Source organism: Equus przewalskii, chromosome 20, assembly GCF_037783145.1.
Source record: "Equus przewalskii isolate Varuska chromosome 20, EquPr2, whole genome shotgun sequence".
NCBI lineage: Eukaryota > Metazoa > Chordata > Mammalia > Perissodactyla > Equidae > Equus > Equus przewalskii.
Window position 1 is genome coordinate 53,605,649 of NC_091850.1, and position 72,089 is coordinate 53,677,737.

The following is a 72,089-nucleotide window of genomic DNA, read 5'->3' on the forward strand; positions in this document are numbered from 1 at the left end:
TTCCAATGTATTTACTTTCATTTCTAAACCAAAGGACCCTTGGCTTTTTCTCCCCATTTCTATTTACCTATTGGGGCAGCATTTTAAATCCTTTCTTCTAGGTGACTTATGACATGTAAGTGAGTGCCCCACACTTCTGTTGTTGAAATTGAAGCCCAAGACCAGGAAGAGCTTACCTGCAGCCCCTGATCATAGTTAATATCATAACCCATGGCCCCGAGGAAGTTTGGGAAATGTTGAAGACCTATTCCCTTAGAGATGCACAAGGGACACCACTATATTAACAGGTTCTAGAAATTCTGAACTTGAAAAAGAGGGGAGAGGGAACTTAACTTAGTGTTTCTCCAACTTTTTTTTGTTTTTGCTTTTGAGCAAGATTAGCCCTGAGCTAATATCCACTGCCAATCCTCCTCTTTTTGCTGAGGAAGACTGGCCCTGAGCTAACATTCATGCCCATCTTCCTCTACTTTATATCTGGGACGCCTGCCACAGCATGGCTTGATAAGCAGTGCATAGGTCTGCACCCAGGATTGGAACCGGCAAACCCTGGGCCACCAAAGCAGAGCACATGAATTTAACCGCTGTGCCACTGGGCCGGGCCCCTCTCAAACATTTTTGATTACAGAATACATCCAAAAATGTCTTCTCTTTTTAGTGTCCCACTTGTTCATGTCAAGTAAAACTGTGACTTTGAGAACATTTTAGAAATAGATGCCATTTTTCACTGGACTTAAGAATTTAATGAAAAATTAGTGGAGATTAAATGATCCAACACTGTCTCTTGGCCAGAATCATTGTGATTAGAAGATCACAAAATTAAGGGCAACCTTGTCAACTTAATAACAGATCTTCAAAGTCCAGAGGGGTCTGTAATGGTTCTTAAACATAGAATCAAAGCTCAGATCTACATTCTCATTATAGCAGGGGTTCAAAAGCATTCTAGAAATACATATAGGCATTGATTTCAGCCACCACATTATTCAGAATCTTTGATGTGTAGTTATTGTTTTTGGTTTGGATGAGACCACCTAGCTCTTTGAGAGAAGAGCTTGATTCCTAAAAGCTGTTTAGGTTATGCCCTGATGTAGCAAACAGCCTCAAGAATTCTAGAATCAGCAAGAATTCTGGATCATTTCACAAGAGTAGATTGGGGTGCCAAAGGTCTTTCCGAAGTTCTTGAACTCTTCCTGATTTATACATTTTTCATTTCACTAAAGCTAGAAAACTTAGACCAATTTTTATAGCAAAAGTCAAACCTGACAACTTTTGTTGTTCAGAGAGTCAGTTTCTTTGACTATTTGTGAAACACGCCACCAGTTGGAAGCTAGTGGTGGTCTCATCTCTATCAAGAATATCCCCATTGACTTCTCCCTTTCACACCTCAGGAGGGTGGTGGATGACATTTCTTAATACCTGAATGAGTAACAACAAGGTAATTATAGCTACAAATAGTATGTTTTTCTGTTTTGTAGACTCAGAGAAATTGAGCAAGAGAAGAGGAAATAATATAATTGAGTATCTTAGGCAGCTCAGGCCACCGTAACAAAATACCATAGACTTGGCAGCTTAAACAGTGGAAATTTATTTTCTCACAGTTCTGGAGTCTGGAAGTCCAAGATCAGGGTGCCAGCACAATCAGGCTCTGGTGAGGGCCTGTTTCTTGGCCTGTAGATGTCTACCTTCTTGCTGTGTCCTCACATAGCCTTTTCTCAGTGCATGAGCATAGAGAACGAGAGAGAGAGAATGAGCAAGCTCTCTGGTGGGCCTGACCTTTATGACCTCATCTAACTCTAATCAAATCCCAAAGGCCCCATTTCCAAACACCATCACACTGGGGGTTAGGGCCTCAGCATATGAATTTTGGGAGGTGTTGTGTCGGTCTCCGCCATCTGATAGTCGTGCTCTGGGCTGGGAATGCTGGGGTACATGCCCAGGCCTGTACTACTTTTAGTGAGCCCCACAACCATTTCCCTGACCAGAGCCAGTATTGTGGCTGGACTGGCCCTTGTGGTTCTTATGACTGCAGGACGCACTTCAGCAAAAAGCATCAGGGAACTTTCAGGAACAAGATTTATTACTCACAAATCCTGGAGGGCACAGAGCACACCCAAGGCCACAGAGCAAGGTAATGGAGAGAGAGAGAGAGAGAGAGTGTGGACGTGTGGCTCTGCCTTTATTTGGGTCAAGGGTGGGATGTCTAGGGTTTCGTGGGTTCACTTTCTATTGGCAAATTTAATACATAAAAGCAGGAATTAGGTGTAGGAAGGGAGGACGGGTCCCTCAAATGGTGGGTTATCTGGGTCCCCCAGGGCTTTCTGAAGGAGGGAGCTTCACGGTGTGGGAAGGCTAATTCCCCATCTGGTTGTTTCGCTGGTAGCTGTGTAATACAACCGGCAATATGTTTATTCAAGATGGATGTCTTTGAAATGGGTGCCTCAGAAATCTAAAAGTTTAAGGTCAGGCACCTACACTACAGGAGAATACAAACGTTCAGTCCCTTCCAGCACTGAGAAATTTCTAAGTGTGCAATTGCAAAGAAGAATATCCATGTCATCTTGATTTTGGCAGGAAGGCACCAAGAGTACACCAAAGAGCCTGTATAGATTATTTTTATTGATAGAACATTTGCTAGATTTATTAAATATCAAATTAGTTAAACGATTGAAATATATTATGGAAGTGGTAGAATCAACAGAATGTTTTAAATGCTCCAAACTCAAGCTTTAAGTGAGAGGACACAGACGTTATTGCACCGATGAGAAGGGTCTCTGTTGTATCAGCCCCAGGCACCCGCTCTTGGGAAACAGCTTGTCACAGGCAATGCTTCGGGCTTTGGCCACAAAGGCAAGAAGATGTGTCCACCTTAGATTTAGGCAGTGGCTGATCCTAGGGCCAACTGTCAGGAAACTCATGCCAATGTCCCCCAGCTCCGGGAAGAGATGCCAGCTACTATAGGCCTCACCACTTGCTATGCACTGAGTCATGTTCTCCCTAAATTCATGTATTGAAGCCTTAGCCCCTAGTGCAACTGTATGTGGAAATAGAACCTTTAAAGAGGTGATTCTGGCTGAACGAGGTCATTAGGGTGGGCACTAAACCAGTGTGACTGGTGTCCTTACAAGAGGAAGAAACACTAGGATGTGTCTGCACAGAGGAAAGGCCATGCAAGGACACAAAGAGAAAGCAGCTGTCTGCAATCCAAGAGGAGAGGGCTCAGGAGAAGCCAAACCTGCCAACACCTTAATGTTGGACTCCAGTCTTCATATAAATGAAGACCAGTGTGTGGTATTTTGTTACGGCAGCCTGAGCAGACTCTTGTACACCTTCTTCAGGGAACATTTTTGATGATACCTGAGTGGAGACGTCTTGCTCTCTTCTGCCCAAGTTTAAAGGTGCCTTATATGTAATTGTAGAAGATACCCAGAATGTTTACCCATCGATATGATGAAGGATCTAGTCTCTTACTTGTTCGACCACACACTAGCACTGGGCTGCTAGTCAGCTACAGGATGTTTGCAAAGATGTCTAGGTCCCCCAAGGGCATTTATCAACCATCACCAGTCACTTGCAAGCCAAGGACTGTACACAAAGAAAAATGCCACACAGTGTCTGCTTCCAAGGAGCTTGTGGTGAAACATTAGGTACGGATGGCCCGATATAAGATAAGTTAGCCCAGGCAATGGTTTTGGGCTCTTTGACTGTCTCTCTAGTCCTCTGTTTCTAGAACAACAACAACAAAATGTTTGGACTCTTAGAACGGGTCATTGGAATGGCTTTCCTTCACCTGTATGGCGGTTGGAGCTTCTACTCTGAGCTTAGACACCCTCACCTCAGTCTTTGTGGTCCTTGCTGTAGGTCTGGCATGACAGGTCTAGAGTTAGGCTGCTCACGTTCCTACAGCTGGGAAGGCCTGGTGAAGATGGCCATTCCCATCAAGTGTTGAAAATCCATTTGAAAGGCACTGCTTCTGTGAATGTTGTCATGTCATGTCTTGACTACTGCATGCATGTGACTTATGTCCACCATTTTGAGCTGGCTGGCTTGAGCCCACCACATTTCAATTCTTGCTGATGTGACTGGTTCCTCTGTCCTCCTGCTACGTGGTGGACATCTGGTCTCACAGATGGTGCTGCCTTTCTGTGGATGCTTAGGTTTTCTTAATTTAGCTATGACAAGAGGCTTCACAGTTGTTATCTGATAACCAAAGTGTTCCACTTCTGCCATAAATGCGTACCATGCTGTAAGAAGATGATACAGCTCACTTTGCACTCACTGGGCCTCACCAAGAATATCATGCCAAGTCGTAGGAGGACCATCACTCTGAAAGACAGACCATGTGCTCACGTCATGAGACCCGTGCCCTGCGCACTCTCCTGACCCCTGCTCCAGGGGGCACACTATTAGATGAGGCTCCTCCCTCGCCACATTGTTTATTACAAAACACGGTTTCACCTCATGTCTTCTTTGATAAACTAAAACTTTCTGAAATGTCTAATACAAGGATCTGGATTTTTCACCAATTCTCAGTCTTTCTATCTCTCAAAGGAGTATACTAAAAATCCTGCGTTAGACAGCATGGCCATTGAACGAGAAGGTGTGAGAAAGAGCTACAGAGGCCCCACAATCCACAAGACAGTTCTCAGGGCTTTTTCTCTTGTGCATCGCAATGATTTTTTTGTCCAGAATTCCCGTTCAAGGAAGTGTCATGGGATCTTCCCACCTTGTCACAGCCAGTTAGTGCAGGAGTGGGTGCATGGACCCACCTAAGTCAGTCTTTGAGACCCTACTCTTTCCTCTCCTTCCTCCTCCCCAACCCATTTCATTCACTCAGGTTTGATTCCTAAACAGGCAGGGCCAAAGTCGAGTTTGTGGGCTGTTGGGATGTACGGAAAAAGCAGCACGCCAGGTCACTCTATCACCAGCTGGCTAAGGGCTGGGGAGCACTGAGCAGCCACAGTCCGTAAGATGCAAAGCCAACGGGCAGAAATAACCAAGATGACTTTCTCCTTTCAAGTCTTAGCCTGCCCCCAAATCACCTTTCCCTTCTCAGGGCTGGGGTGTACAACAGTCCTGGGGCTCCACGAGCCAAAGTCTCCTTTTACATAAGTTGTTTGAGTTGGACTTGCATCACTTGCAACCAAACCTAACGAAAACATTAATAATTAGAATTAAATCTCACAGCCCACCCTGCCTGACAGAGAGACCAATTGCCAACTGCACTCTTTTTACTGTTTATAAGAACCAAGAATTTGCTGTTGAGTTGTAGACTTCTGTGATATCATTACCACATCTTTTATATTCACACAACTGAGAATGACATCGCCGTCATCTCTGGACTGAGATTCTCTCTGCGTGGTCGAGTGTATTGCAATCTGGAGCCAACGGAAGTAATAATTCCAAGTATTATTCAGGATCTCGATAATACAGTCACTATCTAATTGTCAAACTTAGTTGGGAACTATCTAGGCCTACGGATTCAATGTCAAGGGAGTGTTGCCTTTGTTCATTAAGGGAATCTATTCCCCCAGTGGGGGTTTTCCCTCTCAACCTCTGATTTGGACCACCTGCCTGGGGTTCTCCAGAGCACGTACTGAGAAGAGACTATATAAACCACATAGGCATTGTGATAACAAGCAACCTATAGGTAATGGACTCCAGAAGAATCAAGTAACAGAGGGCTTTGAATTATGAAAAAAAACAGATAGGCCACAGAACAATTTATCATATGTCTGTATTGAATTTATGACAAGTGACTAAATTGAGTCACTCCTTGCAAATTAAAATGTTTTACAAAGCAGCACCTCTTCATGCCAAATACGTTATTCTTTGTGACCAAACGTTTCGTGTTTGCAATAGCAGAGGAACTTGATGTCCCTGTGGATGAGTCTAAGGTGCTGACTGTTTTGGCACATTCCTGACCATCTCACGAAATCGGAGCTCATGATGCTCAAACGCGCTTGTCATTTCTTCATTAAGTACATGAAAAATATGTAAAAATGTGTTTTGGAATTGAGAGTATTATTCCTCTCTGGGAACTCGTTGAGATGAGTCTAAAGTTTTGGACTTGGGAATATGATATTAAAAGTACTGTTTTGGCTCTTGGCCTTTCAGAAGTCAGAATACAAACAGCAAAATAGAAAGGATCAAATTATTCTCAGGAAAAAAAAGTAGATTTTAAATCAGATTATGCAGAGCCAAAGTAAATAAATCATGTGGATAATGAGAAATAAAAGATTCCCGGTATGGAAGTGTTGGTCAGGAGGCTGGGAGGCTCAAGTTGTTACTGAGGGAGGGGCTCACTGAGATTTCTGCCCCCGGGGAGATGGAGGAACCGACTAGGCCTGGCGGTGATGAAGATGTCTTCTGGGGTAACTCAGGTCAGGGAAGCTCTCTCAGCAGAACAAAGCATAGCATCCGTAGGCACAGGTGTGGTTAGAGAGAAGACTGCCTTCTCACGTCTTCTACAAAAATTCGTCCTTGAAGTAGAGATGTGCTCTATTTTGCATATGGTATGAGATGGAGAAGTGCATTCTGGAAGGGAAGGCCCCCTCCTGCCTCCCCTCTGTCCTGCCCTCCACTCTCTCCCAGTCCTTGGTCATGGCCTCTGGTCAGGAGACTCTGAGACCAGCATGCATGCCTGGCCTCCACCTGCCACAGAAAATTCTTCCCCTGGCAGCGGCAGCTGGGGTGGGGTCCTGTGACATCCACATTGCAGAAGAGGGTGGAACTCCTTCTCTGTTGCTTGGAATGGAGAGATGGGGGTGGAGGCATGGGTTCTGGGGAGGGCTCCGGAAGGAAGATGTGGGAGAGAGAGGGGAAGGAGAGGGGAGCGAGGAGGTTGGTCACGTGCAATACTCGGCAAAGACCTGGGAGCATCCCCGGGACAGCCTCACGGAGATCTCAGCACTGAGGCCTCGACCCATCAGAGGAGGAAGCCCCACAGACCAAACCCTCTGGACCCTCCCAGCCTCCGGGCGGTTTGCTTGCAGAACGGGCATGTGATGTGATGCTTGGAAAAGGTGGCGACAGGGTGTCTCCTTCCTCCCAGGACGGAGGCTGAGACTCCAGTTGCCCAGCTGGAGAAACACCAGCCTCCAGGTCCAGTCCCAGCTCCCAGGGGAACTCGGGAATGCAGCCTCTGAGGCCAGTTATGGGAATCTATGGGGGCAGCTAGTCCCTTATCAATAAGTCCTTCAGCACCAACCAGAAACCTCGGAGGATGTGATAACATGGAAGTGTCAAGGGGGAGAAGCAAATCCCAATGAAAAAGAAAACTAAAACCAACCAGAAAAATACACAAAAATAGGCTGATTTAATTTCTCCTGAGAACATCCTAACATGTCTATGAAAAAGTGCATCACACATAACACTCTACTTTCTGCATCTATAACCTCACGAGCTATAGGACCAAGGCGGGGAGAAAAACCCACTATTTGACTTCTATTTCCTTTACATAATAATAGGTTTATGACATTTGCCAAATTATTTTCTCTGAGCCAATTTCCTTCCCAGTTGACTGGGAATAATGATGGTGCCTCACGCGCATCTGAAAGGTGCTGTGTAAGCTGCAAAGTTAAGAATCACGCTTACAATACTGTGTGCTAGCATCTGAAGTTCATTACACCTAATAATACTTACTGAGCATTTACTATATATGATATATTTTGCTAAACTTTTAAATTTATTTACTCATTTAATCCTCACAAAACCTTCATGGAGTAGGTTCTACCAGTTTTTGTGTTTTATAGAAGAGGAAACTTAGGCACAGAGAGGTGAAGTAACTAAACCAAAGTCACACAGTACGTGAAAGAAGTAAGATCTTCAACTCATCAACAAAAAATATAATTGCATCCGTTTTTTAAGATTACAAATTCTAGAAATAATTTCTGAAGTAGTAGAAACAGCTTGATCTTTCTGTTAAATAATTTTTATAAGACAAGTCAATTAACCACATAGTCACTATTATGGAATAGGCAAATGGATCAGTGGGACAGGGACCCCTCAGACGTCCACAATACCTGGAATTCTAGCAAGTGAGCAAGGTGCAATCTAGGTATATGTGGAGAGAATAGACTATGGAATAACTGGTGTTGGAGAGCAATCTGGAAGAAACAAATTGATTTAGATGCCCACTTCCCATCATCCAGAGAAATAAATTCCAGCTGGTTTAAAGATCTAAACAGAAGAAAGTGAAATTACAAAATGCTGGTCTTCACTGGTAATCTCAGAGCAAAGATGACTTTTCATGGTAACAAATAAAACAAAGAAGCCATCAAGAAGAGGACTAAAACAAAGCTTAAAAATTTCAAGCAGCAGCCTAGAGGAAACCATTTGCCATGATACCCATAAATATAGATAAATATAGAGACCTCGCAAACCGTGAAGGGAGGCACCAAGGCCAGTGGAAAAACAGGCGGAAGGCTGAACAGCAAGTCACAGAGAAATGAAGTGGACAGAGCCAGCTCACAGATAAAAGATGCTCCTCTCTTGATATTCCATGGACGCAGGGGAGACAAGGGGCAGCCATCTCCCACATGGTGAGCTTTTGAGAGCTCGAGTGTTTGGAAATATGAGATAGCAAAAACTGGTGAAACTCTCATATATGGTCGACATGGGTAGAAATCATCACAGCCTTTGGGAGGACAATTTGTCATTAACTATCGAAAATTAAAATGCATGCATTTTGCTAGTGATTCCACTTCAAGGACTGTTCCTCAGAGATCCTCACACACGTCATCATATACTTATAGTCGGCAGTATTTGTGATAATGAAGAAAGGAAAGTAATCCGATGCCACCAAAAGACAGAGGCAGAGTAAATGAGGCTTGCTTTGTCCATCTTCTGAAAAACCAAAACCAGGGAAAACCCAGGGAACCTGATTTTTGGTGGCAGGCTGGGGCCACTGCCGTTCTGACTCCTTGTAAAACTGTTTCCAGGGTCTCTCATATGCATGTGCCCCTGAGGGTTTGGAAAAGAAATACATTTTATCAGGTGAAATGGTTGGCATTGCTCTCCATGTAGGTTGCCACCAGGGAAAAGGAAACATATATGCAAAATTCAAACACTGTTACTCTTGTATTTCTTATATTCATTCATCTCTTACTTGACTGCAGGAAGAAATAAATAACATTATCATTCTTCTTTTGTATCTCCCCCACCCCTAGCACCCGGACTACTGTTAGGCATAGAATAGTACTTAGAGAGTTTTTTTGACTGATTCCTTTATTCATGGTAACTCTGATTCGGGGACACACTTTCTGTTGTCTGGGTAAGTGAGCACCATTCCTCCTCTCTTAGGTTTGAACTTCTGGATGGACATAGCCATCCCCTCCTCCTTGGGAGTCAGTTCTGTCCTGCCTCCGACTTTCCCTCTGGGCTGTCCTCAGAGCCTGGAAGCCCAGCCTCTCCTTGTCAGAAACAGAATCCATGAAAGCCTACTGCCTGGGGCTGGCCTGAGGGGACCCTGGCAACAAGAGGCCAGTGGCCGGTCACCAGTCAGGATTTCCCATCACTGCCTCTATGTAGCCTTTTTCTTTTATTTTTTGTTTTCTGAATGCTGAAACTTTGACATCTTGGCGCCTTGATGACCTTGGAGGAATTGCCCCTCCCGGAGTCAGCCCACTAACTCTTCCAGAGTCTTCTCTAGGAAGAGGAGTGCACCACTAGCCCTAGCCCGGGGAGCACGCCTTTCAAATGCACGCCAACCAATCCAGAGACCATGAGCCCAACCACCTCCTCTGGGCCCTGACACTCCAGGCCACTCTCCATCTGCCCTAATCACCCCAGGGCCAGGTGCCAGACAAGGAAGGGCTGCCCCTATGCCCCAGGGACCACTGAAATTACTCAAAGCAATCAATCGTAAGCCTGCTCACCTTGCCTCACTCATTTCTTCCCATAGAAACCACAATAAAGCCCCCCGCCGTGTCTTCCTTTCATTCCCTCTGTCTCTTGCCGGCCCCGGTGCCTCCCTGTGTGGCCCCACGTGGCACAGCATGCCTTCTATCTCTAGGGAACCCCAAGTGTAATAAACCCCTTCCCTCAGGAGAATCATTTCCACGTCTGCGTGTCTCACCACATCTGATTATAGCATCTCCTGGGCACTATTAGGACATCTTTGGTTCACATGTCCTTTCCAGGCCTCAATCCCCAGGAATGATCCACCTCTCGCTGGTACGTCCAAGATTCTTCAAAGCATTTCTTTTGAGAGCGTCCAGTTTACTTCTCCACCATCACCCCTCCTGTCTTTGCAAGTCACTTCCAGCCCAGTGCTCTGGGCAGCTTCCAGAGCTCTGCCCCTGTGGTTGTGGCCGGCTTGTCCAGACAGGCCCCAGACATCACTGCCACTGTTGTATTGGAGGCTGTGCCTGCTCCACGCAATGCAACTCTACAGGACAATCTTGAGAACACCTGTCTGGTCTGCATGAAGGGGCACAGGGTGGCTGTTAACCCTTCTGGGGTCATAGGCCAGAGCCAGAGGTGGGAAGGTCTGGCTGGGGCCAACCAGCAGACACTGAGCTGACAGCTCCCCTCACTCCCAGGTGCAGATGCTCCCAGATTTCCCTTGACCCTCAGGACTGTCAGAGAAGGTGATGCTCTGCAGGGGAAAATGCATGACAGACAAGTGATCTCCAAAAGAGTTAGCTTTGAGGGTCAGTTTTTTTATTTGACAGCCAAATTGCATTTTGGGACTGTGGGCAAGGTTGACCTGCAGTGTGCAGAGATGTCCCCTAGGTGGCAGCATAACCCCAATCGGCAAAATAAACAAAAGCCATCCCTGCTGCCATCATGGCAGAAAGGTGAATGGAGCGGCCCCCTGCCCTTACAGCTGGGCAGACACTCAGAGCAGTGTCTCCAGAGGGTTGGGACCCAAAGTTCCAGGGAAAAGAGAAAACTCTTCGTAAGAAGGATTCCCAGTCAAGGAAAGAGGCACTGTGGGTGACCTTGTGGATACGTGTTGAACCAAAAAAGGAAAATCAAAGATGCCATCCTGGAATTCCAGCAGCTAAAAATGGCAATGGGGACGTGATCTATAGGGCTGGGGCATTCTGATGTGGGAACTCGAGATCAGTCAGGGGTGAGCGAGGCTGAGGTCAGAATCCAGGCAATCGGCTGGATTGGGGTTTGGCAAGAGGTCAGGACAGGTCAGGGTCCCAGACAAGGCACTAGGAAGCTGTTGCTCATATAATGTGATTCAGAAGAAGGATGAGTCATCATTGAAATCCTCGGGTCTGACTCAAGCCATGACCTTGCTTTCCATGAGCTACTGCTCCATCTTTAAAGGGGATTGCACAGTTTGAGCTCTTTGTTCCCAAAAGGAAACATCATTAGTTCTATTAAAAATGTCAATCCCAATATTGAAATGTGAGTTCCTGATATCGTTGTTTTTAAGTTCATTATGAAGCTCAGACTGGCTTTTAAAGAGAAGTGAGAGAGAACACATCATTGCCCTCGGGTGCCAACTCAATAAGGCATTGGAGCACTTATTTCATTAGTGATATCATTCAGAGACTCATACTTATGATGACGTACGGCATTGTAATCCGTTGTGCAGGGTCTGTCCTGCCTCAGTTCAGCTGTTGTGTCCCAGAACTCATAGCACTTGGCATCACATCTTACCCATAAAATGAAGTCTATACGTGATTCTCAAATTGAGTTCAAAACAGCTATAGAAATCAATTACTTTTCAAATACCCATTGTGACAGTCAATCCAGTATCTTATTGCTCAGCCCCACTCACTGCTCCGTGTTCAGCTGTGAAACAGAGGAAATTGTTAGGAGGACACAGGGTAAATGGGAGGCTAAAGAGAAACGGGGGAAGACGAGAGTTATCCATGGGAGAGCAGTGTGTGGTGAAGAAGCAAGAAGAGAAAACACAGAAAACATGGTTTTTGCATCAGCTCTTGTGCTCACGAGGCCTGGATACACACACCTGTCACATCTCCGAGTCTCCGTTTTTGCATTTACCAAAGGTATGTTCTGTGCAAGCTGCTGGAAAATTCTGCCCCAGTTGGGACTATGTTTCTCTCCTGTAATTTACATGTAACAATATTCTTCCTTCCTCAAATTACACCCTCCATCCCCAAACTGAAGGGACACTGTACACAAAAAGGGGAGAGAGATGCTATTGCTGAGTCCTGGGGAACCACATGCAGGATCCGTGTAGGTACATTCACAGTTCAGCTCACGGATGGGCCTGCCATCAGCTCGTTTCACAGAAATGCAAACAAGATTTGAGGATCAAGTCTACCAGTTCCCTAACTTTTTAGTTATTTCTTCGGGTCCACTGTCAGCTTTTCCTTGATTGAAAGACTGTTTTCTATTATAAATTCATTAGTCCTACTGTTGTGACAAAAAGTTTGGGCTGATTTTGTCCATAACTATTGCATATATAAATTAGAAAATGCAGTAGAAATGATGACACAAAACTTAGAAAAATAGTTTACAATATAGTTCTTGTGGCTATATGTTCAAAGAATCTAGTAGATATATTGATTATGTCATACAAAAATTTCTATAATTTGTATGATCATAGCGCATTGATTTAGACATATTCTATAAACACCATGGGCCACAGTAAAAATTCCAGCACGATTTGTCTAGGCGTTTTACCTTACTGACATGTCTGGAGTAACATAAAAGAAATTAATAGTTCCCATCCTCAAAAGACTTACAAAAGGGAATTAGTGTTTGCGGTTAGTAGATTTCACTTGGATAAAATGTCAGGTATCAAATAATGTGATCAAAGGAAGACTTGATATTTTTATGCTGGGCAGTAACAAGGCCTGCCCTCTGCTCAGAGGAAACTAGTTCTCTGCCTCCAAAGGCTGTTCGCTGTACAAACATCTTTGAAAAGCCAGTCTGGAACAAATGCAGTCAGTGCCTCTCTTCACAAGATGTGCGGAAATACGAGAGCGCCGTGGAGAATCGCCTCCAAACTCTTTGCTATGTCTGAGATGCCTGTAAGAGTCATTGGCACGTGGAAGTCATTTGCTAACTATTTTTGAATGTGTATGTAAATGAAGGAGAGGCCAGAGATGACAGAGATTCATGATGGTGGTCTGTCAGGTAGGCAGACGAGTTTCGTGCCTCCCCGCCCCTTCTGACACTCAAGTTGCATGCTGACAATGCATTTCCGAGGTCCAATTGTGAGTCAGCTGTTTGGACATCTGGCTGCTTCTATGCATGAGGCATTTGCAAGTTTGGTGTGTAGCACTTGGAGACTGCCTGTGCACGAATGTCCAAGGTATTTTTAACCTCAGCTGGTGGCATCGGCTCGGCCCCCAGGCAACACCAGCTGCAGAGGGTTTTGACACTCAGGGCCCTCCAACTAAATGGGCCTGAGTCATTTGATTTAATTAGCTGTCTCTAATAGTAAGAAATGCTTGTTCAGACCCTCAAGAAAGAGGAAGAGTTGATGTGTCCTTTGGAAAAAGGGGAGATTGCTTTAAGCGTGTCCCATTATTGGCACCTTCCTTCTTCCTGCTTTCAGTAGCACTAGCTGAGGAATGAGCTCCTCTCCATGGTGATTTCATGCTGCAGCTCACAATAGCAGAGATGCCGCTGAGTGGAGGTCTTGAGACCTGCTGGATTTGTATTGCTGTTGCCTTAGCAACTTGTCTTTATACAGAGAATAAAGACTCGTCCTGCAGGGCCCAGTGTGTCTCACGGGGTTGGGGCACCTTGTGCACAAAGTGGCAAACACTAGGCAGTTTGTGCAATGTTTAAAATGACAGAGCCACTTCTTCATGCTTGATGTTGGGGGCTGGTACCTATTCCTAGGAGAGCCTCTTCAGGAAGTGACTTAGATATCCTTGAGTCTTTGAACTTGAAGAATGTGCTTAAAGTGAATTTTTGAGAAATTCTCCTCTATTTTGTTCTGAAGTCCCATCCTGGAACGTTTCATATTCAAGTAGTTAAGTGCTCAGATATAAAAGATTTGGCCATTGGTCTCTACATTTATATATATAATGCTCTGAAAGCAAGCGCTTCACTCATGCACCTCCAGCACGTATATAAATGCGCAACTGTAGTTTGAACAAAATCTGAGCTAGAAACCCAGCTAGATGATTCTGTTTAGACTTTCAAGAGCTTTACCCTCGAAGAGAACTTGCAACACGCATTAACATAGAAAGAGCGCACTTTATGCTTACAGAGGAACCCAGTAAAGTCTTCGGCTATTTCTAAGCAGTTTTCACACGTGCACCCTTTAACATTGTGACTAAAATGTCTCCGAATCATGATTTAGGCTATTTCGGAAGTCTGTGTGGCAGTGAATTTCATGTTACAAGATTACATGGCATGCATATGGACCCATAGCGTAGATTATAACACATAACACTTTCCTCAATCAATAATTCACTCAACCCATCTTAAACTTTGCTTAAATTGAAGGAACTGGGGAAAAAAATGATGATAATGGCAAATAAGGTTCTTATTTGAGGATAAAACTCAGTGAAGGATTCATAAAGGCTAATGTGTGATTATAATATAGGGTGATAAGTAAAACCACGAGGAAGAGCAGACTGCTATCGGAGCAAATGAGTGCTCCTGACTTAGAGCCATGGTCCAAGGGCCATGGTGTTCCAACCAAGACTTGAAGACTGAGTGCTATTTGTCAAGGGAAAGAGGGCAAGAATGCCAGGCATCAGGAAAGAAACATATATGATGTGTTCCTAAAATAGCAACCAATTATTAAAATATAGAATCTGCACTGATGACATCGTTGGTCTTGACTTGAGGAAATAAACTTTCTCTGGCACTGGAAGTAAAAGATAATAGAGGAAAAAAAAGCAAAGATGTAGTTTGTTCATACTAAATAAAAGACACTATAAAAAACACTTTGTATGTGACGTCACACTGACTTATGACAGGTCTCAAGCAACAGTAATCAGTATCATCCCAGTCGTCCTGAGCTCAGAGCTTAAATCACCTTCCCAGGACCCACATCTGGCTGCTTGTCATGCTGATGACACACATCTGCCTGATGCCAAAGTTGGGGGTTTCCACTCTTCTATGGGGCTCTGTCTGAAGCTTTCCAAAAGAAAATTAGACTTTATTTCTAAATAGTACACATTTTAGTCTCACGGTACCGATAAAGGTAAATTATGGAAACTCTAATGACTCTCTGGCTTCTAAACAATGGCGTTTATTTCTTAATCACTTACTTTGGGTACAGGATGTCTGGTTGGTGGGCAGTGAATCAGGGACTCCGGCTCCTGCCATCTTGAGTTTTGGCCATCTTTAGATGTCAAGGGCTTCCAAGGTCATCACAGATGGGGAGCGTGTGCAAAGGCCCTGTGGGACATTTTCCCACATCTGCCCTGTCAGTGGAGAGAGCATCTAACGTCCATTGTCTGGAGCTCAGCCACAGTGACACAGCCACAGCTAACCAAGGATGGTGGGGAGATGCAGTCTAGCTATGTGATGGGTTGATGTCCCAGGCTTGTCACCTGTGGTTTTACACACAGGTCACAAAATTAGAGGCTTTTTTATTTTTTATAATAGCAAAAATCAAATAAAACAAAGAGAATCTATTACATATACTCACAAAAATTCAAAGACTGTTGTCTGAATTTCATAACCAAAGAAAAACATCTCCAAGCTAGCAAACTGCTGTTAGCCTAGATTCTAGTTTGACCATGTCTGCTATTTGGACACAGAATTAAAGCCACAGTTGTTTATATTACATTTTTACTGGAAAAAAGAAAAGGTGAAGAATGATTTTCCAATAATCCTGAGAGTCTTTGTTTGCATGGAGAGACCCCATAATGAAGCTGGCACCCATAGTGACATGGTGTCCTTCTTGGGCAAAGAGCACTGCCAGGGTTTCCAGCAGCACTGATTGTCGTCGTGGGGACTACTCTGTACTGTTAGAAAGACTCAAGGGCAGGGCCAAGGACACGTGCTCTGGATTAACAAGGGTGCTCCACAGTTCAGAAGAAGTCTCTGGATACACAAGGGGTGGCTTGAAGTGAGAGATATTTAAGGAATTCCCAAAGGTGAGGGGAGGGAGGTGTCCACTTGGCTGCAGTGGGGTTCAGAGCTGGAGGAGGAGCTGACCTTGCCCGTGAAGGTCCCAGCTGGTGGCATCACAGGGCTTCTTGGAAGGTCCTCATCTTCTCCCGTGAGCCCCACAAATGCCCTGAAGGCATTCCTAGGGCGATCTACGTTCTTCAGATGCCACGGAAGACTCCTGAGCACTTAGCCCCGAAATTGGATGCAGCATTTGCTTCCTCAGCACGCAGGTCTCTCCACAACACCGACCCTTAATTTACCACCAACATGGATCCCCGCCAGCGAGGAGGGAGAGTGCCACCACGTACATCGTTCACCCTGCTCATGCTTCCTGCAATGAGAAAGCACACACACACACACACAGACACCACCTTCCTCCTTCCCAAAAGTCACTCCCTAAATCGCACAGTGACATGTTTGATATAGCTTTGAAACCAATAGGCCACACGTCAGAGCTTTGTCAGCCTCCTGCTTGACTCTGAAGGACAGAATGTGCCTCTGTGACAGAATGCCGAGTGCTAGTATACACACCCTGGCTCAACTTCTCCATGAACCATCTGCCATGAATTGAGTTAAACTCTGTTCTTATTTTTAAAAATGTGTTGTTTGCCATCTGTGTCTCATTTAATACTAAGAATCAACCCATTAGACAGAAATTATGGCTCCTGTTCTATGCATCTGAAGGTGGGAGCAGAAAGAGGAAGCCGTGGAACCTGAGGGACCTCTCCATGCAAACATTTACTTTCATTCTCTTTTCTAAATTGAAGTTTGTTCCTTTTTAAGAAACCGAAACAAAATAATACATACATCCTTCACAGAAACCTCAAATTAATTAATAAGATGGCATTATCCTATACTTGTACAGCAATTTACAATTTTAGGAACAACTGCACAAACCTCATTTCAGTGGAGATTGCGAACAGCCCTTTCGATTCGTTTGGCAGGTCAGCACTTTGAATTCCATAACTGCAAATCTGGGTGAGCTGAGCAACCCTGTTAGACATGCAGCATCATTTTAATGGTTGATTGTCCTTTGTACATCAATATGACAAGAGCATTTGAGACATTTTTATTGAAGTGTATCCTACACGGATCACAAGTTTGCAGGTTCACGGTTTCAGTCTTGTAACCAGCACTGGTGTCAGGAGAGAGCTTAGCCCCACACACCGGAAGCCTCTCTCCTTCCCCAGCCCTGTGCCACCCTGTATTGTCTCTTCTTGGACTTCGTACACAGCAAATCAATCATGCTGTATGGACTCTTTTATTCAAAATTTTATGTGAAATCCATCCAGCTTGCTATATGAATCACCAGCTTGTTTGTTTCATTATTGTATAGTATTTCATTCAATGAACATGCAGCAATTAATCTATTTACTCTTGGGCAACGTTGGCACTCTTTGCAGTTTGAAGCTATCGCAAGTAATGCTGCTGTGACATTTCTTGCACACAATTTGTTGTGCATATGCATTTCTGGTGAGCATTCTGGGGGTTGGGTTGCTACATCATAGAGTGTGTGTGTCCAACTATACCAGATGACGGCTAAAAAGATTGCCGGAGTTGTTGTACTGTTTACACCCTGTCAGTGGTGATGAGGGTTCTGGTTGCTCCACATGCACATCATCATACCTTATTGTCAAGTGTGTGTGTGTACATATATATACACACATATAAATGTGTGTTTGTATAACATATATAAGGGTACATATAGTATATATATTGACATACAGAATATATACATCATACGTATATAGTATATATTAATTTATATGTGTGTGTGTCTATGTATGCATATTTATTTTAGATGTCATCATGTAATGGTTATTGATCGGGGTCAGTGAGCAGAGGAGTTGAAAGAAAGATTTCTTAGACTCTTAAGATCTGGCAGTAGGGCTCTTTTATTTAGAGAATAGTATAGAATAGCATGGGGACAGGACCCATGGGCAGTCAGAGCTTCTGCTGCCCCAAATTGAGGGTTAGAGCTAAATTTAAGGCATAGGTATGTGAGTTATCTCTTTACAAGACAAAGAATATGTAAAAAAGTTAAAATGGTATCAGTGCCCATAGGGTCCCACCATTGGGTGGTCCCACAACTTTTAGATAAGAATCAAACCGGATTGAGTAAGTGGCAGAAGTCACTGCTTGAATATTATCCTCAGCTAAAGAAAAAGGAGGATGGTGGGGGGCGGGGGGGTCAGTTGCATGAGGTTGCCAGACAGTAAACAACTTAAGTTCTTGCCTCTGGCATTGATTAAGAGTTTCTAGAGATAAGGCCATCCCCCTTCTTCCGGGCACAAAGAGGGAGGCATCTTTACAGATAGAGGTTTCCCTTAGAAATGTAAATGTTTCCCAACAAAGGGGCAAGCAAATTCCACTCCTCGGAGCCTGCTTCTCATCTGCAGTTTTTCAAAATTAACCAGCCTAAAAATCCTCATCATAAATCGTTTTAAAATTAACCAGTCTAAAAATCCTCATCAGTTATATTTTAAAAAAAAGAATCCATCTTTCAGAGATATATTCTGAAATACTTGCTTAAAATTAATATAGGAATGAGCAAGCGGATGGAGGCTGGTCATGGTGTCATAGCTGTTGAGGCTGGATAATGGTATATTCAAGTTGATTATACTAGTCTGCCTATTTTGTGTATGTTTGAAATTCGCCATAATAACACTGACACATGTCTTTAAAATGCCTCTCTCTCTCTCTTTACACCTATATCTGTATCTGTTCATATCCTTATCTGTATCTATCAGTATTTCCCATTGATTCCGTCTTTCTGGAGAACCCTAACTCATAACTAACAAGGTTAATCCACTAATTGCATGTCTGTTTCTCAGAGGGGAATACCAAGTTTGAGCCAAAGCAATAAATCTCTAATTGTGGAACTGGGGGCATTGGTTGGAAGTCAAAAGCACACAGACCTGCCTTCTGTTCTGAAGTCATCCCACCCGGGAAGTGACCTTTTCTGCTTCCTCTGCATCTCTGTGGATGCTGCTTCCTAATTATGGTTACAGCTGTGTATTGGAAAGATTTGGGTTTGAAAGTAGGCATCGCTTGTTCCTGGCATAGAAGCCGAGTGAGATCAGAACGTATTTCCATGGCTGGTGCTAAAATCAAAATGCCTCCCTCCGGAGAGCGATTATAGCCTGGTCTGAGAGGCCTCGCCCTCCGTCCTTGCTTTCCTTTTATTGCTAGGCCGGCCTTGATTGTGGTTGATGCTTCCCAGATGTTCTTGCCTGCAGGAGGGCTCTCCCTCCTCACTATTACACCCACCCCCACCCCTCCTCATAGGAAAAAATGACTTCCAGTGCAGAGCTGTGCTCCCACCTGGCAAGTGGAGTGTGCTCAGGTCCTCAGGGCCTCCCTGAGGGGCCCCTGGCCACACGTGAATGTAAACCAATGATTTTATCCTCAGATCTGTACAGGAAGTATTGGAAGGGAGTTCCACAGTCCTTCAGGCCCCAGAGAGACACAGACATTTGGGACTGAGAGGGGTTGTACTTCTCCAAATGACGCTCTGTTAGCATCTGAATAGCAGAGGCAAGAAGAGCCAGAGGTCCCCAGGGCAGCATCTCCCTTTGCTTACAAAGTAAATTAAACTCTAGATGCGGTTTTAAATATCATATACAAACTGCTTCTTCGAATAGCTTTTATTATTGAAACATTTCTATTTTATAAACATCTGTGGAGTGCCAACCATGCTCCCAGCATCATGCACGATGGCAAGGGAGCCTTCCGACCATGGTTTGGTTTATGAGTTTGTGTATTTGCAACAAACTGTAGCACAATACACACATGCAGTGCGCTGGCTGTAACTAAGGTGGACTCCACCATCTGTTCACCCGAAGAAGTCACTGGACTTCCCTGTGCCTCAGTTTCTTCACATGAAAGTAGGAACAATATTGGCACCAACCAGTACGAATTGTTATAATGATTAAAAAAAATTAATACATTTGAAGCACTTAGTAGAATACCAACTGAATGATAGTTATCTTCACGGTCCTATTTTTCATTATGTTGTCATTGTCATTCCGGAGCAGTGTTTCTCACTGGGGATGTTTGGCAACGTCTAGAGACAGTTTTGTTTTTCCCCATTGTGAGGGTGCTTCTGGCATCTAGTGGGAAGAGGTCAGGGGTGCTGCTGAATAGCCCGCCATGCGCAGAACAGACCCCCCAACAAAGAATTATTCAGTTCAAAGGGTCATAGTGCCACGGTCAGGAAAGCCTGCTCTAGAGAGACAAAGGAGGGACAAGGAAAACACAAAGTGAGAAATCTAAGATCTTGGAGGGTGTGATTCCTAAAACATTCCTTCATTCCTCCTGTGAGCAGGGATGCGTCTTCTTTCCTGGCCCCTGAGACTCTGGAATGGTGAGTTTTCTACTTTTCATTACCGAGGTTGGAAACTCTGCTGTGAGGGACAGGTCTGTCTCTCCTTACGATCCAACAGAGAGCACAGACCTCAGGGGACGGGAAGAGATACGAAGTACTTTCTGGAGACCTCTCCTCCGTGACAATAAGTGCCTCCTCCCAGGGCCCATCTCAATGACAAGGACCCCTCAATATGCCTGATTTGTGCCTCTGAGCAGCACCCCGTGGGTTTGGAACCTACATTTCTCAGGCAAAATTCTAATGTTGTACACAGAGCATGAGAGGAAGCATGAGAAAAACATGGAGATTTTCCATTAAAAAAAATAGCCTGTGAGATTCATAGATACATCGTTAAGTATCATCTCCATGACTGTAGTTGATTTCAACACTCAAGTTTAGTGGTTGGAAATATATTTGAAATGACAGCATTGGCCACTGGTCTTCTGGGCTATTGCCACAGGCAAAGCCTATTGCTAAATTAATTCTATCTCTCCGTGGCCCAGTTCCAAGCATAACTAGATGTCTTATGCAGCAAGATCCACACAACTATGCTGGGAAGAATTACTCCTGGCAATACCATAGCAAATAGCTACTTGCCTCAGAATTGGAGGCTAATATCCCATCACTCTGCTCTGGCACCCAAGCAGTTTCCCTATAAAGCAATCCCGAAGAGCAGATGAGCAGAAGTGATACATGGTCCACAACAGAAACCCTGGTTCTGGGCTGCTTGCTTAAGGGAGATGTTGCATCATGTTAAAATATGACCCTGCCAATCTTTAAAATCGACCCCTCAATACCAGCTGATGTGACAGCACAGAGGGAAGAGCCCAAAGTAGGGGACCAGTGCCCTGCTGAAGGTATGCCTCCATGCAAAGCAATGTTTTCAACTTGTAACTCAGCCCTGCTTTTTCCTTCGTGTTCAATACTTCTCTCATCCATCGTGGAAGCATCAGCTGCTACCACATAGTAGCAGCGCCATATCCAAGGTGTATCCTTCTCTAGGGCTGTCCTGTGTGGTCCTCTCTACTCTTGGAACAGTGCCCAGGCTCCCCGGACTATAATTTGCCACTGGAACTCGCCTACAGGGGATGGTAAAGCAGCTTTTCAAATGCTGAGAGCTGCACTCCTTCCATAAGGCTGCTGGCAGGAATGTGTAAAAGCAGGATGCGTGGTGGCTTCAAAAAGCATGAATCTTTGTCTCAAGCCCTGACTTCAGAAAGATAAAAATGCAATGGCCCTTGGTAGCAGCTTTGGAAATTAGTCTCCAGAAGCATTTGAGAACTCTGCAATCTCTTCTTTTCTATTGTAATGTGTCCCAAGAAGAATTCTTATGCTAAAAACATTTAACTATAACAACATAAATGCAGATGATAAAACATATAGTTTTGTTTATCTTTGCATATTCTATGTACTTATCTATAGCCTTTGTCTCAATAAATGAGACCTGATTGGCTCACAAAGATTTCTCATTTTGTAGAGGGCAATCTGCCCTCCTGTACTTTGCCATCAGCGTAAACTTTCTGCCTGACATCATCAGTCTTTACCCTTGGGTTTACTCCTCTCCCTATATTATTTCTCAACTTGGGGGGACAACAGACCCAGACCAGGAAGTGTACAGGTATGGCTGCTGCGGCCATGCAGGATCCTCAGTGAGCAGCACATCGTCCTTGTAGACTGGCTTAAAAATGCATGCGAAATTAGAGATCCAAGTGAATCTCATTGATTTCTTTGTTCACGTTGTCATGGTTTGCAACTCTAAATAGCAACCACAACCCCATCTTGATAAACAGAACATAAGTCCTAGCATCACCCCAAAGGCAGTCCAGTCATTCCTTGAGTGCTTGAGTTCCAACGCCCCTCCCATGACTGTCGAAGCATATTTAATGGGAAAAGGGTTATCAGTGACAACATTCATCTGAGGGAACATGGTTCTGAATTAGGATGTCTTAGTCACATTTCACTCATCATGACAGATGGAATTACTACAGCCCTGAAATGCAGGGGGGGTTTGATAATTTATATCAGAATTTAAGATAAAACTCTCAGCACATATACTGCCATTACCAGGCAGTCATTGTCAAGATATCCTAGTCCTTGAATGCAAGTGCTCTAAGAGCCAAGCTGCCTCGTCACGTCAGTGAGCACACTGCTCCTCATGCTCCAGAACTCTTTCCTCCTCGCCTTTGCCAAAAGGAGCCTGGAAACCTTTATCAGTGGTGCCTAGAGTAGTGAAGCCGACATCACATCCTTGTTAAGGTCTAAGTTAAGGAGTGGATGGTTTCAATGATCTGTCCTGTGGGGTTCACTCAGGAATCTGTAGCTACAGGTGTCACTTCTCTTTGGAGCTGTAATTCCGTCTGTTTCCACCTGCTGCTGCTGATCGTGACATGGACATCTGCAGCCGCTGGGGACGGGAGTAAACTCTCCATCCTCTTTCTCCTTCTGTCTTGCGTCTCACTCTTCGAACTCATCCTTCTCAGTGCTACAGAGCCGTCATTCTGAGGGTGGTTCTCCTATGTTACACGCCACGCAGAGATTTTGGAGGCCTCTGCCCTGATGGCACAGTTAACTCATGGTTCCTCGGCCTGCAAGTCAAGGCCACGAGTCCTCACCTCCGCTTGCTGTTTAGTCTCCACATCTGCCATCTCACTTGTGGATCCTATTTGCTAAACTAGGCTCGTTCTCCCGCCCTGGTGAATTTTCTCTCTTCTGCCTCTATTTCAGAAATTCCCTGGCTCTCTGAGCCCTTTCTCCTACCCTGTGAATACATTTCTGGTGGTTGTGTCTTCTGCCAAGCCTGTTGGGGTCTCCCCTCCTGCAGGTGGGGATGCCCACCCTCTCAGCCCCCATAACGCTTTCCTCTTTTGCGGTACTTTTGCATCTCCACCTTAAGTTATCATGATTCATGTACAACCTTCTCTCACCTACTGGGCCAGAGGCGCTTTGAGGACTTAATCCTGCAGGGCCTGGGGTGCTGGTAGGAACTCAGCCTCCAAGGGGGTAGGGGGAGCCTGTGGAGGGAAAATGCCACTCATTCCAACTTTCTTCAAAGTCATTTCCTCTTTCTTACCGTCTTGAAATTCAGTGTTTTATACTCTCCAGGTGAGTATGGAGCTAATAGTCACACCCTGCCTTTCGTCCGTCTCCTCGCTTGGGAAGTCTTCACACAGGTCTAGCATCTCAAGGTCCTTTTTCAGCTCCCATGGTTGCTGGCAGAATTCAATTTCTTATAGTTGTGAATCTGAGGGTACCACTTTCCTGTTGGCTGTTGGCCAGGAGCTTCTCTGAGCATCTAGAGGCCCCTGCAGTTCCCTGGTTGCGGTCTACTCACTGGTCTTCACAACATCTTGGCTTCTTCAAGGCCACCAAGAGAATCTCTCACTTTAGTCAGCTAAAAGGGCTTCTTATATAAGGAAAGATAATTACGGAATGACATCCTGTCATCTGGGCCACATTCTATTGGTTGGAGTCCAGTCATAGACTCCATACAACCTCAAAAGGAGGGGATTACTGCAAGGGTGTAAACCACTGGGGTCATCTTAGAATCCTGCCTACCACACGATATAGGTGACCATTCTAAACAGGCACCTTCTGCACAGGCATGCCCTGCCCTCTGGCATATTACTTGCTCATTTATGCATAATGTATTTTCTGTCTTCATTAGACAGAATTCTGTCCTCATTAGACAGGGGTGTGCCTGTGAAGGGTGCTGTTTTTCCTCCAGCATCTGTAACTGTAGTTGACGCATAGAGGCATTAAGGAGTATTGGTTGGATAAATGGATGAGTGAGAATAATCATTCCTATTTATTATACCTCACTGAAACCACGCTCCCTCCTCCTACCAAATGCAATATTCCCGTCTCGGTCATTATCTTTCTCCATCTTTCAGCAACAGTAGATCCAGCTGGTCGTTCCCTCCTTCTTAAACTCTTGTCTTTTCTTAACATCCTTGCTAACATATTCTCTTGGGGTTTGAAACTCCTGCATGACAAGCAGCAAATTTTCACTCTCCTCAGTCAGATTGTCACAATATCTGGGGCCTCCAGAACTGCATCCTGAGGACCCATGTCCTCTGTGCCTCCATACGTATCCAGGTGATCATCTCCAGTCCCAGCCAGATAACAAGGGACTCTCTCAGAACCCAGCCACTGGGATCCTTTAAACTTTGTAAACTGTCACTCTGCTGCTTCAAAGACTCCCAAAGGTTCTCTTTGCACTTCACAATGATGTGCAAACCCTTGCTGTGGCCTCAGAAGCCTTCTGTGCTGGGGCCTTGCTTGAGGCAGCCTTTTCCCTGCCTGCCCCCGTTGGGAACACTCTCCCACCCATCCCTGCTTGCAGGGCTGACTCTAGCATACCGTTTAGGTCTAAATTCCATTGGCACCTCTGACTCCATTAGGAGACAACTACCCAATGGCTCCATAAAACCTCCCCTTTAAAAATCCTCTGCACAACTTGTATTGCCATTTGATACTTGTATTATCATTGTATTTATGGATCTATTTATTTGCTGTCTCCCACCCTATGAGGATGTGAGTTCCATGAGAGCAGGAACCTCCCTCACAGTCTTGTTCATAGTGCATCCCAGTGTCTGGCACGCGGCAGGTCCTAATGAAAATCTCACTGGTAGCCTGAATAAATGAATAAATTCTAGAGTGCTGGGTCTGTTGCTACAAGGGGGAGTCGCTGCTCTGCCAGGAGCTAATGGACATGCGGTCATGCACTTACAGCCAGAGTACCTAGGAGGTCAGAGTAGGCTCCTGGATTGTCCTAGTTTATGTGATAGGGGCAGACAGTTTTTCAGTGATAAATAAAGGCAATCCAGTGCTAACATGTCAGAAGTTATATTTGTTAGATTTGCATCATGTAGGACAGTGATCCAATGTTACCTGGTGGAGAAAAGGTTAAGAAGAGGATTTTCTTGTGTCTCTACAACTCCAACCTTTGTGTGTGTGTGTGTGTCTGTGTGTAACTTAATCCTTTGTTTTTTTTCTCTTAACCAAGCTCTTTTGTCCATTAAACAAAATGTACCCAGCCACAAAACTAGAGTTATCCATGGTATCAGAGGTAGGGGCCACATCCATGATTCAGATCCTCTGGAATCAGAACAGCATCCATAGATGCTGAGTCATCGCAGCATTCAGTGACAACACTAATCCGGTCCATGGTATCAGAAGTAGGGGCCACGTGTTCAGGACGGTGGAGTCTGTCACCACTAAAGAAATGTCTGTTCGGGTTTGAGCATAAACAGATGCAGAAAGAGACTGTGGAGTTCCCTCCCTTTCTAACAGCACAGAAATCATCTTCTTGCTCACGTAAAACCATTAAAGTCACTGTTGCTTCAGTAATTTTTGTTGGTTTTATAGAAAAAAATGCAAACGTAATTCCAGCCATTATTTTCAAAGCTCAGCTTAACTTTCTGATGACGGATGCATCTGTTGATCTAATAACTTGGAGGGTTCTTGGTGATCCTGGCACTGTTATATCGGAACAAATCATGGATGACACGGTCAATTTATTTTGGTATCCTGTCTCCAACAGTCTCCAATACGTTACCGGGCCCTTCAGAGGGAGGCAGAGCGTCTTGGTTTCAGAGCTCAGGATGCTCTCCTTCTGCAGGGAATGCTCTCTGCGTCCCAGCTGGGCAGCGATTTAGACCTTGAATGTTAATGGACCTTGAGATCTGACCATATTGAGAGCATCTACAGATGTTGTTCTGGTTCCAATGCTGCTTATGCATCCATGATTTCTGTTTCTGAGGAATTTGGGTTAATATTTTATTGTGACGTAAATAGCTACAGCAATGATATATTCTATACTATAGGCAAGCCTGGAAGGGGCATGGGCTCTTTCTTTTCACCCTCTCTGACCTCTCAAACTACAGTTTTTCAGATTTGAAGAGGGCATCCTTGGCCCTAACTGGCAAGTTTATCTCCCCCTTGGCTGACAGTCGCAGGGCTGTCCATCACTTTTAAAAACTGCAAGGAAATCGAGTGTCCTCTCCTTCAGGGTGCATCTATGCAGGCTGACAGATCCGGAATTTAGTCCTGGAGTGTAATTGCTGATTCACAATCCACCATCCTGTAATATATTTCAAATTATTTGTTCATTTTAAAGTTGTCCTCTGACACTATCTGACGTCAGGATCTCACCACTGGGCTTCTCAGTTAATCTCCACTTGCTCTGTGTTTCCTCATCAGGAACCGTTAGTGTCATTTCCAAAACTTGATCATTTAAATAGACACCATGGCTTCCAAAACACTTCCAAGGGTAATTTGGGATTTTGCACATATAAATCAAAAATCCTTCTTTTTTACGTTTCTCCACCTAGAGGGAATACTTTGTTTCCTCTTTTGAAGGCAAGTTGCTAGCAGGGGAAAAACTGACATTTACAAATTCCACACTCCTTCCTTCACCTCTGACCCCAGGAAACAACTGATCTGCTTTCTATCAGTATAGACGACTTTGGTTTGTCTAGAATTTTGTATTAACGGAATAATACATTATGTACTCTTTTTTGGTATAGTTTCTTTTACTCGGCATAATTATTTTGAGATCCATCAAGGTTCTTGCACACATCAATGCTTCATTACTTTTTCTTGCTGAGGAATATTACACGGTATGGATGCACACAAGCTCGTTGATCCATTAATCTGCTGATGGGCATTTGGGTCACTTCCAATTTGTGGCCATTACAAATAAAGTAGCGCAGACATCTGTGTACAAGTTTGTATGCACAGACCCTTTCTTTCTCTTGAGTAAATGCCTAAGAGTGGAATGCCTACATCATAAGGTAGGTGTAGGTTTAATTTTTTAAGAGAGAGACACATTCTTTTCCAACATGGTTGTACCACTGTATATTCCAATCGGCTGTGCCTGGCACCCACAGCTTGTTTCTTATCTTGATGCGAAAAGCACCCAATCCTTCACCTTAAGTATGATATTCCCCATACTGTAGCTTTTTAACAGATGCCCATTATCAGCGTGAAGAAGCAGCTTCTATCCTTAGTTGGCTGAAAGTTTTCATGAAAAATGGCTGTTGGGTTTTGTGAAATGCTTTTTCTGCTTTTTCCTAGATGCTCATGTGGCTTTTCACCTTTAGTTTGTTAATACGATGAATCACACTGATCGATTTTGGAATGTGAAACTCACTGTGCATTCCTGGGATAAATCTCAGTCATGATGTGTTTTATATGTTGTTGAATTTGATATGTTGTTTTGTTGTTGTTTAGAATTTTTACTCTTCCACTTTCATGAGGTCTGCAGTTTTCTTGTAATATCTTTGACTTTTTTATGGTGGCCTCATAAAATGAGTTGGCAAATACTGCCTTTTTTTCAATTTCCCAGTTGAGTTTCAGTAGAGTTATAATTATTTCCTCATTGAGTGTCAGTGGAATCCACCAGTGAAACTATCTGTCTCATTCTTGATGTTGGTAATTCGTGTTTTTTCTCCTTTTCTCCTGACCAGCCTGGCTAGAGGCTTACAAATTTTATTGACCTTCTAAAACATCAGCTTTAGTTACATTTTCTAAATTTTATTTTCTTTATTGTCTTTCTGTTTTCTAGTTCATTGATTTCAGCTCTGATCTTTACATGTATTTTATTCTACTTAATTTGGGCTACATTTCCTCTTCTTCCTGTAGTTGGACACTGAAGTCATTGACTTGAGTGCGTTCTTCTTTTCTGATATATGTGTTTAACGCTATAAATTTTCAGCCCTCTGAAAAGAATGTGCATTCTGCTACTGTTGAATGGAGTGTTCAATAAGTATTAGTTAGTTCAAGTTGGTGCTAACTCTGTTTAAATCTATATCCATACTAATTTTCTGTCTACATATTCTCTCAATTGTTAAGTGAAGGTATTGAAATCTCCAGCTGTAACTACAGATTTGTCTATTTCTTTTTGTGGTTATTTCTTTTTTTGCTTCATGTATTTTGAGGTCTTATTGTGCGCATACAGGTTTAGGATTTTACATTCACTTAAAAAACTGACACCTTTATCATTACTAAAAGACTTTTTTATCATTGATAATATTCTTTGCACTGAAATGTACTTTGTCTGAAATTAATACAGACTTCTAACATTTTTGGATTAGTGTTAGCATGATATATCTCTTTTTATCTTTTTACTTTTTATCTATTTGGGTTCATATAACTAAAGTATATTTCTTGTAGTCAGTGTATATTTGGGTCCAGGTTTTTGATCCTATATGACAACCTCTGCCTTCTAATGAGAGTGTTTAGGCCTATGTTTACTCTGATTATTGATTTGGCTAGGTATCTATCATCTTATCATCTGTGTTTCATTTGTACCATCTGTTCTTTGTTCTCCTTTTCCTGTTTTTCTGCTTTCCTTTGGATTAACTCAATATCTCTATGATTACATTTTATATTCGTTCTTGTCTTATTATCTATAATTCTTTGTTTTATCACTTTAGTGTTTTAAGGTTTATAATATACAAGTTTAATTTATCCCAGTCTACTTTCAAGTGATATTATATAACTTCCCATATAGTATCAGAAACTGACAATAGTATAGTCCTTTTCTTTCCCCTGGATTTTTGTGCTATGTTTGCCATATATTTTAATTTTATATCTGCTATAAACTCCACACTGCATCATTGTACTTTTGCTTTTATGTTTTTTTGTTAAATCCTCTAAGAGAAAATTCTCTTTTCAGTAAAGTGCTCTTCACTCTTGTGCTGCAGATCCACACTCCCACCTAGTCATCTTGCTTCTCGCTGAAGAACTTTCTGTAATAATTCTGGTAGTACTGTTCCATTTGTGATAAATTTGTTCAGCTTTTTATGTCCGAAAACGCCTTTATCTCATTTTTACTTTTGACTGACTTTTTCTCTGAGTATAAAATTACAGGGTGATAGTTTTCTTTTCAGTATTTTAAAGATGTTGCTAAACTGTCTTCTTGTCTGTGTTATTTCTAACAAGAAATCTGCTGTGATCATAATTGTGTTACTCATTTATGCAATTATTTTTTTTCCTCTGGCTGCTTTTAAGATTTTTTCTTTATCATAGATTTTTAATAGTTTGATTATAAAGTGTCTTGGTATAGTTTTCTTCATGCATTTTGTTCTTGTGTCTCGTTGAGTTTCTTGAATCTGTGGGTTTGTAGTTTATAGCAAATTAGGAAAAAATTGGGGTTATTATAGCTTATGTTTCCTTTCTTTCTCTTTCTCTCTCTCTCCCTCCATCTTCCTTCCTTCCTCTCTCTTTTTCTTTCTTTCTTTCTTTCTTTCTTTCTTTCTTTCTTTCTTTCTTTCTTTCTATCTTTCTTTCTCTCTTTTTCTTTTTCTTTCTCTTTCTTTCCTTCCTTCCTTGCTTCCTTCCTTCTTTCTTTCTTTTTCTTGCTCATCTTCTTTCAGACACATCTATTACTTGTATATTATTCTGTTTATATTTGTCCCAGAGCTCACTGATACATTTTCTTAAGTTCTCTTTTCTCTGTGTTTCATTTACAGTTTACAATAATATATTTTCAAGTTCACTAGTCTTTTCTTCTGTAACGTCTTATCTCCCATTACTCATATCAAGTATATTTTAAAATCACACATGTTGTATTTTTTACCTCTAGAAATTTGATTTGGGTCTTTTAAAAATCTTCCATGACTCTAATTAGCACTTTGAACATGTGGAGTACTGTTATTATAATTGTTTCAAGACGTTATCTGCTAATTCTAACACCTGTGGTAGTACTGGATCAGTTTCAACTGATTGAGTTTTCTCCTTATGAGACATATTTTCCTCTTTATTTGAAAGCTTAGTGAATTTTTAGATGACACAAGGTACTATGATTTAATCTTGTGTGCTGGGTAATTTTTTTTTCTTGGAAACATCCTTGAGCTTTGTCTTGAGATGCCATTAATTTGCTTGCAAATAGTTTGACGCTCTCATGTCTTGCTTTTAAAGATTGAGGAGTCAGTCTAAGACAGGTCCATCTAGAACTGGTCAGTCTGATGTGATTTTTAGCTAGGGATGATTTTGTCTTCAAGGCACATTTGGCAACATCTGTGGGGCTTATGATATTGGCACGTAGTGAGCTGATATCAGGGATGCTGCTAAATACCTTCACTGCACAGGACAAACAGCCCGTAACGAATAATTATCCAGACCAAAATGCCAATAGTGCCGAGACTGAAAATCAGTGGTCTGGGGTTAATCATTCTTCATGACTTAGACAGGACCTTTCTTTGTATTTTGCCCAATATCCCATGCATTATGAGTTTGTCCTGTCTGGGTGTGGGAACAGGCACTTTTGCTCGGCCCTCTGTGAGTTTCTGACGCTGTTCCTCTACCTGTTTCAAATGTTCACTTTTCCCAGTCTCTCCTAGTTTCCCCCCATGCATATAGGTTCATTGCTACTCAGCCAAATGCTCCCCGGGGACCCTCTGCAGGTCTCTCGGGGCTGTCTCCTCTCTGGTACTCTGTGCTTGGAATTCTGCCTGCTCTTGCCCCCCTGGACTTACAACTTCTTCCCAACCCAGACAGTCTGCTGGTGTCCCCCGAGGTCTCCCTCCCTGTGTCTGCACCAGAAACTCTCTAAAGTCAGCAAGCTGGGACGAGGTTAGGATTCATATCACCGCTTTCTCCTCTCTCAGGGATCATTGCTTGATTGTCGAGTCTTGACAATGTGTGTTTCATATAGTTTTGTCTATTTTTTTGGTTCTTCAGGAGAGAGTAAATATAGTACCTTTCTCAACTAGAAGTGGCAGTTACTCTTGTATACTTATTTATTATAACAATCTTATAAGGGAGGCTTTTCTTTAACATATTCTCTCTCTCACAGAACAATAAGTGTTTGCTTGCTTATATATATGACTCGTAAAAAAAGGTTACTTTAACTTGCCATCTATCTATTGAAGTCCACAGAAATTAGAAAAAATTCAGAGTGACATTAACATAGCACAAGACTTTCAAAGTTGCACTTAAAAAGCTTTCTTAGATTAGTAAATATGTTCTTATCCCTAAGATCTGGGCTTTTCATCTGGGTTGAATTTAATTTTTACTAAATAAAATGCAACGAATAAGAAAATTTCATCTTTAAAATTGCAGGGCAAAATTATTAAGAAAAGATAAAATAGAGTTCAGTAAGAAAGTTAATGTAGTGTGTACCAGTCAGCAACAGAAAAGAGTGAATTTCCTTGGCTTTAGGACACTTTTTGAGTCCTTGGGCCTCATTGTCTTCTGCCAGCACTTTGGTTTTTAATTTCTTAGAGAATGACTCAGAGGGGGCCAATTTTACATTTATGTTCACGAAACCTAAAGTGCCATGGACACCAAAACAAATCAGAGGAATCTGGTCCTTTAGTCCTGCCTATGCCCCACCCCTCAAAGCATCCTTGTGGAATGTTGCTTTTGCTCCTTTCAATCTTTTAATTGTCTGTTTGAGGTGTGTTTGTGTGTTTGTGTGTGTGTGTGTGTGTGTCTCAGCCTAGAAAACCCCCAGGGAAGATTCAAGAGGTCAAACTCCTCCTGGAATTTCATGGCTCAGCAGAACCAGAGAAAGAAGCTTACACAGGAGGCACCGCTGTGGTGGTGAACCACAGCACAAGTCCTTAGTCGAATCAGACTTGACTTGTTAAATCTAGCCTTTCCTTACATCCTTTCCTCAAGATCTGATTACAATTTACTAAAAGATTTAAACAGAAATGTCAATCAAGTACTAAAAGACCCGTTAATAATCACATAATATTTCTCTTTATATTGTGTTATGCTCTAAGGAAACTCAACCAAGGGCACAATTCTTGCTTGCATGTAAATTCACATATATTTACATAGAGCTGTTACATTTTCATATTAACGTCAGGTCTATATTGTTACAAAAGAGTTTACTCAACTTGATAATTAAGTTTACATGTGGAAATACTAAGGGGTCAATTTTAAGAATTCAAAAATTGCAAACATGTTATAAGATGCTGTGTTCGCAATCTTTCAGTATCTTGCTTTCCTTGCCTATCTTGCTTTCCTTGCTTTCCTTGCCTGTCTGTATCAGGCAGAGAGCTAACATCTGTCCCACCTCAGTCCACGTTCCTCACATGCTCTGAAAGGTTGGAAGGCACAGATCAATGACTTCAGCATTATTCGTGCTTTGGCGCTTTCTGGTTGTTTATTGAGCTGAAGAAATTAATATGACTCAAAAAAAACCACAGATGTTAATTAGTTCTAATTGTTGAACTGCTCCTGCCTTGCTATGTTACAAAGACTTGGACAAGATGTACTGTGGGAATTTGTAGAATTTGATGGCACTTGTGTTTGTGTTCACTTGTGTGCATTTTAAAAAAAAATTTGAGTGACGCTTCAGGCAGGAACAGTAAGGGAGAAAGCATAACAATCTAACCTCGTGAGACTTCAAACTCTTTGAAGCCCGCTTTCTTCAGATGCTTCCTTCACTCTACATCCAACTCCCCTCTCCTGGGACACGAGGACTGGATGCATAAGTAAACACTGGTGTCATCACTTTTTTTCTGGGGGGGGGGGGCGGGTGGTGGCTAGTAATATGGATGCCCATCCAGGCCAAAGGAAATTTCCCCAGCAAAGAGGAGCTGTTTGCTGGATCAGCAGATCTCTCCCAGCCCCGCGTGACCCTTCCCCTGGCTGGATCTCAGATCCGGGCTCAGTGCCCAATGAAAGGCCAGCATCTTTGTGTGGGCAGTTTCATGGAGATGGCCACAAAGCATGAATCCCAAGTGGCCTGAGCCCCGTTATGTGCCCTGGGAGACCGTTGGCAAGATGGAGACTCGAGCCCAGGGCAACCGATCGGTGGAGCTGGCTGCTGCCACAGCTCAGGAGTGTCAGAGCGACAACGGGAAACACGTAAGCCCAGCGCTCCTGCTCCATGACAAGTCTCCTATTGAGAGGAAAATGCTGAACAATAATCCTGACACCCCACAGAGCAGTGTCTCCAGGGTCTTCAGCATCTGTGAGGGACAACATGGCATTGTGACTTCATGCTAAGTTTGGGACTTTGTGATGTTAGGTAACAACACGATATTGAAAGTGACAAGCAGAGAGTGCCTGGTCCCCACTGAATACTAATTGCTGTGGTAGAAAAAAGTGTCAGGGTCATAAAAACTGTCATCTGCTGGCCTGCGTTTCTGGTGCACACGAGCCGATTACGTTCCTCCTCCACACATGTTTCAAATCAAGCAAGGAATATAAATGAAATATCTAGGTCCAAGTCTCGCTTACATTTGGCCCAGAGTGACACTGACAGCAGCCCGGTCCCAGCTCCCTTTGTGTTGGCGAACATTTTGGAGCCGAAGGAGGCTGCAAGTGGCCCAGATCTTCTTCACTGGAGCCGGGGGAGGAGAGCGTGTAACATCACCAAGCCCTGATGCATGCACATCTCCGCCACCTGGTCCACACCTGACTCTTTGATCCCGGACCGTAGCTCCCCATCGATCCAGGGGAGGACTCTTTCCCTCCACCCCTGAAAGAAAGCACACAAGCATCTCCTGACTCAATCTCCCTTCCATCCTGGAGACTCGTTGGCAATTTTACCCCCATTAGCAATGAGAGCATCAGCTCACAGGCTAGTTTTCTCTCTCATTTACTCTGAGAGACGCCCTTTTCCTCCACACCCTGGGGTAGGAATGAGCAGCCTTTTCACATCACTTAACTTTGAGATGAGGCTGCCGCGGCACACCCGGATCATATGATTCCTCTATTTCTCACCAGAGAAAATTACTTCAGAGCAAAACCTGTCCAATCTGAACATTTCCTTTTCTTTTGCCACAATCTTATTGGCCATGCACTTTGATGTGTTTGTGGATGCAGGTGCCAGCAGGAGGACACTTGAGCATCCAGTGCTTCATCTGTAGCCTGGTAATGATTGACATTGCTCAGAAACAACTCCCTTCGGCACATAGGAAGCAGGCAGGCTGGGCAGCCTTGTCTCCTCACGCCAGGTCTCCACGCAGAGTCAAGTGCAAATTACACTTGAATTCTGGTGGAGAAAGAGCGCACTTCCCTAGAGCACTGTCTGTGGTGTGGACCCCAGGCAGCCTTCACTTGGGGTGCAGGTGACATTTCCCAACAAGGAGGAGCACACACACCTGTCAGCAAATGTGTTCAGTGTAGCATCTCCTCACACTGCGAATGAAACTCTAGGAGAATGTTTTTGTGGTTTTTAGTATTTATCTAGTATTTAGCATTTATGACCTATGCTTTCACCTCCTAATCTTGGCTATTTGCTCTTATATAAAGGGAAAGTGTCTGTTTCCATTAAGTGTTGCCAATATGCATTGCCTTGGGAATTTTCTCATTCTAACTGGAATTGCATCCTGCAGTTTCATCCCCAAAGCTCAACTCTGTGTAAGGGGAACATTCTATGTGTTGATATGACATATATATCAAACCTTCTTTTTGGTTCCAGGACTCAACAAATTCTGACATTGTGGTTTACAAGTTTGATATCATTATTATTGTTGGAAACTATGTCAAATGTTGGGAAAATAAAGAAGGAAACCCCTTCTTTGACCCATGGTAAGGTAATCGCTGTAGTATTCTTGGAAACATGAACACATGACATGATTATACCACCTGGTTTTCTTCCCCGTTCTAACTGGACCTCGCCACTGACTTCCCCACGTGGTGGTCCCCGCCAGAGCAGCCAGAGCACTCCTTAAGTGACATGAGTGGTTCACCTCCCACTCGTTTATGTCTACCACTAGAGCAATGGTCAGCAAACTTTTTCTGTAAAGGGCCAAATATTTGCAGCTTCATGGGCAATACGGTCTCTGTTTCAGCTACTCAACTCTGCATATTGTATAACAGTCGCTGTAATCACGTGAATGAATAGGTGTAGCTGTGTTCCAGTAATGCTTTATTGACAGACTCTGAAATTTGAATTTCATATAAATTTCATGTGTTGCAAAATATTCTTCTTCTATTATTTTTTAAATATTTAAAAATGCAAAACCCATTTTTAGCTTGTGGGCCAAGCAAAACAAGTTTTTCTGCCAGCCGCTGCAAGAGACTAACATGAACAGAAAATAGTTGTGCCTGTTGGGTTCACCTTCTTAACGCTCCTTTCCCTGGTTTCGGCATCTCAGGCTCTGATGGGAGTTCTGTTTGCGTGCATACGGTCACTGCATAATGGACACTGAGATGCCATGGAGCGGTAACTATGATTTTAATTAATATAGCTAAATTGGGCTCCTGTGGGCGTATGTCGCCAGCAGAGTGATCTAGTGTTTATAGTCAAAATTAACTGGGTGAGGTGTCTAAACAGCTTTCAAAAGCCTTGTTAAACCACAGACGAGTTTATGGATACAATTTTTTTATTGTTGCTGTTTTTGTTGACAAAGTTGTTCTGTTCTAAATCAGGTTAAGTTATGTTAAGACACATTACTGAAGTGGTACCTTAAATTTTAAGAGCCATTAATTTCTGTGAGAATATTTTTTCGTTTGGAATCTCTTGTCTTATTTCTCTATCTTTTGTGTACAATAAATCTCACGTCTTCTGATTTGTTGTTGCTAGTCTCATGCCTTGGCAGGTCCCTCCTTGGCCCTTTTCCATTGCTCTTACTGAGAAATGCATATTCACAAAATAATTCGCTATCTTGAAAAGATTCCAGTGTGAGGAAGGGAGGTGAAGATTTCTTCCTTCAGTTTTATATCGAAATTTCCTTTAAAAATCCTTCGGTCTCTCTAGGTCCCTGTTAGTAACCATCCACTACCCATATCTTTGAAATTTTGAATCCTCCAGAAATGTTCAGGACACGTCAAGTTATATTTTTATTTTTGCTTGACACAGCTCTAAAAGAAGATATACTTTATGCAGGTTCTTGATTCAACTTGGTTGGAAATTTCTACTGAATTACTTTTTTGGGTTATCACTTTTATTTCAAGAGGAATACACAATTCTCATTTCATGGAAATGTTTGTGAAAAGATACATGTGAATCAAAGGTTTTAATCTTTTCCTGTTTTCCTGCAGCACTCAGGGAAAATTCTAAGAGCAGAATCAACTTCAGAAAAAAATGTTGAAGATAAATTTCAATACTAGTTTCAGGGTGATGCTCTAGAGTGGTCTGACTTTTCCTGCGCATGTTTGCATCAATTCTTGTTTCCCTAAGAACTCTGTTTTATGGTGTCCCCGTGTAGCAACAACATGCCTTTCAGGATACAGCTGTCATGGTGCCAGAAGTCCCTAATGAGTCCTCCTTTCTGAGGCTACAGGCAAACGAGTCTTAGCTTAGTTGGTCAGAACATGCTGAGCACAAAGCCAACGGCTGGGGAGTCATCGTTGTACTGACAATTTTTCTGTTTTGCTGTGTTCCTTTGTCACCGATCTCACCCCTAAAAACATCTAGCTCTTTCATAAACACATGCCTTTAGTCACAAGGGGGACTGGGTGGGACATTGTGGCTGGACCAGTTCAAATCCATCACCCCAGTGGGAAACGACACAAACCACATGGCTCGGTGGCCCTGAATCTCCCAAGTCATCTGTGTGGACAAAGGCAGTGTCATCATTACTAACAGACTGCGGCTGCCAGAATATTTTCTGTCTTGCTAAGCTGGGCTCACATACTTATTCCTTTCCCTTTCTCTTGCATTGTTTTCTGCATCATTTTAAGCATCATTAAGAAATGGGCAATATTCGTTTATCATTTTAAATTGCACAATACTGAAGCTATGAGTCAGCATTCTGGAGAAGTTAAAATACAATTATGCCAATAAGGAGTGATTCCAATCCATAATGTTTATGTGCATTTTTTCTGGCCATATCCATGAGCACTCACTTGCAAATAGCTATAGTTTACTTTTGGCTCCAAACACTTATTTATTAAAAGTGATCATTTGTGAAGCGTAGCTTACATAGGTCAGCAAAATTGTTCATATTTATGTAATTTTACTAAATAAAAGAAGGTCTATTGATTTGAATCTAACTTAAAGACATTCAACTTTCTTTGTTACACTATTTCTTCCAGATGTCTTCATTCAGAGAGTTTATGGATCTTTTCTTTTCAATTACTTACACTACATAAATTTCTATGAACATCTCCATTTCCCATCTTCATTCTTAGGATCATATCTTTTTAAAATCAGAGAAGGAGGAAGGGAGCTTCCCCTCTTATGGCAGGGTGTTTGTCAGGGAGCATTTCCCTGCTCCTTGGAAATTCCCCGTGGTCGTGGGGAATGGGATGTGGTAGTGGAAGTGTTGCTGAAGCCTCCAGGCCTGGCTCCTGAGCACACTCCCTTGCGAGTTTCCCTGTGCTCCTCCCCCGCCAGCTGGATGCAATTTCCTAGAGGGCACTGAGGACCTTGGGGATGGGCTGTCACAAGATGGAAAGACCTCAGGTCCCTGAAACTCCGAATGGAAGGCCGCCTCCCCACTGCATCTGCCCTGATGGCTTTTAAGGACACTACTTTCTCCTTCGGCCACAGGGGCAGTTGGGATGGCACTCAGCATCTTCTGCTAGCGTAAGCTGGCTACCTTAGACTGAGGACATCAACAAACCGCTGTGCAGGGTGCACATGTGTTCCGTGGGTAGTGACACGCCCTGGCACAGGCAAGAAAGCCTGCTTTCCCACCTCTCATGTCCACCTCCGGCTCGTGTCTAGCTCCCAGCGCAGTGATTCTAATGTGGGTGGTGAGTCACCATGCCCTCTCTTTTCTCCTTCTTGATACGGCTTCATCTCCATGCCCTGCTCATCTTGTGCTCCTTTCTTTTCCCTCCTTTACAGCCTAAATAGAAGAAAATGCCAACAAACAAAGACACAGTCAGAAGCTGTTTCTTTCTCTTTGCACTATTTAGGAGCCTATAGAACAATCTTCATTTCCCTCAAGACTGGCAAGGAAAGAGTCAGTATAAAGAAGTGGTGATGGCTTCTAGGTAAAACTGAACTGCAACTAGGTTTCTTCTCTTCAAAAGTCCCACTAAGCCTAGAGAAAAGGTGCTGCTCCTCCTTTTCATGGAGAACAATAAGTCCTTACTGTATATGTTGATGCTGCTGTGTCCCCATCACTGCAGCCAGCCCTGACCCCAACTGATGCAGAAATTGGGAGGACGGTGATTCAGGCAGGGAAACAGCTTGGAGGGACTGTTGAGGATGACATCTCAGAGTTCATCCCATGGTGCAGGAAGGAGGGAGGGTTCAAGCAGGAGAGCTAGGAAATAAAAGCAGAGTGACAGGCAGGCTCCCTTCACTGTGTGACAAGCCAAGAGTGGAAACCTGGCCCAGAACCCCCAGATGGACCATTAATGGATCTAACCAGACTCAGTCTATGCTCAATCTATGGTCTGATTTCAGATTTTCATCTAGAGGTATCACATTGGTTTTCACAGGGAGAATGCACAGTGTATATGTGTGTGTGTGTGTATTAACGTGCATGCTCGTGTGTGTGCAAATGAATGTGTTTCTGGGAGGTGTGTATGTATGCACACATGCATGTGTCTGTTTGAAGGAAGAGTGGGGGCAGCTTTTGATAGAGAAAATCCAGTTAAGAAATAACTATGGCAATAAAGAGGAGAAATTAGGAAGACTCTCACTATGGTAAGCATAAATAGTCACACCATGGAGGACATACTTGTGTGAGAGAGGAGGAGTTAAAATAATCAAAATTTGGTTGCTGACTGTATAAAGGGGCCACACAATTAACCTCTGGGTTGATCACAGTGCCCGCTACACAATAGGCAATTGATAGACAGGTACTGAGCAGATGAAACAGTACATTAGTTTTAATTGATACAAAAGCCTTTTAAGTTTCCAGCATTGGGGAAAATACAACAAATGTTGATATATACATTGTTTAAGGAATCTATTTCTCTTGTATAGTGCAGTCCATTGAACTTGCAAAAATTAGTTTGTAAATAAGTATGAATTTAAGTGTCATTGAAATTCAGTGCATGCTATTTTAATAAAATCTGTATTTCTCTTCTTTTTAATTATGATCACACATCTGTGTCCAGCTTGAGCTTTGGAGCCTTGTTCACCCTGTAAAAACTGCAAAACACTCATTTGTCCCTTGACTTGTAACCTGCTTGGGGGACCCATGTGAGTCTAGGGTCTGCCATTGCATGACTAAAGTTGAAAAGTAGATATCTGCTGGTAATCAGTTTCCTGTGAGAGGAAATATGTTTCCATCCAATAGGATGTTTTCCTATAATATTTTTAAGATAAAGAATATCCACTAGTATTTGTTCCATCAATATTAACAATAGGTCCATTCTTTGGGTTTTCCTCACTGTGTGTTTCCTAATTTCTCCCACTAGTGATATGAAGAATTGACATCAGAATCAGTGTGCTCACTGTAATGATGTTAAAAAGGGTACTCCAAACATTGCTCTTCCTTATTATATCTACTTTTTGGTAAAGTATTGAAGGAAAGCCAACACCATTTACTATGGTGAAAGGTAAAAAAATAACTTATCCAAGAGCTATTGGAAGTGTCTAACTTCCTTTCCCCTAGGGAAGAGAAGGCATCTTGTCAGTGTGTCCTAAGCTAACACAGTTTTGTGAATGCAGCAAGACCATATGGTGTTTGCATGTATCAGAAGCACTAGGCTCATGAATCTTCCACAGTCTTCCTTCTATGCATTGCCTTATCACAACTTAATAATTGCCAGATAGGGGCCTATATCTTCCCATGCTCAGTGAGTCTAAATCCTCACTGGGATCACTCTTGATTCCAGAACAATCCCCTTGCTTTGTGCAGGCCCAGCCACTCTTTCTTTCAGTAGGAAAGAACAATTCTTATATTCTTGGAGGCTTGCTGTGGAGGGCTGTAGGAGCGCAAACCCCAGATGTGAGCTGGCAGTTGACGTGTGCAAGTGCAAAATGGTGTCATAAATTTTGTAATATAACACAAAGGGAACTCCCAAGGTCAGGATCGGGATTGTGTTTATCATGCTGATGTGCATTAGGAAGCCCTGGGAAGGGAGGAGCAGTTGTCCTTTGCTGCCAGGGGATTAGACTTTAGCTATGCCAGGTGGAATGATTTAGGTCTGTGTCATGGAATTACAAAGGGCTACATTATAAAGACAGGAAATGAGGAGCTTGGGAGAGCAGATCCCAGGTGGGGAACATGAATGGCCTGGATGGAGATATAAGACTGGAGCAGAACTGAGTACATAGATGAATAATAAGCAAGGTTTGGGGTTATGACCCCAGAAGTACAAGCCACGTTAGTGAAACGGCGTGGAAAACTGACCTAAGAGAGTCCATCCTCTCAGCAATTGTCATTCTTTTGGATAAACACAGCCTCTAGAACTTAGGAATTCTGGGGCAGTGTGTCCCCTCTCCAGGCCTTGCTACCACATTATTATGTAAGGAAAGACAGTCTTAGTATCAACTTTGCAAATCACAGGGTCATTTCTGGTACACATGCCCAAAATCATTTGTTCAACCTGTTCTAATTGCTGAGTAGAAGTTGCAATCCTTGCCTTCAGGAGCTCCAACTAATACTTTGTGTGAAAACATTGCTTGGAGGTAGACCCAGGGATACCGTGATGCCTGGACCAGCCATGCTTCGAATTGCACGGGAGGGCAGAGTTCTGATGAGATAGAGGGAAACAAGACCAGCCTAGCTTCAGACAATGACATGAAGTGATGGGCTTGCCAAAGCTGCAAATGGAAAACATCATTAGGGTTCAGGGAGTGAACAGGGAGGAGGGCATAAGTGATACCTGCCAGGTCAAGGAGAGAGCTCTGAACAAAAACCCAAGGGAAGCATGGGTTGATCATTTGAGAGGCTCAGAAACCCTGATCAGGGAACTGGGGAACAAGCTGGTACATTCCCTACTCCTGACCGTTGAGGGGCCTGAATCAAAGAACGGATGTTACAAGGAGCTAGAATATTCCAAAAGAGGAAGGGAGTGAGGACATGTTATTTAAACCCTGGCCTCCAGGACTCAAGGGACGTGAAACAGGAGATCGGGACAGAGCAAGTGCTCAAGCTGGTACACAAGCGGGGAGCTGGAGTGTTCCTGTCTTTCTCATCTGGCTTGTGTGAGATCTGAAGTTTGTTTTACGAACACAAAACAGAGTACAAAGAAGAATGTTCATTTTGAACGAGAAAATAAAAATAAATCACGGAAAATTATAATTTAAATGGAAACACGCACTCACACACACACACCTGCATATAAACGAATGAATGAATAAACTGCGACACATCTACTATTTCACTTCCCTGGAATTTTGGGGTGTGTATTATTTGATTATCTTCTTAAATGATAGTGATTTTCTAGTATGTTTTCTATAGGAAAACTAGAAAGATCATTTAGCCTTTGCTTCAACTTGGTTCTTTAAAATTTATCATCTTTATTATTGAACATGGAAATATGTAAAACTTGAAACTTCACATGCTGAAGCTCTCAGCATTTGTGGTGTCGATATGGGTGTGTGCCCTACAGACACCGGGATACTGATAAATTCTACTACAGGAGATTTCCATCAAAAAGGAAAAAAGTTATGAATACATTTCTAAATCTCAATGCTGTTTTGCTGGGGATGTTCCTGACAGGAAGAAAACTCATTTTGATGAGGAAATCTGCTTACAATTGTACACATCTGGGGACTGGAAGACATTCCCATAAACTGCATTCTAGGGCCATATGTTTTAAAAGTCTTTTCTCTTCCATTACCATAGGCTTTGGTGCCAACATCTATAGGATGTATTCCTATCACAGGACCTCAGTCCTGGGTCTTTGGAGGTGTCTTATGTGCTGATGGTAGGACAGCTACCCGTCACTCAGTTGTACAAGGAAGTGACTGCTTAACCCATTAAATATATTCGGTTAAATTACAGATTACATGCATTCTTAAAACAACTCGCTTTACTGGATCCCTAAAATGTCCATGGCCATTCAATATCTCCAGCCATGAGGGGAAGGTGGGCAAGGGATAGTCAGAGTGGAATTGACCTCAATTTCAGTTAAATTCTTACTTTGGCAAATTTTATAAAGACATATGAACACGTTACCAGAGACCATCCTAGGGGTCCATAGGCCAGTGAGGGTAGGGGTTGACACCAAAGTTTTATCAACTTCGTTGTAAACCACCTCTGATTCTTAGTAATTGGCAAGATGCCTTGCAAATAGTGTAAATAGAGATTTCCTGGACTAATTGACGTGCATCAATGATACCTACGAAAGGGACTTTAAATGAAGGTAATACCTACTTCAAGCAAGAGCCTTCAGCATGTTCCACACGTAGTACAGCTCCAGCCTAGAATGGGAGCCTCACTTCCCCATGGCTGGGAAGAGAGTCAGTGCGGCCCATGTCCCATGCTGTGCTCAACTGGAAAAGCAGCGGGAAGCATGTTGTTGGGGAGGACGACTCCTCAGGAGACCATGGGCCCAGGGTGCTGATTCTGAACCGGCAGACCCCCCATTCTACCTGCAGGTGAGGAAGTGAGAAGTGCCAAGGGGACAGACCTGGGAACCTGGAGGCAGTCAGCTCCTTGACCAGCTGCTGTCCTGAAGAGTGGGGTGCCTGGGTGCTTTATTAATACTTTTTAAAAAGTCATCTTGAGAGATACTGAGGTGTTTCTGACATTCTTAAAACTAGAGGCATGGAAAGAATCTTAAGTCTAGAAAAAGATGATTTTACACCAATAGTGAGCCTAGAGTAGGCAGCCATGCTTATGTATCCTGGAGACAGAGCCAAAAAGCAGCGGACAGAATGAGCTGAATGGCCCTAAATGTAGATTAAAATGAACTCATGCACGCTACAATGTATTTTTGATTTCTATTTACTTTTTGTGGGAGATGTGGGAAACCCACGTTTTCTCCAGGCTAGCAACAAGGGTCCAGGTTTGTGATGGGATGTTGCTCCACTCATGGGACCTGAACCACTTTCTGATTCTGTTTAGATTGTAGACTCTCTCTAGTTCTATTTTGTTAATGCCTAGAGACAATAGTACATATATTTTACCTTTTGTGTTGTGGTGGCTGAAAAATTCCAGCCACAAGATGTGATTGGAAGATGAAATTTCTCCCAGCTGAAACCAGGTGCATATATACGACCTAGAATATTTCCTTAGAGACTAAATGCTTAAGCTCTTACCAACATCAGACAATAAACGTAGCGGTAGGAGGCAGCAACACGAGACCCAGTTCACTAACAAAATGGAACCCAACATGTGTGACAGGCATGGTTTAATTGAAATAATCTGTAGTCAGTGATTGCATTTCCAAAATAAATTAATAACCACCTCCACAAGGCTATATATTGCATCCCCAGTTCTGAAACAATAGACCTAAGACAGTCATACTCATTTGGGATGAACTAATCCTTTTCTGACAAGAAAACTAAAAGGAATTATTTATAACAGATTTATAAGTCTCATGGGGATGTACAGTATACTTCCAAATTCACTAAATCACATCTCTTCCAATCTACAAGCCACCCCACAGACAGAGCAATATTCTGGTGAAACCTTTCCTCACAAGGGAACTCCAGAGAAAGAAACAAATTCTGGAAGGATGATGGTAGCAATAAAGGTACTATAGAGTAGACAGCACTGAGTCAGTGGAAAAATAGTTAGTTATTATTTCCCTGGAGTGACTTAATTTAACAGAGATAATTTGAAAAATATATATATGTAGGAGCTATCAGTCTGGCAATGGTAAATGTTGTCTCAGAAAGCATCATCATGATCATCACCATAATATTAACATAATCATGCTCTTAAAGGAGGTGGAAATTAGAAAATATTTAAAAGAAAGCAGTGAAAATAATCAAAAGGGCAGAAAATTGGTCTAATGAGCAAAGGCCAACTGAATTATGACGGCTGAGCTGAGAGGGGAAAATGGAATTGGCCGTTTTAGGGAGGGGACCGGTATGTCTACATTGAGGAGCAAAGAGGAAATGAATGAGAGATTATAAGAAAGGAAAGACAATGGGTGTTAAAACTAGAGAAGACCTCAGAAACCACATTTGGTGGTTCTACCTGATCTTCCCATTAGAATCCCTTGGGTGAAGGCCTAGAAATCTGTGTTTAAAAATCTCCAAGTGAGTTCATTGATGGCCAAAACGCAAGGCCATGGTTTACTCCAAACACTCCATGTTATCCCATTACAGATAGGGAAGGAAAGCAGCTCAGAGGGAAAAAGGCATTCTGATTTCATGCTTCATCAGAAATGAGGGAAATCTAGATCCATTCCGTAAGCTCGTTTGCCAACATCTCTAAGAATTCCTCTCCTATGTTTTGCGTGATGAGGACCAAGGCGCCATTTTGGGTATTTGAGGTGGACAGAGATGAGAGAAGCTGTGCATTCCTGCAGAGCCCTGATCAAGGAAGGTTAGCCAGGCCTGATATTTTACTGCAGTCAGGAAGACTGTGTACTTTTATTTCCCTCCGGACTTGGATCTGTGCTGATTGTTCTCTTTAGATACTTCTCAACTCAGCAAGAAGAGCCTCCCTTACACAGGACAGATTTAATTTGGCAAAATCCTCCTCTGTTATCAAACAGAACACTTGGGAAGCACCTAATTTTGCATAATGGAGTGCTTGGCACTGAGATTCCACAAACATTTGCAGGAATGGTCAGAGTGTTTGTTGGACTTCATGGGACTCGTGCTGAATTTTGAAATTGAATTCTGAAGAGTTATACAATCATCATTCTTGTCTTAATGCATAGTGGTTTCAATTGCTAACATTTTAAAGATGGTCTAAGTTCAGCTCTGTGGGTTTAAAAGGTGGAAAGCCATGGGAAACACTTGGAAAGCATCCCATTCACTCAAGTTGATAATAACTGGATGAGAAACATGCACAGATTACTCTGTACTTCCAGGGAAATAAGGCGACACGAAGGAAGCAGCATAAATTGGCTCCACTTTACAGTTTGATGGTTCTATTAAAGAGAAACAGGTCACGTCCTCGTATTTATTAGAAAATCACATTTTGCTTACTCGCTGTTCTTTCCTTTTGGCCTATAGAGCCATCAGTCAGCCCCAAATCTGCCTTGGACCTATCTCTGCCACTTACTAGCTGGAAGATACTCATCTTGCTGGTTCTTGTTTTTCTCAATTTAAAATGAGAATAGTCATACCTACCTCACAGAGTAATTGTAGGAATAAAATGTCGATTTCATAGTTTTTCAAAGCATGAAGTATTTGAACTCATTCAAGGACTACACATACAAGGCAGTGATGTGACCAGACTTCTTTCATGTAATGTGGAAGCTGACGCCCCTGTGGCCAATGTTCTGTAAGTTTTTTTTTTTAAAGTGTATAGCATTGAGTCCAGAGCCCCATTACATATTGATACTCTGGGTTTGTTATCTTCCTCATTCGATATTTAAATATTGGAAAAGAGTCAACATGTAGTATCAAGTATAGTGAAAAGTAGATTGTTTAAAACTATTAGGGAGTAAATTATTTTACTATCATGACTAGATCTTCTTGAATCACCATGAAGCCATGGGAGACACAGGCTTCATGCTATTCCATAGCTCTCTTACTATTGCTTGAACCATTTAGACATGAAGATACGAGAGAACCCCCAGAAAAAGAGCTCATCTGAGGATCGCCTGCCAGCACTGTGGTCCATGGTACGTAGGTGTCTCTGGGCAGATCCAGTCCCTTAAGTTCCTTCTTCTTTGGAAGCTTTTGGCTGGTTCCTCCGTGACCCACCATGACTGCCACCTGCACTTCTTCCGTGGGGCTTTTCTCCACTGAAGGAAATACCAGTTTATCACTTTTCTAAATCATCCTTTCAGGTCCCTGGAGTCTATAAGCAGCCTGCTTGGGTTTCTTAAGCATTTATTGTCAGTAAGTGTTAGAGAAAGGGAAAGGGTCAAAATCAAAATGAAACACACCGGGACAGTCAGAAGACCTCTCCTAAGTTTCATAAACTGAGTTGTTAACCAAAGTGTTCTTTGGAATATAAGTGGGGCCAGGACCAATTGCCTGCCTTTTTCATCAGCGCGGCTGAAAAAGAGAACCTCCTTTCCCTACAAATCAAACCCTCGCCTCCTCCCTCTGCATTCTGTTTACTTCCTTTGGTTGAGTCCTTGCTCATCCCAGCTCCTTCCTGAGGAATCCTGCCTTTATCCTTCCATCTCTTCTCTTTCCTCCTATAGCAGGCAGCTGATAAGACAAGGGTGAAGGGCATTTTACTTATATCACAGATAAAATTCGAATGAGGTGTCCCTCTTACAATCTCATATTTCATTTAGGAAAATAGCTTTGTAATATCCATAAAATATTTTATAGGTCAAACAATTAAATGCACAACTAAATGTGAACATACACAGAGAATGTAAATCTGAATTGGTAAAAAATATCCTCTGCAGAGAATCTGAGTAATATCTATATAATTTCAGCTTATGCTTAGCACTGAAGATACAGGTCATTTGTGTGGATTTTTTTTTAGCTTGCAATCATAACCTAATCTTTTCTACAAATGCACAGCGTGTGCCTGCCCAACTCAATACAAAGCATCACTTATTGGGTTTCTTTGGTCTTTGTTTTTTCAGTATTAATCTTTCATGTATTTTAATTTAATCTACATATTTACAGAGAATGAAAAGCAAGACAAACAAAAAATGTAGAGTAAATCTTACTATATTCAGAGACTTCTCTACTGGTATCCATCTTTATGAGAATCTTTTAAACTTTAAAGGAAAATTAGTACTCTGACATTCAAGTAAAATATCAACTCTGCAATGAAAAGGTAGAGTTGGTATGTTGGAGATGTTTGAGTTGAAGTAGGGGTGAGCTTTCAAACACTGTTTGCCGGCCCTGAGGGACCCTTGAATCCTCAGGGTTCTCAGGAGCAGCGATTGAAAACCACTGCCTGAGAAAGTATGCAATGAGGAGTTGTTAAACTCAGCCACTCTTCTGAGCTATGACAGTGAGAATTCAACCGACAGCACCCAGTGTCATGTAGTTGCCCTGTAGGCAGCCATTTTCATTTCAGATCCCAAGAGGAAATGAGCCTGCTCAGCACAGAGGTCAGGATTTAGTGCCCCTTGTTACTAGAGCATGATAAACATGGGAATCTTACCCTGGATATTTCTCTGTATTTCCTTCGTGAAATTCATATTTGGCAGTCATAGTGCCAAAACCTAAGGACACTTTTCATTGCTTATCTTAATGGACTTCATTACAGAGTATAATATTTATTGCTCTTTCTTATCACTCAAATTTGTTGGCTTTTGAGACACTCCTCTTTCCTGGCTCTGCTTGGACATTGCCATTTGTTTCGTGTCATTAGAGAGTTTCTCTTCCTCTGGTCTCTCTCTCTTTAGACCATGGTGATCCTGCGGGGTCTATCCCTGGGCCACTGCCATACCCTAAGCAAAGTCTCTGCCTGGGGGAGCCCATGCCTTCCCGAGATGTCACTTCCCCAGCACACACAGACGTGTGCATCCTTCAGGCCGTGGGCTATCTCAGGAACGTGAGACACGTGCTTGGAACTGCCTTCTGGCTGCTGCACCTGCAGGCTGTCAGGGGTCTGTTTTCAGCAAGAGCTCATCCTAGTCCTGGGTTTACCTGTGGCAGAACTCCCGTTACAGCACCTCTCCTCACCTCCTTCTGCCTCTTCTCTCACTCCTGATTGGTGAGTTTGGGCAGAAATGACAGACAACCTGGGACTTCAGTTCTTCTAGGGCATCCTTTGGGGCTAATATGTCTACAGAGTTTCTGGGTTCTTCCCTACTCTGGGCCCCATAGTAGTTTCTCTTTGTTGTTCTACAGAAAAACCAGCTAATAAGGTGGCATTGTGTCAACCATTACATTATATATGCTTTGGAGAGACATTCTGGCGTCATTGGTTCTTTCAACTCAGCAATGATGATCATAATCTAAAACATTTCATCATATGACAATTATCATTCAAGAGTTTTCTATCTGGTGGAATCACCATTGATGTTAGAAAACTGGAATAAAAATCAATATATTGGGAAAGAAATTTAGATGTGAGAACATTCTACAGAGAGGTCCAAATTACTGCCAGAGTGTGCCATGCTGTTAATTAGGAGTCAGCACTTTGTGGAATGTTGAAGTTCATAAAAACCTACCAAAGATACTTGTGAAGCTGTCTCCTTGTGTACTTTGTTAGAACCTAACATTACAGTAACTATTTCTCTCTGAGAAGTTAAATACAAGTCCCTCACGCACAGTGGGGGGACATATCGACAAGCCCATTGGACTGTCCACCTAAGCTCAATCTCCTTGGGGAGCTTTTAACAATAATAAATCTCACCTCACCCCTTCAATTAACTGACCCTCTGTTTGTCTCTCAATTGAGCCCTCAAACAGAGGTGTTTTATTTATTAGAACCCTAAATATGCAACAATAACTCAAACTCTAAATAATACAGACCAGACATGTTCAACTTCTCCCAGATGTGTTCCTTCTCTCCATTACTCACCTACACAAGAAAGCTGAGGTCAATCTCAACAATCTCCCTCTCTCAGGTGCTCCACTTCTAATTGCTCTTGAACTTTGACTATTCTTTTTCTAAGTATTTCTCTAAACTTTCTCTCTTCTTCTTCCTATTACTAGTGTCCTCTTTTAAAACCTACTCTACTTGGCCCATTGCACTCCATCTCTTGAATCCCCCACCCGCTCGTCCCATCCCTAATCCTCCAACAGCAGCCAAGCACAGTTCCAAGATAAAGGTGGGACCACGTCACCACCCTTTCAAACACTTCTGTGCCTTTCCATTTGTGTTACTTGGGCTGTTTTAGTTGCAAATCGCAGAAGACAATTCAAAATAGCTTAAGCAGACAAAGAAACCAACTGGTTCGTTGGACTGAAATGTCCAAGGTTGAGATGGTTTCTCACTTGGCTGGGTGTACATATAGCATAATTCTGCCTTGACCTCTCTTTCCTGCTACAGACAAAATCTCAAGGCCTCAGAGACTATAGACGACCTTTGCACAGGCTCCATCTGGCTCTCCAGCTTCCACCCCCACCACCCGTCACCCCAGTCTGCCCATGGTAGTGAATATTTAACAAACATGAGTGTGTGCTTTTGTTTGTTCATATATCTCTGCTCATGCTGCTTCTTTTGTCTAAAATATGTGCTTTTCTTTTCTTCCTCTGGCCAAGATAACTTATCCTCAAAAACCCAATTCTTCTTCTCCAGTTGCCCTTCATTTGTGGAAAACTGGACACACCGCTCTCTCTTCACTTACCTTCTTAAACCAACCTCTTGGCATGTCAGACCCCTTCTGTCAAATTCTTTGTCTAGAAAGGCCAGCTTCCAGGAGCTTTCTGCAAAGAAAGGACCCCTTTTATAGGTTGCATGTGGCCAAGATTGTGGAGGAAGTCCTTAAGCCATCAGAACAGGTGCTCTGTCTTCTTGGTGTCTGGGAAGTGGTGTGTATGTCATCAGTGAGAATTCATTGCCCAGAAGTGAACTGATGGCAGAAGATGAAGTCGAGACAGCACATAGTACCCATTCATAGTTGAATGAGAACAAGTATTTTGCAAAGTATATTAAACAAAAAATGGGGAGCCCTCTCTGGAAATCAGCACATACTTAAAGGCCATGCTGAGAATGTTTCGAGGAATTGAAAATGCATAGATGAAAAACTTTCATAGGAAAAAAAAAAGACTATGAGTCAAGGAAACAACCACTAACCAATTGGCCCAGTATTAAGTCCTTCTTGATATTCTTTCTTAACTGGGACTGGAATAATCTATTATCTCCCTTCTGTAGTTTACGCTTTGGTAAAGGGTTAATAACCAGAAAATTACCCTTGCAATGACTAATTTCAATGTCATATTTGAGTAATTTTAATTTTTAGCTTCAAATTCAGGTAATCTGCATATTTGCTTCCTGTATTTTTCCTGTGCTCACTACTTTTCCTCACTGCATGAAAATATCTCCAAGAACATTAATGGCCACGTTCATAGAGTCTTGAGGGCTACATTTGGGACACGGCAGCTGGAGTGACTTAAGGAGGTCCCCAAATGACCCATTGGGAAGGATACACTCACACGGCGAATGTAAGCGCAGAAGTTCCTTGTCGATGCTGGAGGGAGGAAGGAGCCAGAGAATTGAACTTTCCAAGGGGAGAGGTAGTGGGAGGCTGCAGCTGTAACATATCTGAATGGCCCTTGACACATGGGCTTATTAAATTAAAATTATTGGCACAGAAACATGGGCAAATGTCATGCGTTGAACATGAATCCAGGATTCCTAGCCTGACTCATGCCTGCATCAATTCCTGCCTTTCCTGAGGTGACAGTTATATTATCCCATTGAACTCTGGCTCTCCTGTGATATTAACAGGATGCCCTTTAGCGAGGACACTTGAGATTTATCTTGCTCACTGCGCTGAATGCCTCGTGACACTGCTTTTCTTTGCTTGTGTCTCCATTTGTTTTAAAAAATTAGACAGACTGCTAACGCCTCACCGCCTTCAGAGTAGTTTATATTTCATATGGACTTTTAAAAGTTACTTCTCCAGCTCTGTCAAAAATGAGTCGATGTACTAAAAAACTCACAGCGCACACAATCAAAGCCCCTGAGAAGTTACTGGGGAGCCAATAAAAAACGCCATCAATTTAAAGTGCCTGGAGTCCAACGTTTCAGGTAAGTCTCTACCCTGTACCATTTCTTGATTACAAATAAGGCCAGGACACCCTACAGCCAGCAACTGGCAGACCAAGCAGATGATTGTTCTCCATGAGCCCCTGCCAGCCTCTTTAAACATCTCCCTGTACCCACAGTGGCTCTCCTCAGCTCATGCTCAGAAGGTGTTCCACATGGTGTTCACTGAACAATGGTGCTAGAATCAGGATCCAGGCCTAAGGAGATTGGTGGCAGTGTCCCAAGCTACCTCCTAGTTGTCACATTTATGCACTTGTTGTCCCCATGACTCAAATGCCCCTCCAGCCCTCCTTCCAGCCCTGTGTCTGCCCAGGGCTGACCTCTTTTTGCTTCGATGTCCTTCTCCGTTGGCATATCTTCTCTAAGCTTTGCTCCAGGACAAGCTTAGAGCTTCCTGCTTCCTCTGCCTTCCTTCAGCACAGCCCTCTTATCTCCTCTCATGTTCCTCACACAGTGTTGTAGATGTTCATCCCTCTGGCTGTCTCCCTAGGGACTGAGTTTCACAGGACCTGAGGAGTAGGCATTCTAATCGCCTCCTCTTTACCCCATCAGCGAGGGAAGAAGCCCGGAGCATGAGGATGGCTAAATGTCCCGCACCCAACACTGGACAGAAGAGATTAGCATCAGTTTATTAGTCACATATAGTCACATCCTGAGTCGGGGGAGCCATCGCTTGCCACATGACACCCAGGAGTACGTGGAGGTTGTGCTTAGAATAAAAGAGTAACAAGGAGCTGGGGGAAGTAGGCTTTGTAGTAATAAGAGGATGAAGGGTCCCTGGTTCGAAAGGAAGGTGTGATTGTCTTGTTTGATAATTCCACAGTCCGGTGGGGAACTGACAAAGATAAGCAGGCGCTGTGCCTGGTCCTTTGATAAGGGGGTCGATGGCTAGAACACCCTTCACATGGGAGCAGAGTGGGGAGGGGCACTCGTGGTTGTGCCATTCAAGGCCCTCGCAATTGTACCAGCATGGAACATTGGGCCTTAATTTTAGGTCTTACACCAAAGCAACAGCCCTTCAGTGCCTAACCGGTGCTGGTTAGCACAACCACATTTGTCACTCTGAACGCACAGTGAGCATCCTAGTTAGGAAATCCATGAAGACCAAAATTTTTGTATCATTTGTTTTGTCCTCCCTTGTTCTGCCCCAAATTATAGAGTAGAAGGTTACGAAGATCTCATCTCTGGCACGGCAAGGGATCTAAGATTAGGGAGAACTCCCTCTGGTGTGTGTTGGGCCAAGAACTTTAGTGAGGGATGGACATCTGGATGTCAACAGCTGGTTTTGTTCTTTTCTCATCTTCGTTTTCTGGAGATTCTAACATTTTTAAAGTAGTCACAAAAATAAAATACCAATTAGTTGTAATTATCTGTTAAGGATGACTTAGGCATTTCCAGCGGTGCTGAGTTTTGGAAGCTTATCCTGGCTGGGGGCACCATGTGGGCAGGTTCATCTGATGCTCAAAACAGTCAATGATGTCCCATTGACTTGGATTCTAGTCTAGGTCTTCACCTTTTAGCTTTGAGACCTTGGAAAAGTGACAGAATTTGCCTCAGTTTTTCTACCTGTAAAATGGGAGTGAGAACAACCTACCTCATTGGGTGGTACTGAGAAATGTGCAAACGCAAGCAAAGCACTTGATGGAGAGCCTGCTCAAGCCAAGGCAGCATCCCAAAGACACTATCATTTTGGTGTATGTAGTTTGTTGAATAGCACATTCCAAAAACACGTATCCACCCAGAACCTCAGAATGTTACCTTTCTTGGAAATAGAGTCTTTGTAGACCTAATTAAGGTAAGGGTTCAGGTTAGAGCATACTGAATCCAAGTGGGCCTAAATCCAATGAAAGCATCCTGTGAGAGAGAAACTCAGACCCAGAGACACAGGAAAGAAGAGAAAGCGGCCATGTGAAGATGGATGTGTAGATGGGAGTCACGCAGCCACAAGCCAAGGCACGCCAAAGATTCAGCAGCTGGAAGTGTCCAGGAAGGACCCCCCTCTGGAGTCTTTCGGGGGGTGTGGTCCTGCCCACACCTTGATTTTGGACTTCTGAATTCCAGAACCATGGGGGAATAAATAATTTCTGTTGTTTTTCTTTGTTGGTTTGTTTTCGAGGAAGATTAGCCTTGAGCTAACATCCGCTGCCAATCCTCCTCTTTTGGCTGAGGAAGATTGGCTCTGAGCTAACATCCGTGCCCATTGTCCTCTACTTTATATGTGGGATGCCTGCCACAGCATGGCTTGATAAGTAGTGCATAGGTCCATGCCTGGGATCCAAACCAGCAAACCCTGGGCCACGGAAGCAGAGGGCGTGAACTTAGCTGCTGTGCCACCAGCCCGGCCCCAAAATTTCTGTTGTTTTAAGCCATGTAGATTATGGCAATTTGTTATGGCAGCCCTAGGAAACTAATTGAGTATAATACAATAGAAAGTGCTTAGGGAACAGAGCAAAGCAAAAAGTAAACCTTCCTTGGGAATATGTTCTTTTTTTGTTACTGAGTTCACACTGGTTTACACCATTTCATATTACGCATTACGTTACACATTACGTTCAGATGTACATCATTTTAACTTCTGTATAGACTGCATCATGTTCACCAGCAAAAGTCTAGTTTCCATCCCTCACTGTACACATGTGTCCCTTTACCTCTTTCATCCTCCCTCTGCCTCTTTCCCTTCTGGTGACCACCAACCTGGTCTCCTTATCCGTGTGTTTGTTTGTTTATCTTCTACCTATGAGTGAAGTCACGTGGTATTTGACTTTCTCCATGTGACTTATTTCACTTAGCATAATAGCCTCAAGGTCCATCATGTTGTCACAATTGGCAGGATTACATCTTTCTTATGGCCGAGTAGTAGTATATATATATATATGGTATATATACACACACACAGTCTATACACACACACACATATATAAAAACACACCACCTCTTCTTTATCCATTCATCCTTCCATGGGCACTTGTGTTGCTTCCACATCTGGGCTATTGTGAATAATGCTGCAATGGACATAGAGGTGCATAGAGCTTTTTGGATTAGTGTTTTCATGGGGATATATTTTAAGAACCAGCCTGCTGTGATAATCGTTCACCCAACAAAGGTTTATTACGTGCCCACCATCTGCTGTGCACTACCATGGAGACAATGAGTGAAGTCCACACAACCCCCTGCCTCAGGAGCTCACAGAACTGCTCCCCACTCGCTAGCTAGTTTGCTCTGCTCTCTGATGCCAGGAGGCAGGCTCACCCGGAGAGCAGTGACTTCCCTGAGCACAGGTCCCGGTCTCTGGAATTAGGCCTTGCAGGTGTGTCCTGCATGAGGGGACCCCACACAGAGCAGGGGATGCACAGCGGGGCTGGAGGAGCCCAGGCCAGACGCCCATTCCTGGTGCTGCTGCTGCTGACCATGGTGTGAGGGTGACCCCTTCAACTTCTCTTCTGTTAGTTCCCTCCGTCACATGGAGGTGCTGCCGGCATTCGCCTCCTGCAGGTCTAGGACAAGAGGAGGAACATATGTAAGAGCAGAGGAGAGCACCAAGGTCATCTTGGCTCCAGGTGGAGGCTGCCGCCCATGCCCTGGTGGTCGCCTCCTGCTTAATGAGACACCTCCACCCCCAGAGAATGGAATGGACTGATTAAGTAACCTCGAACCTTTCCAAATAGCAAGACCATGCTGAGACTTTGAAGAGCCTATTCTGTTCTCCACATACCAGATGAAAGCATGCAATGTTCTTTTATTTTTTTCCCCAAAATCACAGGTTGTCATTTCTGTTAAACTACAAGAAGACTTCATCTTTCAAATATAATATAGACAAGTAATATCAGTGAAGTTCACTCTGGAAAATGTCAGGTGACTGGATGTTGCAGACCTCTCACAAACCCAGGGAGAGAAAGTGGCCTCATGCTTTTTTTTTTTCCCCAAGTATGACAATGTTTGTTGATAGATATGTTTATAAAATCAGAACAGGAATATGATGATAAATTAATATACAATTTCAGTACTGTAATAAGAGGGACTAATTCAAATTCTCACCATTTGTTTCACAGAAACCACTTCAAGGGCATTAATCATCTTTCAAAACTGATCAGCTTTGTGCAAGTAAACCACGTGTCTTTTAAAAACACTTATGCACTTGCCCAGGCTCAAGGATAGTAAAATCAAGCAGATAAAGCCCATTCTAGAGGCAGAAACACAGGCAATATACTATTAAGGCAACAACCAACAATTATGGTAAAGAATTTTTCGGTAACCACCAAATGGGTGATCACATGCTGCTAAATTCAAGTTATGACTGAGCAACATGCATTTCTACAGAGTTGGGTGTTGCTATTCAGCTTTCCAACTTCAAACAGCCTGTGATAGCTGACGGCAAAGAAGGTCCTTGCAGGAGACTGTTTCTGCTTGAGGACTCATGATGCAATTGTTGCCTGCTGCTGGTGCACTACCTAAATATCAAAGATACTCCTAAAATATTTGACGGTAGACTCTGGGTAAGACATTGGACTACAAAAAAGTACACGCAGGCACACCTCAGAGATACTGCGGTTCCGATTGCAGACCACTGCAATAAAGTGAGTCACAAAATTCGGGTTGCCCAGTGCATGTGAAACTTATGTTGAAACTCTACTGTAGTCTACCAAGTGTGAAATAGCATTATGCCCAAAAAATGTACATATCATAATTAAAAAATACTTTATTGCTAACCATCTTCTGACACTTCAGTGAGTCATAATCTTTTTGCTGGTGGAGGGTCTTGCTTCAATGTTGATGGCTGCTGATTGATCAGGGTGGCGGTTGCTGAAGGGTGGGGTGGCTGTGGCAATTTCTTAAAATAAGACAACAATGAAGTTTGTGGCATCGACTGACTCTTCCTTTCACGAACAATTTCTCTGTAGCGTTCAACGTTATTTGATAGCGTTTTACCCACAGAAGAACTTCTTTCAAAACTGAAGTCAATCCTCTCAAACTCTGCCACTGCTTTATCAACTAAGTCTATGTCATATTCTAAATCCTGTGCCATCATTTCAACAGTCTTCACAGCATCTTCCCCAGGAGTAGATTTCATCTCGAGAATACACTTTCTTTATTCATCCATAAGAAGGAACTCCCCACCCATTAAAGTTTTATCATGAGTTTGCAGTAATTCAGTCATATCTTCAGGCTCCACTTCTAATTCTAGTCCTCTTGCTGTCGCCACCACATCTTCAGTCACTTCCTCCACTGAAGTCACAACGCTTCAAAGTCATCCACGTGGGTTGGAATCAACTTCTTCCAAACTTCTATTAATATTGATATTTTGAACTCTTCTCATTAATTACAAATGTTCTCAGTGGCATCTAGAATGGTGAAGCCTTTCCAGAAGGTTTCCAATTTACTTTGCCCGGATCCAGTGGAGGAATCACAACCTGTGTCAGGAGCGGGAGAGAGAGATGGGGGAACGGCCAGTCAGAAAACACACACCATTTACCAATTAAGTTCACTGTCTTATATGGGTGCAGTTTGTGGTGCCCCAAAACAATGATGATACTAACATCAAAGATGACTGACCACAGGCACCATAACAAACATCATAATAATGAAACAGATTGAAATATTTCCAGAATTACCAAAACATGACCCAGAGACAGAAAGTGAGCAAATGCTGTTGGACAAATGACCCCTATAGACTTGCTCCAAGCAGCATTTCCACACACCTTCAATTTGTAAAACATGCAATATCTGCTAAGTGCCATAAAATGAGTTATGCCCGGAAGCATCCACGATGTTGCCTGTAAAAGAGGCCTGGACCTGAGCGGCAAGATCTGATCTGCGTTTGGGGAGAGTCCTGGGCCTTAAATCTAGATTACAGCGACGGTCCTCTGCTGCCCTCTGGCGACCGGATCTGGAACAGCAGGGAGAGACCACACACTGGAGCCAAGGGGCTTCTGTGGGGCTGTTTTTAACACCCTCGCCCCTCTGCCTTCAGTACCCGCGATCTTAACGTTTGCTTCTGAGTTAGGGTGACCACTGTCTTTAGCTTGCTGGGGATTGGATGAGGGAATTCCGGGAAGGTTGGACTTTTGATATTTAAAATACTGTAAGTCCTGGACATACCAAGAAGAGCAGGTCAGCATCAGGACCACGTGCTCCTACGGCAGAGGAGCAGGGCTCCACGCAGGGTGCCCCCTCTCTGATTTGGTTTAACCTGTAATTCACTGACTTGCGCGTACTGCCAGAGATTTTATGACTCACTGGCGCACAGGAGTTTGGGAACAAGCACCAGGTGCACCGCGGTATACACCACCCGTGGCACTGTGGACTCAGTCTCCCTCAAATCCATTAGCATCTCCAGGATGTTTTCTCTGGGCCGTGGCTTTCTGGAGGTCAATTCAGGTAATTTGGCAGTGCTCCTACAAGGCAGTGCCACCACCGGGTGCTGCCCTTGGCCTGGACACAACCCCTCTGGCCCCTACGTCACAACTTGACCCTCACATTCTCATGAGACCAGAGCGTGCAGCCCCTGATGGTGTGTGTTTGCTCTCCCTCCTGGAACATCCTTCGTGCCTCCTCTGCTGGCAAAGTTCAGCTCATCCCAGAGCCTGGCCATCCCTCCCTCGGGAAGCCCTGATGCCTCTGTCTGAGCTGTCCCGTCCCGTGCATTCCTTCACTGTCGGGCTGGGATGATGACCTGCTGATGGCCCTGTCTCCCTCCAGGATACACATCTGAAGAGAGCAGGGCTGTTTCACACTGAATCACCTGACAGTGACCGTCTCATGGAGAAGTTCAACCTCAGGGCCCCCTCACCACCTCCAGCCAAGAGCAGGCCTCTTGGTGGTCACTTAGGCACACCCTCTGTTTCTGGTGTTGCAGAAGCACCGGTCACCCCTCCTCTGATCTGAGAAGAGGGGCAGCTGGATGCAGCAGGGGCCCACTCCAGGTCAGCGACTCCGTCCAGGAGAACTCGAGAGCCCGCGCTTTGCCTGGTTCTGGAGGAAGCTCTCTGGAGAGTCTCTCTCACCCCGACCTCGCCTCTTGCAGAATTGTTACCAAGACCGCTGTGTGGGTGGCTCAGAAAGAAACAAACATACAAGGAAATCCGAGGAAAGGTGGCTGCTCAGAGCTGACTGTGCGGGCTGAGCCTGTTGCTGCCCAGTCCTGAACAGACCGCTTCTCTCTGGGATGGAGAGCATCGCGTCCTCCACACCTGGCCCTGTTATTTGGGTTGGAGTCAACGCTATACCTGACCTTGCCGTTTGGACTGGAGTCCACCCCACTCCTGGCCCTGCTCTTTGTCTGTGGCTTCTGTCTCTACCTGCCAGTCGTCATGCGTAGCCCGCCACAAGACGCGCTGCTGTGGAAAGAAACGGGGCCAGTCCACAGGCCTTTCTTCCAACCTTTGCAAAAAATCCAGTTCACTTAATGAGAATATTGAGAAATGAGAGAGGATATGCTACTTTTGTAGGAATTCAAATTCTCTATCAGTCAAAACATTTACACCACACCACCTGATTTATGTCTCACTTGCTACCTGTTGTCTTCTGTATGGAATCGAGTGAGGGCTGATGTGTGAAACTAAAATGTAAGTCTCCATTGGGGTCAAGCTCCAGGGGAGGGGAGCCAGGTGCTCCACCGGGGAGAAGAAGGGGTTGGTGGAAACGGAGGAAAACCCAGGAGCCATTGAAGGTGGAGCAGAGACCCAGTGCTTACGGTGGGGGGACCACCTCTCTATCACCCACCAGCTGGATGGGCAGTCTTCGAAGGTGGAAGCACACAGAGGCTGCAAGCACACCGACGCTGCAGGTTTTCTGGCCTGGGCACTTGTGAGGAAGAGCATGGAGAAGGCACTGGGCTTGGAGAAGAGTTGGCAGGGCATTTCTTAGGAGAGAGAAAGATAAGAAGAATGCAGCCAACGGCTTTATTGGCCGCTGCCCCTGGTCCCCCCCACAGAGGACAGAAACCTCTGTAGCCAAGATTCTTCACCTCAGCGCCATGGCAACAAGAGAAGGGTTTGCTGGGCAGATTAATAGCATCAGTAATTACAGCAGGGCTGCAGAAAGGGGGGTTCCTGGTCATTCCTTCTAAAGTAAAGCAATGATTTCAAAGCTCCTTTTCCAAATAGAAACTTTTTTCTTAAAAGAGAGAAAAGAGCAAGCAAACATTTACAAACGTAAATGTTAAAGTAAATGTAAAAAGTTAAAGATTAGAAAAACTTTCACCCTTGACTGCATGTGAACTGCTGACCTTGGGTAAACAGGTCAAGGCTGTGGGCAATTGCCACGGAGACCGGCCTCAGGAATCAGCCTGGATGGCCCCTGCCAGCGGGATGCTCCTATCCTCAACCCTGTAACCTACACACTCACAGATTCCCCAAAAGAAAGCTGGAGAAAAAGAACAGAAAGTTCTGAGTCAGTTAGTACAAACAGCGAACATGGCAGACGTTGGTTCAGGTGGTGGGGGAGCAGACACTATGTACAAATATCACCGACTCCCGGCAACAGTAGTTTCTAGAAGACTCCAGTCTTCCCCTCCAAGTCCTAGACAGAAATACAGACAAAGTGTCAAAGGTGCTTTCCATGGATGGGGAAAGAAGTACAGAAAAGCAAAGTTACAAATGGACACCTGTGCACAAACGAGTGTGCAGTTGCACGCATGTCTGTGTATGCAGTGTAGACACACTTAAGTGTATAACAGACGTGTGATGCCATAGAAGACTGTGTCTGTGCAAGTGAATTTAGCAGATAACTGAAGTTCATTTTCATTTCAGGTGGCTCAAGTTGTAAAAGCATCAAGCAGTTTTATTACTTGAATTTGTCTTTGTGAATGCCAGTCCCACCCTTCCCGGTTTCCTTAAACACGCATGCCAAGCCTGACTTACTATTATTTGGAGACTCGGAGTGGGGATTATGGATCAGCGAGTGTCTCCTGCACTGCAGAGCATGAGGGATGCCCTGGAGCATGAGAAGGCCGGCAGGCCTTGGGGCCCCCTTGGGGTGACTCCGTGCCACTAGCCTCCCCATCGCCATCCTCCCTCAGTGGCCCTTCCTTGCACGGGAAAGGGAGCTCTGGGTTCAGCAGACCTGGGTTTTTTTATTCTTGCCCCAGGGAAAGCTGGAGTGGCTGGTTGGTGACGCTGGTCCAGCCCTTGAAACGTTACCATTAACTTCAGGGCTGATTTTGGTAAAGCTTGTACCCAGTGCCAGCCCTTGTTCACTATGTCACATCTCCCCACCACAATTCCAGGAGGTTCTGCTCATGAGGAAGCTGAGCCACAGAGGCTGCAGGAACTCGTCCCAGGCCACCCCACGCTGGCCTCAGAGCTGGTGTCTGACTCCCACCCCAGGCCTTGGCTCACTAAACTCTCTCTCACCAACCCTCAGCTGCCGGTGATGTTATTATAGACAGTCTGCTATTTGGAGGGGCGTATTAACGTCCTCAGCATCATAGCCCCAACCTCCGAAAAGACGTGGGCACTTTTTCTGCACAAGACACTTCTGGGCAAAACTCAGACAATGGCTCGTGACCGTGAGGTGCCTCCCTGCTGCTGTGTGTGGTCAGCCCCAGTGGGCAAGTGACAGCACCCCTTCCTTTGCCTAAGCTCTCATCAGCTCTGAATCCCTGCTTCCTGGTATCTTCAGGAGCTCTCACTGCATCTAGAAGCTTCTTTATTTTACACTCTCGTGTCTGCTCAGGGGCCAGGCTCTGAGCAAGCTTGAGAAGGGGACTGGAGCTGGCAGGATGAGGAGAGACGTAGAGGATGACTCTAGTCCCAGAACTGGAGCAGAACGGAGATTGGATGTTTGATGACCTGGGAGCTCCAGGCAGCCTGAGAGTAGCTCACAGGAAATCGCAGGGTGGAGTGACTTGCCTGTTTTTTTGAAACCACAGGCCCTGTGCTGATAGAACAGTAAATTCTACCTGTGTCCCCTCTCACGCTGGCCCACACTGGATGAAGGCCTTTCACATGGAGAAGTCTTTGTTGAGCAAGTCCTAACTGGTAGGTCCTAGAGCTGCATGCCAAGGGCGCATAGCCAAATAAGAGGTGGCCATCACCACCGGGGAACTTGCAGTCTCCTGGGAGACAGACCAGGAGCAGATCATTTTAATAGAATGAGGCATGTGAGAGATTGGCTCAGGTACTGGGGATTGCGGCCATGGCTCTGAGCTAATAAACATCCATCACTGGCTTGGCACTGTCATCTGAGTTCATCCATCTTCCCCAGAACTTGAGGTAAGAATTGTGGGATCTGGGGTTTTGGCCTATTAGTTTTCTGTTTCAATATGACAGAGAGTAGAAATTGAGAAAAAAGTAAAGAATTAATGTGATTTGGTTAAAGTTTCCTATCCATCCTTGAGAATTATCATGGTAGAGGCCCAGGGGAAACGCTGTGTTCTAATGTGAGATGACATTGGTGGAGAGACCTTAACCCCCCAATTCTGTGGCATACCCCAAGTCTGTAGTAGGCACACACCATGGATGCATCCAATTAAACAGAGAGGCCAGCGCCACCATCCTAGTGGACAAGCATGTTGACAAACTGCTAAAATGGCGTAGAGATAGCTTTAAAGCATGGTCGCCAGTCTTGAGATAATTATTCCGTGAAGAACTGGGGTCTGTGCCCCCTCCCCTTTAACCTGAGTGGGCTTCTGTCCCCTCCCACCAAGAGAGTGTGGCAGAGCTGCTGAGATGAGCTCTTTAAAAGGACACAGCTCCTTTTAGTGTCTCAGGACACTCAGAGAAGCCGAGGAAGGATGAGAGTGTGGCTGAGCCCAGCATCTGAATCTGGCCAGCCCCTACACCAGCTGTGGAGGAGAGGCAATCCGCAGCACTCCAGCCATCCACTTCTTCCTAGCTGAGACCCCAGACGCGGAGGATCAGAGATAAGCGGGCCCTCTAAGCCCTTCCCAGCCTCTAGAATCCGTGAGCATAATAACATGGCTCTTGCTGCTGCCATCAAGTATGGGGAAACATGTTATGCAGTAATAACTAACTGGAACAAGGCGTAAGCTAAATGATATCGTAGGACACAGTCAGTGCCTGGGTGGTACATAGTGTGGCTGAGACTTCATGCATTTGAACCGAACGCTAGGCTGCCTGGCACCCTAAGTGAGTAATCCTTTGGGATTCTTGCAGACATGTGAAGAATATCAAGTAAAAAGAAGATGGGATGACTGTTAAAAATCTTACTGATGGTACGCTCGTACGTCTTCTCTTTCCAGTTTCACCTGAAGGAGGTCACATTAACAGGACAGGAGGAAGAGAGGGTGACATCAGTGGGGAGATTTGCCTTCCAGGACACATATGGGGTGCTCAGTGCTGATTCCAGGATGGAGAACACGCATGCTTAAGAGGGACCCAACCACCAGCTTAAGTCTCCCATGACATCAGGAGAACAGAGCAATGGGGACCTTCGATGATGGCAACATGGCATACGGAAGACCATGGGGTTTGATATCTGGGTAAGAAGTTCAGTTTGCATCATTGCATCCTCAGAGTGAGGAGAGGAGAATGCAAATCATGCTTTCACATTTATTTACTTTTATTAAACAAAAACATGCATAGTGCTTACTCTCTGTCTTCAAATAGTTCCTAACTGGTCATATCAGCCCTATTAGCAGAAGTCTCCTTTATCAAGAGATAGTTCCTGCTTATGTGGATCCAAACACCTCTCACATCGCACACCAGGGACTCAGGTTTAGTTAAGCTTTTGCCAAATTAACTCATCTAGAAGGAGTGATGAGCCACAACACGACTTCGCTTTTCAGTAGAAGTAAGTTTGTAATTTTGAAGTTTGCATTTGCTGTTTGTTCTTCTCGCTGTGACACGTTAACGATCATCTTTAGCTCCGTCCCCATCTGACTGTGTGGATTGGATGCAGAGCCAAGAAATGTCACACCCAGGGGCACACTTACCTAGAGGCCCATTCAGGTTTAGGACTAAAATTCTGCTGTAAGACTAGCTGGGTGCTGAATGAGACCTGTTTTTACTCTCCATACTATGTTCTTCATGATTCGGGGACAAATATGGCCTTCATTCACCATCAGGCACAAGACACCACACAAATCCTTCACTTTGTTATTAGTCTGAATGGACCTGTTTATCCTCAGTTACGTCCATTCCCCTTTAAGTTCAATTTGAGGGCGGTTCTCCAGGTTGAGTAACTGGGCTCATGACGTCCTACCTTCTGCTGGGCCTTTTCCTTTTAGGGCAGCACACCATTGAGTTAGAGACCCCTTAAAATTCCAGAAGGCCTTGAGCAAATTTCACACTTCAGCATGTATTTCAAAAGAATGAGGGTGTTCTCTTAAATTGCCAGAATGTTCTTTCTGTCCCAGGAATTTTAACCTTAATGCCAAACTAATATCTGATATACAATCTGCATTCAAATTTTGCCAATATACCAACGATGTCTTTATGACAATTTTTTTTTCCCACACGTTGCATTTCACTGTTCTGTCTTTTTAGTTCTCTTTATTCTGGAGCATTCCCCAGCCATTGCTTACTTTTCATGACATTGGCGTTTTTGAAGAGTACAGGCTTTTACAGGCTATCCTTCAGTTTGGGTGTATTTGTACCACACGATTCTTTTACAAGCTGATTTCCTGTTAAGCATGTAATATAGAATTACGTTTAGAGAACAGATGTTCATAGTATATGTGGATGGCATCTATTTGTGTTTAAATGCTGTCCCCTCCCCACAGGTCCCTGTGCTCTGCTCAGCATCCTTGACTTCTCTCTTTCCATATCTCTGAGCAGGGAGATGGGCTGCTGCTCCTGAAGGCCAGGGCACAACTCTGAGAGTCTAAGTTGGAACATGTCTCATGGAAGCGTCCCCTGCCAGCACCCAGTGGAGTGAAGGGGAAGATGTGAGTGTTGTCCGTTGGGAAGATGCCGCCTCGCCCCAGGGGGCTGTGGGTGGAAACACCCTCAGTGCCCTGGCCTCAGTGGTCCTGAGGGCATCCACGAAGGAATCACTTTCCTGCCCGAGGTGGGGGGCTTCCAATGCTCCAATGCTCGAGCTCTAAACTAGACTGGAAAAGGTGACCCCGAAGCACGAGAACTCAGGTTATCAACAATGTTTGCGAACCCTGGGAGGTGGTTCACGTTTGGTATATCTCTCTCCGCTCAGGTGCAGGGGAGGTGGCCAGGAAGAAAAGTATGGACACAGGTTTTGTGGTTCACGATTCAGTTGTAATGTTTCCTCCTCCATGCCTTACTCCTGAAGTTGGCTCTGCTCAGGACGCCCTTCTTCTCAACACCTGCCATCAAATGCTCCTCATTCTTTAAAATTCCTCTAATGTTTTTTTCAAGCAATTTCATTGAAATCATAATGGTTTATAACATTGTGTAATTTGGGGTGTATATTATTATTTATCAGTTTCTGAATACACTTCATTGTGCTCACCCCCGATAGTTTAGTTTTTATCCATCACCACACGTATGTTCCCCTTTATCCCTTTCACCCACCCACCAACCACCTTCCCCTCTGGTAACCACTAATCTGTTCTCTTTGTCCATGTGTTTGTTTATCTTCCACATATGAGTGAAATCATGCAGTACTTATCTTTCTCTGTCTGGCTTATTTCACTTAGCATCTTACCCTCAAGGTCCATCCATGTTGTTGCAAATGGGATGATTTTGTCTTTTTTTATAGCTGAGTAGTATTCCATTGTGTGTATACACATACCACATCTTCTTTATCCATTCATCTGTGAAAGGGCACTGGGGTTGCTTCCGCATCTTGGCTATTGTGAATAGTGCTACAATGAACATAGTGCTGCATAAATCTCTTTGGATCATTAATTTCGTGTTCTTTGGATAAATACCCAGTAGTGGGATAGCTGGATTGTATTGTATTTCTATTTTTAATTTTTTCAGAAATTTCCATACTGTTTTCCATAGTGGCTGCATCAGTTTGCATTCCCACCAACAGTATATGAGGGCTCCTTTCCTCCACATCCTCTCCAACATTCCTTGATTTTGTCTTGGTGATTATGGCCATTCTGACAAGTGTAAGGTGATATCTCATTGTAGTTTTGATTTGCATTTCCCTAATAATTACTGATGTTGAACATCTTTTCATGTGTCTGTTGGCCATCTGTATATCTTCTTTGGAAAAATGTCTGTTCATATCCTCTGCTCAATTTTTGATCAGGTTGTTTGGGATTTTTTTTTTTTTTTTTGATGCGTTGTATGAGTTCTTTGTATATTTTGGAGACTAACTCCTTGTCAGATAAATGATTTGAAAATATTTTCTCCCAGATGGTGGGTTTTGTTCATGGTTTGCTTTGCAACAGCTTTTTAGTCTGATGTAATCCCATTTGTTAACTTTTTCTTTTGTTTCCCTTGCCCAAATAGACATGGTATTCAAAAAGATGTTGCTAAGACCAATGTCAGAGAGTGAACTGCCTATATTTTCTTCTGGGAATTTTATGGTTTCAGATCTTACATGTAAATCTTTAATCCATTTTGAGTTAATTTTTGCGCATCGTACAGGATAATGGTCTACTTTCATTCCTTTGCATCTGGCTGTCCAGTTTTCCCAACCCCACTTAAAGGAACCCTCCCCAGCCCCAGGGTTCATTGCCATTATCCGTACTCAAAGAGATTTGTCTTTTTCTGTCATCTCTATAGTTCTTTGTAACAGTCAGGCAACACATATCCCTACATATATTAAAAAAGTAAAAAAGCACATAGTCCTGACAGTACTATGTACAATATGCTGTACAGAGGAGGGTTTAAAACTTGCATATTTGAGGGGCCAGCCCCGTGGCACAGCGGTTAAGTGCACAGGTTCCACTTCGGCTACCAAGGGTTCTCCAGTTTGGATCCCGGGTACAGACATGGCACTGCTTGACAAGCCATGCTGTGGTAGGTGTCCCATATATAAAGTAGAGGAAGATGGGCACAGATGTTAGCTCAGGGCCAGACTTCCTCAGCAAAAAGAGGATTGGCGACAGATGTTAGCTCAGGGCTAATCTTCCTCAAAAAAAAAAAAAAAAAAACAGAAAAAAACTTGCATATTTGAATGAGTCCATGCTGGATTCCAAATGAAACCTTTGGTAGCAGTGAGGTGGGAGCCAGCTGGGAAGAAAGACACAGATCATTCTTTGCTGTTCGTGAAAGCTCAAGTCATACAAGATACCTAATGTGAAAGAGATTTTTTTACACTCCCAGCTAATATTGTTAAAAAGGAAATCTATTTCTGGAAGTGAAAAATACACTTGGAAGAGTGCACCAATCATGAGGCACAGTTTGTGAATTTGCACCTAGGGAAGATGCCCGTGTAAGCAGACACAACATCAAGAAGTAAGACTGCCACAGCCCCCAGCCCACCCCCTGCTACCCAGCAACTGCACCCTCACCCCTAAAGATAACTGTGCTTCTGAGTCCTCAGACCATAAGTTACTTTGACCTGTTTTGACTTTATGTCAATGGAATCAGACCTTATGCCCACTTTTGTGCCTGGTTTCCTCTGTCCGGGACATTTATTTTCTTCACAGTCATCTAGGCTGTGCTGTGTAGCAGTAGTTAGTCCATTTTCGTGGTGGTATAATATTCCACCACAGGATCCCACAGCGATCTATTACCTGGCCTACTGTTGATGGATGTTTGCCTTAGGTTCACTGTTCGCCCGTTAAGAAGAGTGCTCTTATGAACACTTTGGTGCACCTCTTCTGGTACATGCAGGCATGTTTTCCAGTTGGGCATGTAAGGTATTTATAAGTGTATTTTACTGCATATTGGTGAACAGATTCCCAGATTTAAAGTCTCACATGCAATGTTTCCCTATGTCCTCACTAAACCTTAGTATTGCCTGACATTTAAAAGATTTTTAACTATTTTTTTAGTTATGTTATGTATTCCATTATAGTTCTAATTTTTCATTTCCCTAATGACAGCACTTCTTTCAATTAATTTCCATTTTTCCCCATATAATATTATCATAAAAATAATTCATTCACTTATTCAATAAATATTTCCTTTTTTTTTTTTGAGGAAGATTAGCCCTGACCTAACTGCTGCCAATCCTCCTCTTGTTTGTTGAGGAAGCCTGGCCCCGAGCTAACATCCGTGCCCATCTTCCTCTACTTTACATGTGGGACGCCTACCACAGCATGGCGTGCCAAGCGGTGCCACGTCTGCACCTGGGATCTGAACCAGCAGACCCCAGGCCACCGAAGCGGAATGTGTGCACCTAACTGCTGTGCCACCAGGCTGGCCCCAGAAATATTTCTTAACTAACTAGAGAGTATGAGGTGTGAGCAAAACCAGGCAGGTCTCAGACCTAACAGAGCTTGTGTTTTGGCTGGGGGACAGAAGATAAACATAAGCACACACAGAAAATGTCAAATCACAACAGTTGTATAACTGTTATAACAACTGCTGCAAAGGGTAACCACATGGCATGGTGGTAGAAAATACTAAGAATGTCTTATTAAGTCAGAGAATTCCAGGGAGAGTTCTCTGAGCAAAAGTTAAACCTATCTTAGATCTTAAAGATGAATAGGAGTTAGTATGGAACAGAGAGCATGGCCAAAATTTCCAGAAAAAGAAAAAGACGTGCAAAGTCCCTGTGGCCAAGGGCCGCTTAATGGTTGCTAGGTACTAGTGGCAGAAAGACCACATGCAAGCCCATCAGCACTTCTTCCTTTGCCGGACATGGTGTTGTTGGAGTTGGTGTGCCCATCAGTCTGACTAGGTGAAGACTCTGCAGTGTCTCCCATGCAAGCTTGCTCCCAGGTTCAATGGCACAAGTAAAGCAAGTCTTAGCCCATTGTGCCAAACTTATATCCATGTGTTGTAGTGAAGGCACACACCTCCCTCCATCTGTTCCCGATGGAAGTGCAGTACACTAGGAGGAGGATGCCCGACATCTGTCCTCAGGCGGTCTCATCAGTGCCTTGCAGGATGGGGTGACACAAAGATGCCCTAAGGGCAGAGTGCAGGGCCCTCTGTGAAGCCATGGGACAAGAGCTAACAGGGTCTCAGGGCTCACATGCAAAGCCAGAGACATGGAGTACACGGCTGCTGGGTTCTTGTGCCTCAGGTACCAGGCGTAGGCATGGGCTCAGGAAATTGGGGCTTGTCCTGATGCTAATTCCAGGTAATTTGGTAGCAGCTCACAAGGTGTTAAGCTGTGGAGTCAGGAGAAAGGGAGGGCAGTGAAGGCTGAAGCTCTGGGGAAAGCTACCACTCCGCAGACCTGCGCCCACTCTCTCTGCTGCCCCCTCAGGGGACAACCTTGGTGGCCGGAGTTTGAACTGTTCACGCTGCAGCTTTTGCTCTTCCTGCTTTGCCCTGGCCCGCCCCTTCTGTGCTTCTTGTCTCTGCCAGGCTTCCTGGAAGGACCTTTCTGGGACCATAGACAGCAGCTCACCCCCGCTTAGGGCGGAGTTCTGAGCACTCCCCGGGGCCATTTGCCCCAGAACCTAAGAATAAGAATCTATCCTGGGGAAATCAATTTAATATGTGTGGATGTGACCCTGCATGTTCCAGTTCAAAGAAGATGATAAGACTTTTTCAATGAAGCATAATTAGAGAATAAAAGAGAATAATTTATTAGAGACAATTTTGAAAAATCAGCAAGGAGAAAATCATTACAAGGAAAAATTGTCCAGAAATCTTGTTTAAAAACATTGTTCAACTGGCCTGGATAAAACGCTTTCGATGGCCCACCAAGATCTGAATAAGGTCCTGACAGAATCCCCTGCCTGCCGCTCACGTTGACAGCTGGGCCGTGATGATGAATTTTAGGACCATAAAGGCCTTCTCAGCTCAGCAGTGCCCCCTGGTGGCACATAGAACCGACGCAACATTAACGACCCTTAAACGTTGCTTAAATGCAGGTGGCTGATCATCTTTTCAAAAATCCTGCCTTTCCCTTCTGCGATTTAGGCAGGTTTCTAAATATACTTTGATGATAATAGTTGTCAATAGATTGTACCAAGCCAATAGCAACAACCACAAAAGAGGCACAGTTAAAAAGCAAACCCATTGCCCACCTCATCTAGTCTGGACCCCAATCCCCTGGCAGCGTCTTATAAATAGCCCATTCGTTGAGGCTCTAATACGTGTTAGAGACTTTACTGGAATTCTTTTTTCCATTTCTATTATATTTTCCTTTGTATTTGAAGTATACACTTCAAATCAATAGGGAAATGGCATATTCCTCCATCTGGACAAGTTTCTAAACTCCGTGGTATTGTTTTAGCATGAAATGAGACCGTTAGTGGACAGAAGTTATCATGGTGCCTGGGAGATCATGAATGCTCCAGAACTGGCTGTGAGGCTTCATTCGGAAATGTTCTGGTTTCCCTGTTCCTCATCAGTCCTCTGGTTCAGCAGTTTTTTTCAGTGGGAGCGGAGGGAGAGAACTCTGAAGCCCCTTCCCTCTGGAGGCTCAGTTATGGCCCCCCTCACTGCCACCCTAGGGTCCTCCCAATGTCACAGCTCTCTGGTGTTCCAGCTGTTTCAGTTGATGCCCACTCAGGCATGCAGCCACCCAGGCACATGGATTTCTTTGATGGAGGACATGGAATTTGAAAGATCCTGAGGTGGGAAGGGGCATGTTGCATTTGGGAGAAAGTTCAAAGGCCAGTCTTCCCAGATGCAGGAAATAAGGGGTCCCAGGGGAGCCAGTGGTGGGGAAGCTTCCAGAAACCCAGCGCAGGGTCTGTGGGGGGGCACCTTTCAGTCTTCACACTGGGCACTGGGGTGGTGGAAACTACTAACGTGGTCTATAGTCTTGTCAGCTTGGCTCGAGCTGCTGATGGTGGCAGAGGAGGGAGTGAAAAGCAATGAGAGAGATTCAGGAACTGAGAAACAGCCTCAGTGATAAGCAGAGGGAGGCATGGGGAGCAGAGAGGGAACCTGGGGTCTGACCTAGGGCTCTAGATGGGTGGTTGGGTCTTTGAAGACGTGGGGAAAGCAAGAATTTGGTCCTCTCCTTTTGGATCTGAGGTGCCTTTACAACTTCCAGGAGGTGTCCTCCAGGCTGTTGGGGGATATTGGTGAGTACTCTAAAGTGAAGTCAAGACTGGATTCATATGTACACACGCAGACACACACATATGTACACATATGCACATGTTTCATTGTATTGATGGAAGTTTAAAATGCAAGATTGCCAAGGAGAAGAGAAGAACAGAGATGAGGAGCAGAAATGAGAGAAGATGAGGGAAGAAAAAAGGAAAGGAGAGGGGAGGAAAGAGAAGAGGAGGACAGGAGGGAAGGAGGGGATGCTAGTGGAGGAGGGGAGGGGAGGGGACACTGAAGAGTGTGTTCAGCTGTGGTGGAGGAGCCCGGCCCTGGCCTCAGGTCAACAATGAGCCAGGCGAGCAGCGACAGCAAGTACCAGTGCCACGCACTGGCCTTTAGCAGACTCGGTCCCTTCACTGTGCCCTCCACATCTCCTGCAGAGCTCTCTGGTGGCCAGCCGGACTGGGAAGGGAATTCTGGAAAGGAAGAGCCAGCTCAGCTGAATTGACAAGGGACAAAACCACTACAGAGGAGTGCTTGTCAGCTTGCAACCAGACAAGCTCCCTTAACTTGGCCTAACTTCCAGACAAAGACAAATACTACATACCCTCCTGCATGACGATGCTGTATCCATCATGCAAATGAAAACATAAGGACTCACTTCCCAAACGGATGGAAAGTTCTGTGTGTTACTTTAGCCGTCTGTGGTTATGCCCCTCCCCCCTGATGTCCTTAAATCCTGAGACAGAGGACAGGTACTGCTAGCACATTCCTCATTAGATGGCTGGAGAACAATGACACAGGAGAAATGAATGGGTCAAGGTGATGAGCAGAATAAAACCCCTAAGGATGTCCACATCCTCGTTCCCAGAACCACGTGGAGAAGGGGCAGTAAGGTATGGACGGAATTACGGTTGCTAATCAACTGACTTTCAGATGGGACAAGATCCTGGATTATCCAGGTGGGCAGATGTAATTATTGGGTCATTATAATTGGAAGAGGGCAAGAGAAGAGGTCAGAGTGGTGCACGGTGAGAAGGACTCAAGCCACCTTTACTGGCTTTGAGAGGAAGCACCCATGAGACAAGGAATATGGGTGGCGTCTAGAAGCCAGATAAGTGGAGAAAATGGATTCTCCCTGAGAACCTCTAGAAGAATCCAGCCTTGCCGACACTTTATGTCAGCGCATTGAGGTCGTGTCAGCCTCTTGACCTCCAGAACTGTAAGATAAAGCATTTGTTTTACTTTAAGCCACTCAGTTTGTGGCAAATTGTTACAGCAGCAATAGAAAATTGATACAGTTAATATGCGCACAACTATATTCTTGTCAAAATAAAGAAGCAACCTCATAACCGTTACAATCTTCACTTCTGCAACTTCCTTTGCCATATAAACGGTTCCCTGGTCAGAAGCGATGCTGTAGAGGACTCTGTGACAAGAAGGAAGATGGCTGACTTCTATTCTGCCAGAAATAGCAGTGGCTGCAAATGCCCGCTGGCAATTGTTTTTGCAAAGAAGTAATTTAAACTCTGGACTTTGCTCTGGTCATTGGGCTGTGTATATAGCTGTGACTGTATGTGCATCTGTGTGTGTCTGTGGATGTGTGCTGCATGGATGTGGATGAGTGTACATGTGTGTACATATGCAAGAGTGTGATCAGGTATATTGTGTGTACACGTGTGAGAAAATTGCATCATGTATGTGCATGGATACATGCATGTGCGTGCACACATTTGTGCATGTGCGTGTTCACACATGCCAGAGCCCTGAGGCAACAGTCCAGCAGAAGAGGCAGAGTTTGAAATCAGGGAGCTGACAGACCTGAGTTTGAATTCAAGTTCTGTTCCTGCCAACCGCCCGCCCCCGTCTGGAGCATTAGTCTTTCCTACACAGTGATGATGATGCTGTGACTGCAGAGGCATGTGGGAATATCCTGTCAGGTAGCAACTGCAGCCGGCCCTGGTGGGCTGGTGGCTGAGATTCTGGGCTCTCACCACCGTGGCTCAGGTTCATTTCCCAGTCAGAGAACCACATCAACATCTGTGGGTTGTCACACTGTGGCAGCTGCCTATTGCTGTGATGCTGAAAGCTATGCTATGGGTATCTCAAATACCAGCAGGTCCCCCAGGTTGGACAGGTTTCAGCAGAGCTTCCAGACTAAGATGGACTAGGAGGAAAGACCTGGCCACCTACTTCTGAAAAAGTTGG